This window comes from Pelodiscus sinensis, chromosome 1 (genome assembly GCF_049634645.1).
Source record: "Pelodiscus sinensis isolate JC-2024 chromosome 1, ASM4963464v1, whole genome shotgun sequence".
NCBI lineage: Eukaryota > Metazoa > Chordata > Testudines > Trionychidae > Pelodiscus > Pelodiscus sinensis.
Genome location: NC_134711.1, coordinates 335,486,215 through 335,556,209, shown reverse-complemented (window position 1 = coordinate 335,556,209; position 69,995 = coordinate 335,486,215). Strand labels below are relative to the sequence as shown.

The 69,995-nt window shown below is 49.0% G+C and overlaps 5 protein-coding genes across 14 annotated transcripts; 3 read left to right on the top strand and 2 right to left on the bottom strand.

The window, feature by feature from the left end:
* Positions 1-5,970: 5,970 nt before the first annotated feature.
* On the top strand, positions 5,971-7,609 carry LOC142827785 (olfactory receptor 52M1-like). Of its 2 annotated transcripts, XM_075923559.1 has the most exons (2): positions 5,971-7,100; positions 7,573-7,609. In XM_075923559.1, the coding sequence occupies exons 1-2, from the start codon at positions 6,139-6,141 to the stop codon at positions 7,607-7,609; spliced, it is 999 nt and encodes a 332-aa protein (XP_075779674.1). In that variant the 5' UTR covers positions 5,971-6,138. The 2 variants fall into 2 exon arrangements, with proteins under 2 accessions (XP_075779674.1, XP_075779665.1); XM_075923550.1 differs by lacking the exon at positions 7,573-7,609 and having other exon boundaries at positions 5,971-7,392.
* Positions 7,610-12,071: 4,462 nt separating this feature from the next.
* LOC142826615 (olfactory receptor 52M1-like) lies at positions 12,072-38,674 on the top strand. Of its 9 annotated transcripts, none has more exons than XR_012900846.1 (5): positions 12,093-12,185; positions 31,666-31,855; positions 33,443-33,514; positions 35,760-35,854; positions 38,460-38,662. XR_012900846.1 is itself a non-coding variant. In XM_075919726.1 (2 exons), exon 2 carries the CDS (start codon positions 22,240-22,242, stop codon positions 23,236-23,238), a length of 999 nt encoding a protein of 332 aa, XP_075775841.1. In that variant the 5' UTR covers positions 12,072-12,185; positions 22,173-22,239; the 3' UTR covers positions 23,239-23,680. The 9 variants fall into 9 exon arrangements, 1 of the variants encoding a protein (XP_075775841.1); XR_012900849.1 differs by lacking the exon at positions 31,666-31,855 and adding an exon at positions 22,173-22,267 and having other exon boundaries at positions 12,142-12,185; positions 38,460-38,665; XR_012900848.1 differs by lacking the exon at positions 12,093-12,185 and adding an exon at positions 26,298-26,409 and having other exon boundaries at positions 33,398-33,514; positions 38,460-38,671.
* Positions 35,861-36,940, top strand: LOC102461114 (olfactory receptor 52E4-like). Its single transcript, XM_006134286.3, has one exon. The coding sequence runs from the start codon at positions 35,878-35,880 to the stop codon at positions 36,823-36,825; it is 948 nt and encodes a 315-aa protein (XP_006134348.3). The 5' UTR covers positions 35,861-35,877; the 3' UTR covers positions 36,826-36,940.
* Positions 38,675-45,687: 7,013 nt separating the features above from the next.
* Positions 45,688-47,386, bottom strand: LOC102461594 (olfactory receptor 52K2-like). The gene has a single exon (XM_014579121.3). It carries the CDS (start codon positions 46,927-46,929, stop codon positions 45,973-45,975), a length of 957 nt encoding a protein of 318 aa, XP_014434607.3. The 5' UTR covers positions 46,930-47,386; the 3' UTR covers positions 45,688-45,972.
* A 13,288-nt stretch (positions 47,387-60,674) lies between these two features.
* LOC102461355 (olfactory receptor 52B2-like) lies at positions 60,675-61,622 on the bottom strand. Its single transcript, XM_075923538.1, has one exon. The coding sequence runs from the start codon at positions 61,620-61,622 to the stop codon at positions 60,675-60,677; it is 948 nt and encodes a 315-aa protein (XP_075779653.1).
* Positions 61,623-69,995: the final 8,373 nt, after the last annotated feature.

Genomic DNA, 69,995 nt, shown 5'->3' with positions numbered 1-69,995 from the left:
CATTTGCTAATGAAGTGGGGATTTAAATCTCCCCTGCTTCATTTGCATAAAAATGGCTGCCACTTTTTTCCGGCTCGGAGCTTTGCCGGAAAAAAGTGCCAGTCTAGACGCGGATCTTTTGGAAAATAAAGCCTTTTCTGAAAGATCCCTTATCCCTCATATTGCAATTGTGATACGTCTAATTTGCATCCCTTTTACGAAAAGGGATGCAGTCTAGACACAGCCGTGGAGAAACTCCATGGGCATAGAACGTAGTTACAAAAAAAAAGCCAAAACATCATTTAAAAAGTGCACAGACATCAGATCCCATACCCAAACCATAAAACAAGAAAACCTAATGGATTTATCTGAACTTTACCCTACTTACAGAAAGTGAAGAATTGTTTCTTGGAGACAGAGAGAGACATGCTTGACCCTCCCTGTAGCTGCAGAGAAATTCACAGAGACAAAGGAGGGAAAAACCCAAATTCCTTGGTCCCAGTTTGAAATTCCTACCTACTTTCCTATTGGCCACTCCACCTGGCTAGATGTAGTTAACCCCTTAATCCCCAGGCTGCTGGCTAAACCTCAATATCATGTCACTATGGGTATGTCTACACTACAAAGTTAATTCGAACTAACAGCCGTTAGTTCGAATTAACTTTGATAGGCGCTACACATACAATCCGCTAGTTCGAACTTAATTCGAACTAGCGGAGCGCTTAATTCGAACTAGGGAAACCTCATTCTACGAGGACTAACGCCTAGTTCGAATTAAGTAGTTCGAATTAAGGGCTGTGTAGCCACTTAATTAGAACTAGTGGGAGGCTAGCCCTCCCCAGCTTGCCCTGGTGGCCACTCTGGGCACCACTAGGGAAACTCGTCTGCCCCCCTCCCAGCCCCGGAGCCCTTAAAGGGGCTCGGTCTGGCTACAGTGCTTGTGCCAGGTGCAAGCCTGCCAGCACCCAGCCAGCAGACCCTACACCTGGCACAGCATGAGCCAGCCAGCCACCTGCTGCCACCCAGCCCTCCGCCTCTTCCCGGGACCAGGCTGGTGGCTCCCAGGAACCTGCCTGGGGCCGCAAGAGGTGGATGCCCGCCTGTTCTAGTGCAGAGATCATGGACCTCATCCAGGTTTGGGGGGAGGCCTCCAACGTCCACGACCTCCGCACTAGACACTGGAAAGTGGCTGTCTAGGGCAGGATAGCTGCCAGCCTGGCCACCAAAGGCCACATGCGAACCCAGGAGCAGGTGTGCATGAAAATCAAGGTGGTCCAGTGAGACCCCCGACCCTGAGCTTAGAACATAAGAACATAAGAACGGCCGTACTGGGTCAGACCAAAGGTCCATCTAGCCCAGTAGCCTGTCTGCCAACAGTGGCCAACACCAGCTACCCCGGAGGGCATGGACCGAAGACAATGACCAAGCCATTTGTCTCGTGCCATCCATCTCCAGCCTTCCACAAACAGAGGCCAGAGACACCGTTCCTACCCCCTGGCTAATAGCACTCCATGAACCCAACCTCCATCACTTTATCTAACATCTCTTTAAACTCTGTTATAGTCCTAGCCTTCACAGCCTCCTGTGGCAAGGAGTTCCACAGGTTGACTATTTGGTTTCTGAAGAAGAACTTTCGCTTATTAGTTTGAAGCCTGCTACCCATTCATTTCATTTGGTGTCCTCTAGTCCTTCTATTATGGGAACTAATGAAGAACTTTTCTTTATGCACCCTCTCCACACCACTCATGATTTTATAGACCTCTATCATATCCCCCCTCGGTCTCCTCTTTTCTAAGCAGAAAAGTCCCAGTCTTTTTAGCCTCTCTTCATATGGGACCTGTTCCAAACCCCTCATCATTTTAGTTGCCCTTTTCTGAACCCTTTCCAAGGCCAAAACATCTCTTTTGAGGTGAGGAGACCACATCTGTACACAGTACTGAAGATATGGCGTACCATAGTTTTATACTTCCCCTCCTCCTTCTTCCCCTGGCTTCCCCCTTCCAGCTCCCTCCTCCCAGGTTTCCCCCACCCCTCTCCCATCCTCTCTCTTCCCCTCTCCCACCTCCTTTTCCCAGTCTCTCCAGAGGTTAATCCCCCCCCCCCCCAGTTTTGTTCAATAAAGAGAGTTTCTATTTTTGAACACCCGTGTGCTTTATTTTGTACATCAGGAAGGGGGGCTAGGGAGGGGTAAGTGGAAGGAGGTGAGGGAGGAATGGGGTATGAGACCCCGATGGGGAGGACTGGGGTGGCTCTGCAGGGTCCTCTGGGTGGAAGCTCTCCTGCAGGGCCTCCTGGATCCTGATAGCTCCCCGATTGACACCCCCCCGGATGGCAGCCAGCGGCAAGTGCAGCCGGGCTGATGGCCGAGTGCTGTGATGTGCCGAGTGTGGGCACTCAGGGCACTCCAAGACAGGACTGCTTTGCTGTCCCTCATCGAGGTAGACAAGCAAGCGGCGAACCCTGAGAACTGTCTGTCCGGGGTGGGGGTCGGGTCCCTTTAAGCACAGCCCTCGGCTAGCCTGAGGCAGCAGCTCCACGCTTTAAGTCCTAACCTGATGCCCTGCCGGCACCTGTTCTGGCCAGCCTTAACTTCGGTTCAGGGTCCACTCAATGTGGACATGCTAGTTCGAATTAGCAAAACGCTAATTCGAATTAGTTTTTAGGTCTGGATGCGTTAGTTTGAATTAGCTTAGTTTGAATTAACTAATTCAAATTAAGTTAGTTCGAATTAGTGCTGTAGTGTAGACATACCCTATGTCTGTCACCCTGCCACTGAAAACTCCCTGCCTCAGTTTACCTTTCAGTGTAATGATGATGTACTCATAGTGACTTTCCTTTTTCTGAAATCCTTCAATGAAAGGTGCTGCCCAGGATGATGACAGTGTCTGATCTCTGATTCCCTGGCAACGGCCCTGGTCACCTATAGAAAGTGATAATCTCTCCTCTCTGTCATCTGTCACCAAATCTGTCTCCTGACTCCCCATCTCTCCTGGCCATTTACAGCATACCAGACCCTAGGCAGAGCTCACATTAGCCTTAGTTTGATTTCTAATCAACAACATTGTTAAATGTTCACAAACTCCAGTTCCTCCCTGCCTCGGCCCAGGAGTTCTTCTTTCCCTTTGGGAACAGCCCTTAATTGTTGTTTACATGAGGAATAGCAGACGCCCAGAAAGACCTGTCTCCAGCCTGTTTGCATCCAGATGCCGCTTCTCCCCTGGTGCTGAGTGAACCCCCCTGGGACTGGACGGAGCTGGGTTATAAATGATTCTCATCTCTGTGCCGGGACTCGGCGCGGGACGCTGCTGCAGACGCTGGGCTGAGAGAGGTGGGGACGCGGCTGCCTGAGGGGGGCTCCCAGGGAAGACACGTCCCTCTCAGCACTCACAGGTACCAGCTCTGGCCGAGGGCTCCCCTGCCCCCCAGCCCCAGGGCAGCGTGGGTGTGAGGGGCAGAGTCGGTCTGGGCCCTTTGCGCTCTGCAGAGCCACAAAACATCCCAGGCCCTGCCCAGGGGAGGATTCCCGCCAAAATATCCTGGAGGAAATGTGCATCGTTGGGTGCCCCTCCCCCCCGGCTGCTGCCTCCGCCCCGAGGTGGCTGCATCTCTGAGCACAGGGGCCCTCGGGCTGAGCGGGGGGGGCAGACGTTCGGTACCAAACCAGCCCTCAGGCTGGGCAGCACTTTGCTCAGGCCCCACTGGGGAAGCTCCCCCGGCAGCGAGAGCTGGTCAGAGCGCAGGGGGGCAGTGGGGTGAGTGCCCAGACACTGCCCCTCCTGCATCGCTTTGCTCAGGCCCCACTCTGTGCTCCCGTGTCTCTGTGGCAAGGAGTTCCACAGGCCCAGCAGGGATCCTGGGAAAGGGTTTCCTTTGTCCGGCTGTGGGTCAGACTGTCCGTGGGGCTGGATGCTCCTTGGCCCTGGCTGGGGGCACCGTGAGCACCTGCCTGCTCTGGTTTCTTTATCGAGAGCTCCGGAGGGTTTGGGGTCAGGAGGAGCCATGACATCGTCCGTTCTGACCGCGCGTCTCACCCAGTTACACCCACCCCAGGCGCCTCCCGCGGGGTGGGGAGCCGGCAGGTTGTGGGACTTTGTCAGCTTGGAAGCATTTAGAGGCCTCACCAGAGCCGAAAAAGGGGAATAATCACTTCTCTAGACCTGCTGGCAACGCTGCTTCTAATGCACCTAATATTCCATTCGCCTTCTTGGCTACAAGGGCACACTGTTGACTCATATCCAGCTTCTCATCCATTGTAATCCCCAGGGCTTTTTCTGTTGAACTGCTTCGTAGCCAGTCGGTCCCCAGCCTGTATCAATACTTGGGATTCTTCCGTCTGCAATGCAGGACTCTGCACTTGTCCTTGTTGAACCTCGTCAGATTTCTTTTGGCCCAATCCTCTAATCTGTCCAGGGCGCTCTGGACCCTGTCCCTGCCCTCCAGCATATTTACCTCTCCTCTTAGCTTAGTGTCATCTGCAAACTTGCTGAAAATGCAATTCATGCGGGTGGAGGCAGGAAAAGGGAATAAGGGAATTTGTGAGCAGCCACCTTGGTCTTGTTAACAAGAGAGCAAGAGTCAGGCTAAGTCTGTGGCCTGACAATGCGAGATCTGTAATTAGACGCTGCCTTCGCCTCTCGCCTCCATACGGAGATAAGGGTAGAACGCTGACTCTCGTAGGGACCTTGAGATAAGGAGTATCGGGGTGGAACTAAATAACTGTTAGCCATTGGTGTCTGTAATGGGAAGGAGACTAATTGTTATTGTTATTATATTTATAGACAGTATAGAAACTGCTTCATAATTGCTTGTATTTGAAGATCTGCCTCGGAAGGGGGCAGTTCCCCCCGTCCGAACCAGTTTTTTACTTGTTGCTTACAAACTCAGAGTGAGGACAATGTTTTCTTCCACATCTCCTCATCCAGGTTACTAATAAAGATATTGAACAAAACCAACCATAGAACTGATCCTTGAGGCACTCTGCTACAAACCGACCGCCATCCTGACATCGAGCCGTTGATCACTACCCATTGGGCCCCACAGTCTAGCCAGCTGTCTACCCATCTCACAGTCCATTTATCTAATCTATATTCCCTTAACTTGCTGGCAAGAATACTGTGGGAGAAGAATCAAAAGCTTTGCTAAAGTCAAGGTCTATCATATCCACTGACTTTCCCATATCCACAGAGCCAATTACCTTTTGTTCTTAATAAATGTAATTTTTCTGTCTATGTTGAAAGTCCCCATCAGTTTCTCTGAAATTTTGCTTCAGGGTTGAGAAATTAAACATTTTGAAACAGTATCTGTCTGTACATGTTACTCTTTGGGAAATGTTCTCTGTTTATCTATATGAATACTTTAAGGCTACATCTACACTGGAAGCTTCTTGCACAAGAACTGTTTTGCGGAAGAGTTCTAGCGCAAAAAGTCTTCCACAAGAGCATGTCTACACTGGCATGTGCTTTTGCACAAGAGCATCTGTGGCAGTGTGGACGCTCTCTTGCACAAGAAAGCTCTGATGGCCATTTTAGCCATAGGGGTTTCTTGCACAAGAAATTCATGTTGCCTGTCTACACTGCCGTTATGTGCAAGAGAGTTTATTCCTCATGGGGAGAGGAAAAATTCTTCTGGAAGAAGCCCTGTTTTCTGAGGCTGTACTGTAAATTTACTTGCTCAAGACCGTGCGTGCAGTGTAGACACCCGGCAAGTTTTTGGCAAGAACAGCTGTTCTTGAGCAAGAAGCCGCCAGTTTAGATGTAGCCTAAGTTCCATTATTTTATTTTGTGCTCCTCTGTTTGGGAAATGTTCCCTGTTTGTCTGTTTGAATACAGTAAGTTCCATTATTTTATTTTGTGCTCCGCTAGGATACACCCCCTTTTTTGACTTGCCTGTAAACTAAATAGTCCCAGAAGTGCAGGAATTATTGGTTCATGGAATACCTTCCAAGATAGCATTGACATTAGCATAATCCATTTTTCTTCATGATGAAAATGAAAATGTTTCAATCTGTGAAGAGTGACCGATCTGATTAAACCATGAAAACAGACTTCTATTGTGATTTTAGAGTCTGATATTAACATTGTTTCTCCACCTAGGAAATTGTACTGCAACCATCACCCTAGACCCTGGGTACATGCAGAAAATCAGCGGAACATACAATACATGGAGGAGACATCGTTATTCTTGAGAGGTACAAAACTTCTGCCTTATCCCATGTCAGATTCCAACATAAGTGACTTCACCAACCCCTCCACCTTCATCCTGCTGGGCATTCCTGGCCTAGAGATGGCCCATGTCTGGATCGCCATCCCCTTCTGTGCCGTGTACGCCATCGCCATCTTGGGGAACCTCACCATCCTGTTCATTGTGAAGACAGAGAGAAGCCTCCATGAGCCCATGTACTATTTCGTCTGCATGCTGGCCATCAGCGATCTTGTCCTGTCCTCATCCATCCTGCCCAAAATACTGAGCATCTTCTGGTTCAATTCCAGGGAGATAAATTTCACAACTTGTCTCACCCAAATGTACTTCATTCATTGCTTCACAGTGATGGGGTCTGGGATTTTTGTGGCCATGGCTTATGATCGCTACGTGGCCATCTGCCATCCCCTGAGACATTCCACCATCCTGACAAACTGGGTGGTGGCCAAGCTTGGCCTGGTCGTGGTGCTGCGCAGCATAATACTCATTCTGCCCCATCCCTTGCTGGCAAGGCAGTGGCCGTATTGCAGAACCAACATCATCCCCCACTCGTACTGCGAGCACATGTCTGTGGTGAAGCTGGCCTGTGCTGACATCCGTGTCAGTAGTTACTACGGCCTCTCTGTCGCATTCCTGGTAATTGGTGCGGACGTGTTTTTTATCACTGTGTCCTATACCCAGATCCTCAGGGCCATCTTCAGACTCTCCACCAAGGACGCCCGGCTCAAGACTTTTGGGACCTGCAGCTCCCACCTCTGTGTCATTTTAGCTTCTTATATCCCTGCTCTCTTCTCCTTCCTCACACACCGATTTGGCCAAAATGTGCCCCTGTATTTCCATGTTCTTGTCGCCAACGTGTACATCCTGGTGCCCCCCATGCTAAACCCCATCATCTATGGCATGAGGACCAAACAGATCCGGGACAGGCTGCTCCACCTCTTTACTGATAAAGGCAACTAAAGTATTCTTCTTATCTTGGGATATCAGACTGATCTGCACAGTTAGCCAACTTGGCTCTCTCTCCTGAATCACTTAATGGATGATCGGAGAGACAATAAACCCAACACTGACCTGATTGTTCTGGGCCAGCAGGACAAACTGAGGAACGTACACTTCACTGGGCTGCCTCCTTTCTAATTATAGACCCCCCCAAAAAAACCCTTTGCCCCATCCCGTCTCCTAAGGTTGCTTCCTTGCTCTGTTCCTTCTGTCTAAAGCCTCATCCATGTCCCTTGCTCTTCTCTTCTCCTTCCCTGTTGCTCATTTAGTTTTGTTTAGCTCGCCTCCCACTAGATGCCAGAGAGGCATTTCAACTTCATAACAGCTGCTCCTGCTCAGGCTCTTGAACATGTTAGTTGTTGGTAAATAATTTAGCAGTTAGCTGCCAGGAAGACTGTCTATAATCCCTATAAAAAGAATTGAAATTAAATAAATAAGAGGTCCACTAATCTGTACTATTAGTATGATCTGACATCTTGTGACAAGTCATTTAAAGACACTGGTTACGTATAGTATTTGAGGCTATATCTTCACTGTATATTTTTCTGGGATATCTCTGGTATCCCAGAAAAAAACCACCACATCCAGGGAATGTATGTGCTCTTCCATTTGCTTTTTTTGCAGAAGTGCAAACGTGCTCTTTCAGAAGCCCTACCTTCCTCATTCCATGAGAAAGAAGGGATCTTTCTAAAGAAGGGGATTTTCCAAAATTTGGCCCAGTGTAGATGGGCCAAGTTTGGAAAAGCCTTTTAGAAAAAAAATTGAAAAAAGCTATGCAAAATGTGGAGCACATTTTGGGTAGCTTTTTCTGACAAAAAAACCCAACCCTGCAGTCTATACCTGCAGGATGAAGGAGGAGGGGTTGTTGGAGACACTTGTTTTGGAATGTGACAAGGTTTTGGGAAGAAGTTCTCCAACTCCAAGGCAGAATGGTCTCTGATTGTACCGTACCTTCCCTTGACTTCCTTAAGTGCTCAGACCCTAGGACGATGGTTGCAGTGCAGATGCCTGCAATTAGAGGAAATGTGAATATGAGACAAGCAAACAAAGAAAAAACACCTTTGAAAGCCAGAAAGAAATACCTCGGAACATCTTCCTATGGGGTAATCCCAGGCTCTTTAGCACTCCCTTCAGAATGACCTTGGAAACAAACTGTAATTTCTTAATAGGGGATCTTCAGTCTCAAACACATGTGCTCAGAACCTCCTGCTTTTTCTAAGGACACAGGAGTCAGATCGTAGTCTTAAAAAAGTGATTTTATTAACAAAATAAAGAAGGCACATCTGGTAATGTGTATTTGCTTGCTAGGCATTACAGAGCAACTAAAAAAGGATTAAAGCACAGGGAATTGCTTCCCTGGGATTCAGTTTCAGTTCCAGTGTACAGGGGAGTTAGAACAGGGGCCAACTCAGAAGGGGAAAATCCAGTGCTGGGGAGCACAGGAAGATGTTGGAGGAAGCTGTGTCCCTGACCTCCCAGACAGGAGCAGTCACACAACCGACTTCTCAGGCACAGGGAGTGGGGTGACCCAGAAGATGAAAAATATAGATTAGAGAAATACACACTTGGACTGTTACGGAGATGGACGTAGGGGACAGACGTGTTGAGAGTCTCTGCATTAGGTTAGGAGGGGTAAAAAACAAGGGTGATGACAAGTTAGGAATCTATTTTAGACCATTGAACCAGGAAGAGGAGGTGGATGTGTCTTTTTTTTAAAAACAATTAACATAATAATGTGAAGCACAGAACTTGGTGGTGATGGGGAACTTCTACTGCCTGGACATCTGTTGGGAAAGTAACACAGCAGGGCACAGATTGTCCAACATGTTCTTGGGATGCATTGGGGACATCGTTTGTTTCAGAACGTGGAGAAAGCTACTATGGGACAACTGTTCTAGGTTTGATTTTAACAAGTAGAGAGGAACTAGTGACAATTTGAAAGGGGAAGGCAACTTGGGTGAAAGTGACCATGAAATCCTAGAGTTCATGATTCTAAAGAACGGAAGAAGAGAGAATAGCAAAAAGACAATAGATTTCAGGAAGGCAGATGTTAGTAAACCCAGAGAGCTGGTAAGTAAAATCCCATGGTCAAGCAAGATGAAGAGGAAAACCAATTGAAGTCAGTGGGGAGTTTTTCCAAGGGCCATTTTTAAAGGCATCAGAGCAAACTTCCATTGAAAAGAAAAGATAGGAAGTCTGGCAAGAGACCACTCTGGCTTAACCAGCAGTCCTTGAATGATCTAAAAATCACAAAGGAGTCCTATAAAAAGTGGAAACTAGGTCAAGTTACAACGGAATAACATAAACAAATCACAGATGTGTGGGGGCAAGATTAGAAAGGGGAAGATGTAAATCAGGACAATCTAGCTAGAGACATATTATATACAAATATATTTAAAGCACAAGGAAAACCAAGGGATGCGTGGGCCCATTGCTGAGTGAAGGGGAAAAACAATAATATGAAATGTGGAAATGGCAGTTGTGAATGCTGGAGAAAAGGAAGTGGGTTCAGAAGTTAAAAAAGAAAAGAAAACTTAGATGTCTTCAAGTCACTAGCCCATGATGAAATGCATCCTAGAATACTCAAGGAGCTGCTAGAGGAAGTATCTGAGCCTTTAGCTATCACCTTTGAAAAATCATGGAAGTCGGCAGAGATTCCAGAGGACTGGAAAAGGGCCAATCTAGTGCCCATCTATAAAAAGGGAAATAAGAACAACCCAGGAAACTACAGACCAGTTAGTTTAACTTCTGTGCCAGGAAAGATAATGTAGCAAGTAGTTAAGGAAATCATCTGTAAACATCTGGAAGACAATAAGGTGACAGATAACAGCCAACATGGATTTATAAAGAACAAATCATGTCAAACCAATCCGATAGCTTTCGTTGATAGGATAACGAGTCTTGTGGATAAGGGAGAAGTGGTAGATGTGGTTTACCTAGACACTAGTAAGGCATTCAATATGGTCTTGAATGACCTTATTATCAATAAGCTAGGCAAATACAACCAGATGGGGCTCTTATAAGGTGGGTGCATAGCTGGCTGACTAACCATTTTCAGAGAGTAGTTTTCAGTGGATCCTAGTTGTGCGGGAAGGGTATAACAAGTGGGGTTCTGCAGAGATCAGTTTAGGGACCATTTCTGTTCAATATCTTCATCAACGATTGAAACAACAGCACAGAGAGAGTGCTATAATGTTTTGGATGATCCCAAGCTGGGAGGGGTGGCAAGAGCTTTGGAGAAGAGTGTCAGAATTCAGAATGATCTGCAGAAACTGGAGAAGCAGGCTGCAGTTAATACATGCATTTTATATTTGACCTAACACAGTGTGTTTTGATAGTTATACTTGGGCTCTCTGCTGAGGAACAGACCTGATGCCTCCTCTTTCCCAAGTACGTGCCATGTGCGCTGTGGGGAGGGGATTGCTCTACCTCTGGCCAGGACTCTCACTTTATTGTTTCTATTCTGTGCACAGACGCATGTGAATTGGGCAGCAAAGGCTTGTTCACATTAGAACAGACGTACTCGCACTCTGGTGGAAGCCTCAAGTTGGTTCATGAGCCCATTTCAGTGGGGTTGCCAGGGCTGAGTTAGATTTGTGGGGATACAGACTGAAGCCTGCGTTCCTCTGCCTGAGGCCAAATCCAGAGCCTGAGCGCCTCAGTCTTTGGCAGCTCAGCTCATGTTCGAGGACCCCTGCGCAGTACGGGAAGGTGGGCAGCCCTCAGTGGAGAAAGAGAAGCTTAAGAACTCAAGTTGTAATAGGGGAGGTCTAGGTTGGAGATTAGGAAAAACTGTTTCCCTAGGGGGGTGGGGAAGCCCTGGGCTGGGTTCCCTAGGGAGGGGGTGGAATCTCCATCCCTAGAGGTGTTGAAGTCCTGGCTTGACAAAGCCCTGGCTGGGTTGATTGAGTTGGGATTGGTCCTGATTTTAGTAGGGAGATTGGACTTGATGACTCCTGAGGTCTCTTCCAATTTTAGGATTCTAGGATTCTATGAGTTTCCCTCCCTCAGCACATTGGTTCCCTCCAAGCTGATGAGGGAAATAGTGGTTTCTTCTTCTCTTGGCGTATGTGTAGGCTACATGGCTCTACCGACAGAGGCATGTAAATTAGACTACCCGACATAGTCAATGAAGTGGGGATTTAAATATCCCCACTTCATTAAAATCAAAATGGCCACCACGCTGTGCCGGCTCAGCTGGTCGTTGGCACAGCACGGCAGTCAAGACGCAGATCGGTCAACATGGAACACCTTTGATGACCGCTCCCTTATGGCTCATGAAACAAGGTTTACAGGAGCAGTCGACAAAGGCTTCTCCTGTCGACCGATCTGCATCTTGACTGCCATGCTGTGCCGACGATCAGCTGAGCCGGCACAGCGCGGTGGCCATTTTTATTTTAATGAAGCGAGGGATATTTAAATCCCCACTTCATTGACTCTGTTGGATAGTCTAATTTTCATGCCTCTGTCGGCAGAGGCATGTAGTCTAGACATACCTTTGGTGTCTCCAGTGGGGAATGTTTGTTGGCCCAAAGCTCGCTCTCGTGCCATTCCGGGGGTCTGCCGTACGCACAGGGAAGGAGCATGGAGCTGTGAGATTAGATAACGGTCTCTTGGGGACAGACAGGGTCCAGATCTCTGCACACCTCAGTGCACCACATAGAGCAGCCTCTGAAATTCCACGTGTCACCTGCTTGAACGCCAGTTCCAACAGTGAGGGCGGGGAGGGGGCCTGACCCAGGGGGAGCAGCTCAAACATGCAAAGTTGCCGCCAAGGCCAGCACATTAGCCCTGCAGGGCTGGGGTGGGTGTGGCAGTGACATCACAAGGGCCTTTTGCAGCACCTCAGCTGATTGGTCCAAGAAGGTTGGGAGGTGGTGACCTCACAGAGAGTCCATGGCAATGGCCAGGTGGGACAGGCTGTAGGGAGGGGCCATGTCAGAGTCCCTGCTGCAGCCAGAGACCCTTTCGAGGTCTCCCTGGAGTGAAAGAGCACAATTCCCATTCAGGTATGTGCACAGGAGCAGACAGCTGCACGTCACCTAAGAGAGGGACACCCCTGCAGAGAACGTGAGCGCCTCACAGAGGGGAGCCACCGGGTCATGAGCGGGCAGGATACATCCCTGGAAGGATGTGGGGTTGGTCCAGGGCCATGACAACTCTGGGATCAGATCCCCCTCTCCTGGCTATTGTCCTCAGAATCCTAGAACACTAGAACTGGCAGGGACCTGCAAAGATCATCAAGTCCAGTCCCCGGCCCTCACGGCAGGACCAAGCACCCTCTAGACGATCCCTGATCGATGTTGTAAACCTCCTGCAATAAAATGTCTCCAGGGATGGAGAATCCACAACCCCCCAGGCAATTTCTTCCAGCGTTTCACCCCCCTGAAATGGGGAAGGAATGAACCGAGACGCAGAGAGCAAACCCAATGCCCACACTCATCTCATGCTTGTGGGGGCCCCCTTGTACCACAACAGCTGGAGGGGTACAGCGAGCCCTCAGCCCAAGGACAAGGCCCTGCCCTCTATCCACAGGAACATTCGCTCGGTGCTTTTACTAAGTGTGTCCCCCACGACGACCCCAGTGCCGGTGCTGTGTGGGCAGGTGTCTGACTGGGAGCGAAGTGGAATCCAGAGTTCACCCCTGCCAGGACCGGGGAGCCCCACACTCTGGTGGGTCCTGGAACCTCAGATTCCCTGTGAGAGGATGATGACGGCCTGGGCTGCCTCTCCTAGCCTCTCCCCTGCCTCCTGCCCAAGGAATATTCCTGCCAGAGCGGGAGTCTGTTTCCCTCCCGTCTTCATGGAGAGACAATCGTTCAGGCAGGCCAGGCAGGACTCCTGTGGTCTGCCTGTCACCCTGCCACTCAGTCTGTGTGATGTTTACAGGTCACCTCTGCCGGTGCCTCAGTTTGCCCATCTGTGTGCACAGTCACTTCTCCTCGCTGGGTGTTTTCACTATTTAAAATACAAGACACTAAAGAGGAGGGGTTAGTTCCAGGTGGGACTTGCTGATCTCTCTGCGCCTGCGGAAAGGGCTCATATCCCCACTCACCTATTACCCTCCTGACCCTCTGTCTGCTGCCCACTCAGCCATCGTGGCTGTCGTAGGGCATCAGGCCCTCTGCAGATCTAGGCACTAGCCTTTATTTCCTTGCTAATAAACTCTACTTTTCAACTACACAAACACAGGTCCTCTGTGACTTGGCCCAGAGCCCAGGAGTTCTCCTCTCCCTGTGGGAACGGCCCTTAACTGCTGTTTACACTGAAAACTTGATGAAAAGCGCAGAAGCCCAGACGGACTAGGCTCCAGGCTGCCCCTTCTCCCCCAGAGGCTGAGCGACACCCCCAGAGCTGCGTTATAAACAGTTCTCACCCCAGTCTTGGTTCTCAGCACAGGAGACTGCTACAGGCGCTGGGCTGAGAGGTGTGGGACGCAGCTGCCTGAGGGGGGTTCCAGGGAAGACACGTCCCTCTCAGCACTCACAGGTACCAGCTCTAGCTGAGGGGCTCCCTTGCCCCACAGACCCAGGGCAAGTTTGGCATCATGGGATGCAGAGTCACTCTGTGCCCTTTCCACTCTGTGCAGGTGTTAAGCATCACAGGGGTCATGTCACAGTTTCTGAATTTGCTCCAGTATCACTGGCCAAAATGTCCCTCTTTTCTGTGCCCCCCGACCCACCTCAGCCAATATGCTCCAGCCCCAGGCTGGCTGCATTTCAGTGGCTCAGTGAACCCCTCAGGGCAAAGACTCTTGGCAGGTGCAGAACAAAACAACCCGCTTCTGGGGTCGTGGCCTGTGCTTTGCCCAGCTTCCACTGAGGCAAAACTCGCCTTGGAGTGAGAACGGAGCAGGGACCCGAGGAGCCAGCTGTGTGTTAGTGCACAGACCCGCTCTCCCCCTCCTCCGGCATCTCAAGGCTCTGGCTGTTAACTGGGGGAGGAGGGGCTATTACTGACATTCAAAGAGCAGGCTGAACTGCTACGCCTGAAACTTAAAAGAAAGAAAAAATCAGCTGGGTGGGAATCATAGAACCATAGAGCCACAGAGCACTAGAACTGGAAGGGAATTCGAGACGTCATCCAATCCAGTTCCCTCACGGCAGGACCAAGCACCCCTGACAGCCATCTCTCCACCTGCTCTTAAATATCTCCAGGGATGGACATTCCACAGCTGCCGTAGGCAATTTATTCCAGTGTTTCACCACCCTGACAGGTAGGAAGTTTTTCCTAATGAACAACCTAAACCTAAGCCCATTGCTTCTTGTCCTGTCTTCAGAGGCTAAGGAGAATAATTCCCCCGGTTCTCCCTGTGGCAAACTTTTAGAAAGTTGAAAACCGCTGTCATGTCCCCTCTCAGTCTTCTCTTCTCTGAACTAAACAAGCCCAGTTCCTTCAGCTTCCCTCAGAGCTCATGCTCTCTAGACCTTTAAATTTTTGTTGCTCTTCTCCGGACCTTCTCCAATTTCTCCACATCTTTCCTGAAATGTGGTGCCCAGAACTGGACACGATACTCCAACTGGGGCCCAATCAGCGCAGAGAAGAGCAGAAGTCTGACTTCTCGTGTCTAACTCACAACCCTCCAATACTTTGGAAATTTCCGTCCAAATCGTTGTTTGTCAAACATGAAAAGCTGGAATTGACTTTTCCTAACTGAAGGGGTCAGACACTCTGAACTAAAGGCCGTGTCCCTTCCAATAGCCAATCTGTTGGTGAATCCCGCTCAGCTAAGCTCTTTGCTCTTGTAATGTCAGTGGCAAGGAGTTCCACAGACCGTATGTTATTTCTTTTGTCCGTGTTGAATGTTCAGAGTTTCAGGGTAGCTCAAAATTCCCTTGTTCATGTGTTTGCGAGACACAATAAGCATAAATGACCGATTGATAGAGTCACAATGCCCAAGATCAGAAGGACGTTTAGCTCATCCAATCTGTCGTCTTGTATAACACAGGCCATTACATTTCACCCAGTTATTCCAGTATTTGTGTGTGACTTAGATTTGGCCTACAGTAGACTATTGCATCACTGAATCATAGAGCCATAGGGCAAGAAGGATCCATAAGGATCATCTAATCCCACTCCCTGTTCAGTTGCAGGATGAATTAGGACTAAAGCATCCAGGACAGACATCTAGCCAGGCTCCTTTTGAAACTCTACAGCAAAGGAGATCCCCCCAATGCCTGAAGTCGCTGTTCCATTCTCGTCCTGTTCTTGCCATTTTTATTGAGATTTCATCTATTTGTGAAATTGAACCCATGGTCTCATGCGATCTCCACAGAGGTAAGACAAAACACCTTTTATTCATATTTATGGCAACTTTTCAAGTATCTGAAAGCCACTGTCAATCTCAGTCTCTTTTCCAAACGAAACGTATCCCCTTCCTTCAGCCTTTGCTCACATGGTTTTTATTGCATCTCTTGGAGCATCTTCGTCTTTCACCTCTGGACCCTTTCCGGTTTCACAACATCTTTTCTATATATCTATGACCAAAACTTCCAGCAGGGGCCTAGCCAGCATTGGGTAGAGCATTAGTATAACCTCCCATGACTTGAATGCTGTGCCTTTGCTAAGGCAACCAAAAATGGCATTTACTGTTTTTGCAAAAGCATAAAAATCCACAACTCTGAGAGATCTCTATATGGCCTCTGAATCCTGGAGTAGCCAGCGGGAAGCCAATGGAAGAATTCTTCCGTTGACCTACCGACCGCTTCTTGCAGCACTGACGCATTATGGCAGCATGTTGTAAGTAGCTTTGTGCGTGTAGACGAGCCCCCAAGCAGATCTTCCTGAAAAGCAGCCAGTCTGGATCGGCAGAGACGGGAATATGAACGATCCATGAGTTGCCTCTGTGCTTTGTTCTAATGGTTACTAGCTCTCATTGCTAAACATTTGGCCCCGATTTCCACTTGGAATTGGTCTGGCTTCTCTCTGCAGCCACTGGGCCTTGGTCTGCGTTTATCTGCTAGATCACAGAACCTGCCATTACTGGCTCTTTACTCTCCATGAATGTGTCTTATGGACATCTTTTTATGTTGGTGCATAGGTGAAGTTCTTGAAGCATCTCTCTCTGTCCAGCATTTTCTCCAGCCCTGACTCATTTTTGTCACTCTTTCATGCATCCTCCCCAATTTTTAACATCCCTTTAGAAATGTGGAACCTAGGACAACACACAGTGCCATGTGCAGGGGTAACATCCTTGCCCTGCTCCAACTTGCCACACCCCTATTTAGGCACCCAGGGATCCCGTCTGCTTCTTTGGCGTAAGCATCACCCTAGGAGCTCCCAAGAACCTCATACAATGATGTTTAAGTTATTTCGAGAGAAGGGATTTCTCTCAAAATAACGCTGCTACATGGGGCGTTTTCTTTTCACAATAATGCGATTTCAAAATGGGAGTCAGATGTGATTTTGCTAACTAAGCACGGGATATTTAAATCCCGTGCTTCGTTAGGAATTTCGGAACACTACGTTTGCATCCCTATCTCAAGTGTAGACATACCCTAAGTGAACAGAGAATGTTTAGTTAGACATGACCAGGTTGTGTTCTTTGTTTTTAGTTTTGTTAAACTCCTCTGTGCTAACCTCCCTCCCCCTCACTGTAACTGAAACTTAATCCCAGAGAAAGAATTCTCTGTGCTTTAATACTTGTTCTTCAGTTGCTTTATAATACCTGGCAACCAAGTCCGCTTTACCAAATATGTCGTCTTTGTTTGGTTCATAAAGTCACCTTTTTAAGACTATGATCTGACTCCTGTGTCCTAGAAGTGAAATGAGTCTCACACTCTGTTACTTCTTTTGGAATCAAGAAAAAAATTGTTTATTAACACAACAATGTTTTCTGCAGCGTTAACAAGTTTCCTCTCCCCGCAAGGACTTGCCCAAATGTTTTCTCTGGTTTCCTTTCATAGAATCATAGAATCATAGGGCTGGAAGAGACCTCAGGAGTCATTGAGACCAGCCTGCTGCCCAAAGCAGGAACAATCCCAACTAATCAACCCAGCCAGGGCTTTGTCGAGCTAAGACTTAAAAGCGTCTAGGGATGGAGATTCCACCGCCTTCCTAGGTAACCCATTAAAGTACTTCCTGACCCTCCTAGGGAACTAGTTTTTCTTAAAATCCAGCCTAGACATTCCCCCCTGTAATTTGAAACGATTGCTCCTTGTTCTGCCATCCGTCACTCCTGAGACCAGCCTCTCTCCATCCTCTTCGGAACCTCCCTTCAGGAAGTTGAAGGCTGCTCTCAAATCCCCCCCACTCTTTGTCATGATTATGGAGTTTAGCCAGCATCCTGGGGATTAAGGGGTTAACTACACCTAGCCAGGTGGAGTGAGCAGTAGGAATGTAGGTGGGACTTTCAAACTGGGAGAAAGGAATTTGGGTTTTTTCCTTTCCCTTTTTGTCTCTCTGGGTGAGTCCTCTGCAGCTACAGGGAGGGACAAGCATGTCTCTCCCTCTCTCTCCAAGAAACAATTGAAATAAAAATATTAAGCGAATCAACATGTTCAATAGAATCGCTATGGATAGTAATTCCATGCTCCAATAATAAGAAATTAGCAGTAGGGATATATTACCGACCACCTGACCAGGACAGAGATACTGACATTGAAATGCTGAGGGAGATTAGAGAGGCTACCAAAATAAAGAACTCTATAGTAATGGGGGATTTTAATTGCCCCCATGTTGACTGGATACATGTCACCTCAGGAAGAGAAGCGGAGATAAAATTTCTCAATGGCTTAAATGACTGCTTCTTGGAGCAGCTAGTGCAGGAACCCACAAGGGGAGAGGCAATTCTCGATTTAGTCCTGAGTGGAGTGCAGGATCAGGTCCAGGATATAACCGTTACCGGACCGCTTGGGAATAGTGACCATAATATAATAACATTCAACATTCCTGTGGTGGGAAGAACACCTCAGCAGTCCAGCACCCTGGCATTTAATTTCAAAAAGGGGAATTACACAAAAATGAGGAGGTTAGTTAAACAGAAATTAAAAGGCACAGTGACTAGAGCAAAGTCCCTGAAAGCTGCATGGAAACTTTTTAAAGACAGCATAATAGAGGCCCAACTTAAATGTATACCCCAAATTAAAAAACATAGCAAGAGACCTAAAAAAGAGTCACCGTGGCTTAACCACCATGTAAAAGAAGCAGTGAGGGACAAAAAGGAATCTTTTAAGAAGTGGAAGTCCAATCCTAGTGAGATAAGTAGACAGGAACATAAACACTGTCAAATCAAGTGTAAAAATGTAATAAGAAAAACAAAAAAAGATTTTGAGGAACAGCTAGCCAAAAACTCAAAAAGAAATAAAATGTTTTTTAAGTACATTAGAAGCAGGAAGCCTGCTAAAAAACCTGTGGGTCCCCTAGATGATTGAGCTATAAAAGGAGCAATCAAGGACGATAAAGCCATTGCGGAGAAACTAAATGATTTCTTTGCTTCAGTCTTCATGGCTGAGGACGTTGGGGAGATTCCTGAATCTGCACCGTCCTTTGTGGGTGATGAATCTGAGGAACTGTCCCGGATTGAAGTGCCATTAGAGGAGGTTTTGGAACAAATAGAAAAACTTAATGTTAACAAATCTCCGGGACTGGATGGCATTCATCCAAGGGTTCTAAAAGAACTCAAATGGGAAATTACTGAGCTATTATCTGTAGTTTGTAACCTATCCTTTAAATCGGCTTCCGTACCTAATGACTGGAAGATAGCTAACGTGACACCAATATTTAAAAAGGGCTCTAGAGGCGATCCTGGCAATTACAGACCGGTAAGTCTAACTTCAGTACTGGGCAAATTAGTCGAAACAATAGTAAAGAATAAAATTGTGAAGCATGTAGAAGAGCATAATTTATTGAACAAAAGTCAACATGGTTTCTGTAAAGGGAAATCCTGTCTTACTAATCTGTTAGAGTTCTTTGAAGGGGTTAACAAACATGCGGACAAGGGGGATCCAGTAGATATAGTATACTTGGATTTTCAGAAAGCCTTTGACAAGGTCCCTCACCAAAGGCTCTTGTGTAAATTACATGGCCATGGGATAAGAGGGAAGATCCTTTCTTGGATTGAGAACTGGTTAAAAGCCAGGAAACAAAGGGTAGGAATAAATGGTAAATTTTCAGATTGGAGAGGGGTAACTAGTGGTGTACCCCAAGGGTCAGTCCTGGGACCAATCCTTTTCAACTTATTCCTAAATGATCTGGAGAAAGGGGTAAGCAGTGAGGTGGTAAAGTTTGCAGATGATACAAAACTGTTTAGGATAGTCAAGACAGAAGCAGACTGTGAGGGACTCCAAGAAGATCTCACCAAACTGAGTGATTGGGCAACAAAATGGCAAATGAAATGTAATGTGGATAAATGTAAAGTAATGCACATCAGGAAAAATAACCCCAACTATACGTACAGTATGATGGGGGCTAATTTGGCTACGACAAATCAGGAAAGGGATCTTGGAGTTATCGTGGACAGTTCTCTGAAAACTTCCATGCAGTGTGCAGCGGCGGTCAAAAAGGCAAATAGGATGCTGGGAATTATTAAGAAACGGATAGAAAATAAGACCCAGAATATCTTACTGCCCCTGTATAAAACTATGGTACGCCCACATCTTGAATACTGTGTACAGATGTGGTCTCCTCACCTCAAAAAAGATATTTTGGCCTTGGAAAGGGTTCAGAAAAGGGCAACTAAAATGATGAGGGGTTTGGAACGGGTCCCATATGAGGAGAGGTTAAAGCGACTGGGACTTTTCAGTTTAGAAAAGAGGAGACTGAGGGGGGATATGATAGAGGTCTGTAAAATCATGAGTGGTGTGGAGAGGGCTGATAAAGAAAAGTTATTTATTAGTTCCCTAAATAGAAGAACTAGAGGACACCAAATGAAGTTAATGGGCAGCAGGTTTAAAACTAATAAAAGAAAGTTCTTCTTCACACAGCGTGTAGTCAACCTGTGGAACTCCTTGCCAGAGGAGACTGTGAAGGCTAGGATTATAATAGAGTTTAAAGAGAAGCTAGATAATTTCAGGGAGGTTAGGTCCATAAAAGGCTATTAGCCAGGGGATAAAATGGTGTCCTTGGCCTCTGTCTGTCAGAGGCTGGAGAGGGATGGCAGGAGACAAATCGCTTGATCATTGTCTTCGGTCCACCCTCTCTGGGGCACCTGGTGCTGGCCACTGTCGGCAGACAGGATACTGGGCTAGATGGACCTTTGGTCTGACCCAGTACGGCCGTTCTTATGTTCTTATGTTCTTATGTTCATTTTCTGTAAGTAGGGTAAAGTGTAAGTAGTTTCGTTAGGCTTTATTGTTTTAAGGGTTGGGTATGGGATCTGATATCTGGCACTGCTTAAGAGATGTTTGGCTTCTCTTTTTAACTAAGTTCTAGCCCATGGTGTAATTCCTCCATGAGTATATTTTGTTACCTTTCCGTCTGATCCTTATGCTTGCAACTGGAATATTGTTGTAATAATAAAAGTTTTCTCCTTTCTTTTTATTAACCTGGCATTGGTTACTTGTGTGATCTGATTTTTATAACAGGGGTGAGATTTCCCAAATGATCTTCCCCCTAATGTCGTTATTAATATTTGGGTGGTGACAGTGGAAGTTCTATTCCCAAAATCTAGGGTTTTAAGATTTTGGAGGAAGTTTTATACCAAAGCCTGGTAGATAAGGCTTTGGGGTACACTTGCTGGCCCCCACTTCTGCATTTATCATGCTTGAGTGGGGAAGAAGCCATGACACTCTCCTCTTTTGCAGACTAAATAAGCCCAAATCCCTCAGCCTTTTCTCATAGGTTATGTGCTCCAGCCCCCTAATCATTTTGGCTGCCCTCCACCAGACCCTCTCCAATACAACCACACCCTTTCTGTAGCGGGAGCCCCAAAACTGTACTCCAGATGTGGTCTCACCAGAGCCAAATAAAGAGGAATAATCACTTCTCTAGACCTGCTGGCAATGCTGCTTCTAATGCACCTAATATTCCATTCGCCTTCTTGGCTACAAGGGCGCCCTGTTGACTCATATCTAGCTCCTCATCCACTGTAACCCCCAGGGCCTTTTCTGCAGAACTACTACTCAGCCAGTCGCTCCCCAGCCTGTAACGCTGCTTGGGATTCTTCCGTCTGAAATGCAGGACTCTGCACTTGTCCTTGTTGAACCTGTCAGATTTCTTTTGGCCCAATCCTCTAATCTGCCCAGGTCACTTTGGACTCTATCCCTGCCCTCCAGCATATCTACCTCTCCTCTTAGCTTAGTGTCATCTGCAAACTTGCTGAAAATGCAATCCATCACCTCATCCAGTTTACAAATAAATATGTTGAACAAAACCGGCCATAGAACTGATCCTTGAGGCACTCTGCTAGAAACCGACTGCCAACCTGACATCGAGCTGTTGATCACTACCCATTGGGCCCAACAGTCTAGCCAGCTTTCTACCCATCTCACAGTCCATTTATCTAATCCATATTCCCTTAACTTGCTGGCAAGAATATTGTGGGAGACCATATCAAAAGCCTTGCTAAAGTCAAGGTCTATCATATCCACTGACTTTCCCATATCCACAGAGCCAGTTACCTTTTGTTCTTAATACATTTAATTTTTCGGTCTATGTTGAAAGTCCCCATCAGTTTCTCTGAAATTTTGCTTCAGGGTTGAAGAATTAAACATTTTGAAGCAGTATCTGTCTGTACATGTTACTCTTTGGGAAATGTTCTCTGTTTGTCTGTTTGAATACAGTACGTTCCAATATTTTATTTTATGCTCCACTATTATACACCCCCTTCTTTGACTTGCCTCTGAACTAAACAGACCCAGAGGAGCAGTAATTATTGATGCATGGAATACCTTCCAAGATGGCATTGACATTAGCAGAGTCAGTTATACATAATCCATTTTTCTTCATAATGAAAATGAAAATGTTTCAATCTGTGAAGAGTGACCGATCTGATTAAACCATGAAAACAGACTTCTATTGTGATTAGAGTCTGATATTAACATTGTTTCTCCATCTAGGAAATTGTACTGAAACCATCACCCTAGACCCTGGGCACATGCAGAAAATCAGCGGAACATACAATACATGGAGGAGACATCGTTATTCTTGAGAGGTGCAAAACTTCTGCCTTATCCCATGTCAGATTCCAACATAAGTGACTTCACCAACCCCTCCACCTTCATCCTGCTGGGCATCCCTGGCCTGGAGACAGCCCATGTCTGGATCTCCATCCCCTTCTGTGCCATGTACGCCATCGCCCTCTTGGGGAACGTCGCCATCCTGTTCATCGTGAAGACAGAGCCGAGCCTCCATGAGCCCATGTATTATTTCCTCTGCATGCTGGCCATCACCGATCTTGTCCTATCCACATCCATCCTGCCCAAAATACTGAGCATCTTCTGGTTCAATTCCAGGGAGATAAATTTCACAGCTTGTCTCACCCAGATGTACTTCATGCATTGCTTCACAGTGATGGGGTCTGGGATTTTTGTGGCCATGGCTTATGATCGCTACGTGGCCATCTGTGATCCCCTGAGACATTCCACCATCCTGACAAACTGGGTGGTGGCCAAGCTTGGCCTGGTCCTAGTGCTGCGCAGCATAATACTCATTCTGCCCCATCCCTTGCTGGCAAGGCAGTGGCCATATTGCAGAACCAACATCATCCCCCACTCGTACTGCGAGCACATTGCCGTGGTGAAGCTGGCCTGTGCTGACATCCGCGTCAGTAGTTACTACGGCCTCTCTGTGGCATTCCTGGTAACTGGTTTGGATGTGTTTTTTATCGCTGTGTCCTACACCCAGATCCTTAGGGCCATCTTCAGACTCTCCACCAAGGACGCCCGGCTCAAGACTTTTGGGACCTGCAGCTCCCACCTCTGTGTCATTTTAGCTTCTTATATCCCTGCTCTCTTCTCCTTCCTCACACACCGATTTGGCCAAAATGTGCCCCCGTATTTCCATATTCTTGTTGCCAACGTGTACATCCTGGTGCCCCCCATGCTAAACCCCATCATCTATGGCATGAGGACCAAACAGATCCGGGACAGGCTGCTCCATCTCTTTACTGATAAAGGCAACTAAAGTATTCTCCTTATCATGGGATATCAGACTGATCTGCACAGTTAGCCAACTTGGCTCTCTCTCCTGAATCACTTAATGGATGATCGGAGAGACAATAAACCCAACACTGACCTGATTGTTCTGGGCCAGCAGGACAAACTGAGGAACGTACACTTCACTGGGCTGCCTCCTTTCTAATTATAGACCCCCCCAAAAAAACCCTTTGCCCCATCCCGTCTCCTAAGGTTGCTTCCTTGCTCTGTTCCTTCTGTCTAAAGCCTCATCCATGTCCCTTGCTCTTCTCTTCTCCTTCCCTGTTGCTCATTTAGTTTTGTTTAGCTCGCCTCCCACTAGCTTCCAGGGAGGCATTTCAACTTCATCACAGCTGCTCCTGCTCAGGCTCTTGAAAATGTTAGTTTTTGGTAGATAATTTATCAGTTAGCTGCCAGGAAGTTGGTCTATAATCCCTATAAAAAAGAATTGAAATTAAATAAATAAAAGGCCCACTAATCTGTACCATTAGTAGGATCTGACATCTTGTGACAAGTCATTTAAAGACACTGGTTACATATAGTATTTGAGGCTATATCTTCACTGTGGATTTTTCTGGGATATCTCTGGTATCCCAAAAAAATCCCACCACATCCAGGGAATGTACGTGTTCTTCCGTTTGCTTTTTTTGCAGAAGTGCAAACGTGCTCTTTCGGAAGCCCTACCTTCCTCATTCCATGAGGAAGAAGGGATATTCCTAAAGAAGGGGATTTACCAAAATTTGGCCCGTTGACGGAGGCATGTAGATTAGCCAGATCGGCAGAGGGAAATGAAGCCGCGATTAAAATAATCGCGGCTTCATTTAAATTTAAATGGCTGCCCTGCTCTGCCGATCAGCTGTTTGTCGGCAGATCGGGGCAGTCTGGACGCACCGCGCCGACAAAGAAGCCTTTCTTGATCGGCACAGGTATGCCTCGTGAAACCAGGTTTACCTGTGCCGATCAAGAAAGGCTTCTTTGTCGGCGCGGCGCGTCCAGACTGCCCCGATCTGCCGACAAACAGCTGATCGGCAGAGCGGGGCAGCCATTTAAATTTAAATGAATCCGCGATTATTTTAATCGCGGCTTCATTTCCCTCCGCCGATCTGGCTAATCTACATGCCTCCGTCGACGGAGGCATGTAGTCTAGACGTACCCTAAATGGACCAAGTTTGGAAAAGCCTCTTAGAAAAAAAATTGAAAAAAGCTATGGAAAATGTGGAGTACATTTTGTGTATCTTTTTCTGACAAAAAACCCCAACCCTGCAGTCTACACCAGCAGGATGAAGGAGGAGGGGTTCTTCAAGTCACTAGGGCCTTGTGACGGGGCAGAAACGCCCCGCACTCCGGAGCGCATGGGAGCCGTATGCCTGGCGGCAAGTGCTTTGGAGAAGAGTGTCAGAATTCAGAATGATCTGCAGAAACTGGAGAAGCAGTCTGCAGTTAATACATGCATTTTATATTTGACCTAACACAGTGTGTTTTGATAGTTATACTTGGGCTATCTGCTGAGGAACAGACCTGATGCCTCCTCTTTCCCAAGTACGTGCCATGTGCGCTGTGGGGAGGGGATTGCTCTACCTCTGGCCAGCACTCTCCTTTTATTGTTTCAATTCTGTGCACAGACGCATGTGAATTGGGCAGCAAAGGCTTGTTCACATTAGAACAGACGTACTCGCACTCTGGTGGAAGCCCCAAGTTGGTTCATGAGCCCATTTCAGTGGGATTGCCAGGGCTGAGTTGGATTTGTGGGGATACAGGCTGAAGCCTGCGTTCCTCCGCCTGAGGCCAAATCCAGAGCCTGACAGCCTCAGTCTTTGGCAGCTCAGCTCATGTTCGAGGACCCCTACACAGTACGGGAAGGTGGGCAGCCCTCAGTGGAGAAAGAGAAGCTTAAGAACTCAAGTTGCAATGGGGGAGGTCTAGGTTGGATATTAGGAAAAACTATTTCCCTAGGAGGGTGGGGAAGCCCTGGGATGGGTTCCCTAGGGAGGGGGTGGAATCTCCATCCCTAGAGGTGTTGAAGTCCTGGCTTGACAAAGCCCTGGCTGGGTTGATTGAGTTGGGGTTGGTCCTGATTTTAGTAGGGAGATTGGACTTGATGACTCCTGAGGTCTCTTCCAATTTTAGGATTCTAGGATTCTATGAATTCCCCCTCCCCTCAGCACATCGGTTCCCTCCAAGCTGACGAGGGAAATAGTGGTTTCTTCTTCTCTTGGCGTATGTGTAGGCGACATGACTCTACCGACAGAGGCATGTAAATTAGACTACCCGATATAGTCAATGAAGTGGGGATTTAAATATCCCCACTTCATTAAAATCAAAATGGCCACCACGCTGTGCCGGCTCAGCTGGTCGTTGGCACAGCACGGCAGTCAAGATGCAGATCAGTCAAGAGGGAACACCTTTGACGACCGTTCCCTTATGCCTCATGAAACAAGGTTCACAGGAGCAGTCGACAAAGGCTTCTCCTGTCGACCGATCTGCATCTTGACTGCCGTGCTGTGCCGACAATCAGCTGAGCCGGCACAGCGCGGTGGCCATTTTGATTTTAATGAAGCGAGGGATATTTAAATCCCCGCTTCACTGACTATGTTGGATAGTCTAATTTGCATGCCTCTGTCAGCAGAGGTATTTAGTCTAGACATACCCTTGGTGTCTCCAGTGGGGAATGTTTGTTGGTCCAAAGCTCTCTCCCGTGCCATTCCGGGGATCTGCCGTATGCAGAGGGAAGGAGCATGGAGCTGTGAGATTAGATAACGGTCTCCTGGGGACTGACAGGCTCCAGATCTCTGCACACCTCAGTGCACCACATAGGGCAGCCTCTGAAATTCCACGTTTCACCTGCTTGATCGCCAGTTCCAACAGCGAGGGCGGGGAGGGGGCCTGACCCAGGGGGAGCAGCTCAAACATGCAAAGTTGCCGCCAAGGCCAGCACATTAGCCCTGCAGGGCTGGGGTGGGTGTGGCAGTGACATCACAAGGGCCTTTTGCAGCACCTCAGCTGATTGGTCCAAGAAGGTTGGGAGGTGGTGACCTCACAGAGAGTCCATGGCAATGGCCAGGTGGGACAGGCTGCAGGGAGGGGCCATGTCAGAGTCCCTGCTGCAGCCAGAAACCCTTTCGAGGTCTCCCTGGAGGGAAAGAGCACAATTCCCATTCAGGTATGTGCACAGGAGCAGACAGCTGCACGTCAGCTAAGAGAGGGACACCCCTGCGGAGAACGTGAGCGCCTCACAGAGGGGAGCCACCGGGTCATGAGCGGGCAGGATACATCCAGCTTTTGCCTTGTTGGACTTCCTGGAAGGATGTGGGGTTGGTCCAGGGCCATGACAACTCTGGGATCAGATCCCCCTCTCCTGGCTATTGTCCTCAGAATCCTAGAACACTAGAACTGGCAGGGACCTGCAAAGATCATCAAGTCCTTCACGGCAGGACCAAGCACCCTCTAGACCAACCCTGATCGATGTCGTAAACCTCCTGCTCTAAAATCTCTCCAGTGATGGAGAATCCACAACCCCCCAGGCAATTTATTCCAGCGTTTCACCCCCCTGACAGTTAAGACATTTTTTCCTCATGTCCAACCTAAACCTCCCTTGTTGCAGTTTCAGCCCATTGCTTCTTGTCCTTTCCTCAGAGGCGAAGGAGAACAATTCTGCCCCCCCTCCTTGTGACACCCTTTCACGTACTTGAAAACCACTATGATGTCCCCGCTCAGTCTTCTCCTTTACAAACTAAACAAACTTTTTCAGTCTTCCCACACGGGTCATGGTTTCTAGATCTTAAATCATTCTTGTTGCTCTTCTCGGGACCCTCTCCAATTTCTCCACGTCTTTCTTGAAATGTGGTGCCCAGAACTGGACACAATACCCCTGTCTGGTTTGTTACACAAACAAGCTGTGCAGTATCTTGATTCGATGTATAAGCTCTTTGGGGAAGGGGCTGATTCTCCATGTGTGTTTGTGAAAGTCCCTAACAGTCATGACAATGAAAAATCCACATCAATATCCTGTAAACTCAGGGTCTAGAGCCCCACCCCTGCTACCATTAGCGACTGAGAAAAGACTGCAAGCTGCAGAGTGTTAGAAACCTGAGTACAGGACAATACACGACAAGAGAATCTGTCCAGGCTCATTAGAGTGCTGAAAAGCCCAGGAACTGCACCCTGGAGAAATAATCCTTGTGAGAGGGGGCAGTCACAGAAGACCCACTTGGGGGAACTTCCCGGGGTGCTGCCAAGGCCACTGCCACTTGCCTTCCCGCTCTCTGGGGCTTCTCACTGCCCGGCCCTGTTGGGCCAGCTCCCTGGTCTCCCCCAGCCAAAGCACAGAGCTGGATCCCCCATGCCCCGAGAAGCAGTACAGACACCGAAACTCTTCAGGTCCGAGGAAAATGCAGTTTAAGACCCAGTTTCCAGGATACCACTCCCCAAATGGGATCAGAACCCCCAATGAATTATTTAGTAAGCCCCCTTTAGCAATGAACGGAGGAATGCACACACCAATTGCCCACTCAGGTAACAAAATACATATATGGCTGTGTCTAGACTGGCATGATTTTCCGCAAATGCTTTTAACCGAAAAGTTTTCCGTTAAAAGCATTTGCGGAAAAGAGCGTCTAGATTGGCACGGACGCTTTTCCACAAAAGCACTTTTTGCAGAAAAGTGTCCGTGCCAATCTAGACGCGGTTTTGCGCAAGAAAGCCCCCATCGCCATTTTCGCCATAGGGGCTTTTTTGCACAAAACAAATCTGAGCTGTCTACACTGGCCCTTTTGCGCAAAAGCTTTGGGCAAAAAGATTTTTGCCCGAACGGGAGCAGCATAGTATTTCCGCAAGAAGCACTGATTTCAGACAGCAGGAAGTCAGTGTCCTTGTGGAAATTCAAGCGGCCAGTGTAGACAGCTGGCAAGTTTTTCCGCTAAAGCAGCTGCTTTTGCAGAAAAATTTGCCTGTCTAAACACAGCCACATATGTATATGGAGCTATACTTATCTCCTAGAGCTGGAAGGGACCCGAGAGTCATGGAGTCCAGTCCCCTGCCCTCACGGCAGGACCAAGCACCCTCCTTGACAGATTCACCCCAGATCCCTCAGTGGCCCCCCCTCAAGGACTGTACTCACAGGCCTGGGTTTAGCAGGTCAATGCTCAAACCACTGAACTATCCCTTTGCCCAATTATTTACACTGGGCTTGATAGTAAATAAAAGTGATTTTGCTAAGTACCAGCAGCAGGACTGAAGGGGTGATACATGAGACCAGGCAGAGCAAAGTAACAGAAAAGGCTTTGCTACTTCTACATTAAAACCTCTGTACAAACTCACCCGAAAACCATTCCTTGTCCAGCAAAGTCTTCCCTCTTCCCGGGGTCTCTGGTTCATTCCCTCGGGTGGGCCATGCCAGCCAAAGCCGAAGATCTGCTAAACTTCCCATAATGGTCAGGATTCCATTTTTGCATAGGAAGTTCCTTGGCCCATCCCTACCAGTCAGGGAGGTCATGTGACTTCCTAGGACCAACCACTGCTAAGAGTTAAGGACAAAAGCTATTGACATATGATTGGCCAGACCCCGAGGCATCCCAGAATGGGAAACACCCTGACGACTTTCCTTAGCACAATTAAAAGCCAGATGAACAGGCAGAGAGTCCAGCTGTTTGGATCCGAGCGCCCTCCAGCCGGGGCAGGGCTAGAAAGTCGGACTCAGCCTGGAACATCCAATTCCAGTTCCCCTGAGAGACACGGGGAGGGAATGAACAGCGAGGGAGAGAACAAACCCAACACCAACACCAGCCCAGCCTCTGTCCTAGCTATGGCCCCTTTGTACCACAACAGCTGGAGGGTTACAGCGAGCCCTCAGCCCAAGGACAAGGCCCTGCCCTCTATCCACAGGAACATTCGCTCGGTGCTGCTTTTACTAAGTGTGTCCCCCACGGCGACCCCAGTGCCGGTGCTGTGTGGGCAGGTGAGCGAGCGGGAGCAAAGTGGAATCCAGAGTTCACCCCTCCCAGGACCGGGGAGCCCCACACTCCGGTGGGTCCTGGAACCTCAGATTCACTGTGAGAGGATGGTGACGGCCTGGGCTGCCTCTCCTAGCCTCTCCCCTGCCTCCCGCCCAAGGAATATTCCTTCCAGAGTGGGAGTCTGTTTCCCTCCCGTCTTCATGGAGAGACAATCGTTCAGGCAGGGCAGGCAGGACTCCTGTGGTCTGCCTGTCACCCTGCCACTCAGTCTGTGTGATGTTTACAGGTCACCTCTGCCGGTGCCTCAGTTTGTCCATCTGTGTGCACAGTCACTTCTCCTCGCTGGGTGTTTTCAATATTTTAAATGAAAGGCGCTAAAGAGGAAAGGATAGTTCTAGGTGGGACTTGCTGATCTCTCTGCGCCTGCGGAAAGGGCTCATATCCCCTACGCACCTCTGTCTGCTGCACACCCAGCCATCGTAGCTGTCGTAGGGCATCAGGCCCTCTGCAGATCTAGGCACTAGCCTTTATTTCCTTGCTAATAAACTCTACTTTTCAACTACACAAACACAGGTCCTCTGTGACTTGGCCCAGAGCCCAGGAGTTCTCCTCTCCCTGTGGGAACGGCCCTTAACTGCTGTTTACACAGAAAACATGATGAATAGCACAGACGCCCAGACAGACTTGGCTCCAGGCTGTTTGCATCCAGATGCCCCTTCTCCCCCAGGGGCTGAGCGACCCCCCCCCCCCCCCCCCCCGCCGAGCTGTGTTATAAATGGTTCTCAGCCCTGTGCCGGCTCTCGGAGCGGGACGCTGCTGCCGACACTGGGCTGAGAGAGGTGCAGGACGCGGATGCCTTAGGGGGGTTCCAGGGAAGACACATCCCTCTCAGCACTCACAGGTACCAGCTCTAGCTGAGGGGCTCCCCTGCCCCACAGCCCCAGGGCAAGTTTGGCATCATGGGATGCAGAGTCACTCTGTGCCCTTTCCACTCCGTGCAGGCGTTAAGCATCACAGGGGTCATGTCACAGTTTCTGAATTTGCTCCAGTATCACTGGCCAAAATGTCCCTCTTTTCTGTGCCCCCGACCCACCTGAGCCATTGTGCTCCAGCCCCAGGCTGGCTGCATTCCAGTGGCTCAGTGCACCCCTCAGGGCAGAGACTCTTGGCAGGTGCAGAACAAAACAACCCACTTCTGGGATCATGGCCTGTGCTTTGTCCAGCTTGCACTGCGGCAAAACTCGCCTTGGAGTGAGAATGGAGCAGGGACACGAGGAGCCAGCTGTGTGTTAGTGCACAGACCCGCTCTCCCCCTCCTCCGGCATCTCAAGGCTCTGGCTGTTAACTGGGGGAGGAGGAGCTCTTACCTTCATTTGAAGAGCAGGCTGAACTGCTATGCATGAAACTTAAAGGAAAGAAAAAATCAGCTGGGTGGGAATCATAGAACCATAGAGCCACAGAGCACTAGAACTGGAAGGGAATTCGAGACGTCATCCAATCCAGTTCCCTCACGGCAAGACCAAGCACCCCTGACAGGCGTCTCTCCACCTGCCCTTAAATATCTCCAGGGATGGACATTCCACAGACACCCTAGGCAACTTATTCCAGTGTTTGACCACCCTGACAGGTAGGAAGTTTTTCCTAATGTCCAACCGAAACCTCCCTTGCTGCAGTTTAAGCCCATTGCTTCTTGTCCTGTCCTCAGAGGCCAAAGAGAATAATTCCCCCCGTTCTTCCTGTGACAAACTTTTAGGTACTTGAAATCTGCTGTCATGTCCCCTCTCAGTCTTCTCTTTTCCAAACGAAACAAGCTCAGTTTCTTCAGCCTTCCCTGGACCTTCTCCAATTTCTCCACATCTTTCTTTAAATGTTGTGCCCAGAACTGATCACAATATTCCTACTGGGGCCCAATCAGCGCAGAGTAGAGCAGAAGAATGACTTCTTGTGTGTAACTCGCAACCCTCCAATACTTGGACATTTCCATATGATTAAGTTTGTCAAACATAAAAAACTGGAATTGACTTTTCCTAACTGAAGGGGTCAGACACTCTGAACTAAAGGCCGTGTCCCTTACAGTAGCCAATCTGTTAGTGAATCCCGCTCAGCTAAGCTCTTTGCTCTTGTAATGTCAGTGGCAAGGAGTTCCACAGACTGTATGTTATTTCTTTTGTCCGTGTTGAATGTTCAGAGTTTCAGGGTAGCTCAAAATTCCCTTGTTCATGTGTTTGCTAGACACAATAAGTATAAATGACCGATTGATAGAGTCACAATGCTCAAGATCAGAAGGACGTTTAGCTCGTCCAATCTGTCGTCTTGTATAACACAGGCCATTACATTTCACCCAGTTATTCCAGTACTTGTGTGTGATTTAGATTTTGCCTACAGTAAACTATTGCATCACTGAATCATAGAGCCATAGGGCAAGAAGGACCCATAAGGATCATCTAATCCCACTCCCTGTTCAGTTGCAGGATGTATTAGGACTAAAGCATCCAGGACAGACTCTAGCCAGGCCCCTTTCGAAACTCTACAGCAAAGGAGATTCCCCCCAACGTCTGAAGTCGCTGATCCATTCTCGTCCTGTTCTTGCCATTTTTACTGAGATTTCATCTATTTGTGAAATTGAACCCATGGTCCCATGCGATCTCCACAGAGGTAAGACAAAACCCCTTTTATTCATATTTATGGCAACTCTTCAAGTCTCTGAAGGCCACTGTCAATCTCAATCTCTTTTCCAAACGAAACGTATCCCCTTCCTTCAGCCTTTTCTCACATGGTTTTTATTGCATCTCTTGGAGCATCTTCGTCTTTCACCTCTGGACCCTTTCCGGTTTCACAGCATCTTTTCTATATATCCATGACCAAAGCTTCCAGCGGAGTCCTAGCCAGCATTGGGGGGAGCATTAGTATAACCTCCCATGACTTGAATGCTGTGTCTTTGCTAAGGCAACCAAAAATGGCATTTACTGTTTTTGCAAAAGCAAAAAAATCCACAACTCTGAGAGATCTCGATATGTCCCCTGAATCCTGGAGTAGCCAGCGGGAAGCCAATGGAAGAATTCTTCCGTTGACCTAGCGACCGCTTCTTGCAGCACTGACGCATTATGGCAGCATGTTGTAAGTAGCTTTGCGCGTGTAGACGAGCCCCCAAGCAGATCTTCCTGAAAAGCAGCCAGTCTGGATCGGCAGAGACGGGAATATGAACGATCCATGAGTTGCCTCTGTGCTTTGTTCTAATGGTTACTAGCTCTCATTGCTAAACATTTGGCCCCGATTTCCACCTGGAATTGGTTTGGCTTCTCTCTGCAGCCACTGGGCCTTGGTCTGCGTTTATCTGCTAGATCACAGAACCTGCCATTACTGGCTCTTTACTCTCTATGAACGTGTCTTCTGGTCATCTTTTAATAAAGGTGCCTAGATGAAGTTCTTGAAGCATCTCTATCCAGAATTTTTTTCAGCCCTGTGGCTCTTTCATGCATCCTCCCCAATTTTTCAATGTCCCTTTAGAAATGTGGATCCTAGGATGACACACAGTCACTTTCACCCGTGCCATGTGCTCCTTCCCCTGCTCTAGTTTGCCACACTCCTATTTAGGAATCCAGGGATCCCATCCGCTCCTTTGGCCCAAGCATCGCCCTGGGAGCTCACAAGGAACTGGGTGTTCCCAGTGACCCCTATATACTTTTCAGGATCCCTTTGTTCCATAACACAGTGCCTTTCTCTGTGGCTCAGGCCTGCCTTCTCTGCTTTTAGATGATCAATTTGTATGTGACTGAATTGAAATACTGTGTTTGCATGGGCCCAGCTCACGAAATGCTCCAGATCAATTGATAAATAACTACTTTGCCAGTCTTGGGTCATCTGCAAAATGTATCTGCAGGGATTTTCTGTTTTCATTCTGCCCTACAGAACGTCGCTGGAAACACCCCCATTTCCTGACAACAGCCATTGACATGTGTCAGTTAGTCCATTTTTAGTCCATTTAACCTATAGTCTACTGATGCTGTATAGTGTCATTATTTTACCTGAATAATTTCCCCTACTAAATCAAATACCTTAGAGAAACCATGGCTTATTGCATCTCCATGGTTTCCTGATTATGAAAACTTGTACTCTTATTAAAGGATGAAATCAGGTTTATTTGACAAGATCTGTTTCCCATTAACATTATTGTTGACTTATTACTTATGTTTACAGACCTTTATAAAATCCCATACCAGCCTTTTCATTTTTTATGGATAGGAGGAGTGCTGCTTTTCTGGACATCCCAGTATTCAGTTGGCTGAATTGTCTGGAAGGGTTAACCACAGAACAGTGAGTATCCAGCAAGTGTGGGCAGGAAGCCAGGAAAGTCAATGGAAAGAGAGTGGGAGAGATTTGAAATGAACCAAGTTTTGCCTGCTTCCGTCGCCTTTGTGTGTGAGTTCAGAGCAGAATCTGGGGAGAGACATGAACCGAACCAGGAATAAAGGCATGGATTTTTCAGTGATATCCATGCCCAAGCAAACACTGAACCCTGTCACAAAGGATACGTAAGTGAACAGAGAATGTTTAGTTAGACATGATCAGTTTCTTTTCTTTGGTTTTAGTTTTGTTAAACTCCTCTGTGCTAACCTCCCTCCCCCGGCACACGGTAACTGAAACTGAATCCCAGGGAAACAATTCTCTGTGCTTTAATACTTTTTCTTCAGTTGCTCTGTAACATCTGGCAACCAAGTATGCTTTACCAAATATGTCTTCTTTGTTTGGTTCATAAAGTCACCTTTTTAAGACTATGATTTCCCATGTCCTAGAAGGCTGGAGGTTCTGTGTGCGCATGCTTGAGACTGAAGGGCAGCTATTAAGAGATTTGTTTTCAAGTTCTACCCCTGAGGAAGTATTAAAGAGCTTGGGGTGACCCCACAGGAAGAAATACCCAAGTGCATCTTCGTGGGCTCCTAAAGGTTTTTCTTTTCTTTTTTTCAAAGTGCCAGAATAGGGAGCAACCTTGACTTCATTATTCCCTTACTTTCTCATCACATTTTGGAAACTTTTCATTATTTTTAACCATGTAGATTTCACATAGAACTGTTGTAGATGGCATTTATCAACCTCTTTCACTGCTAAGGGTATGGAAAGTATTTCATCGCCTCAGGTGAAATGAGTCTCATACTCATACTACTTCTTTCTGAATCCAAAACAAAACTGTTTATTAACATAACTACCTTTTCTGCAGCAGTAACAAGTTTCCTCTCCCCGCAGGGACTTGCCTAAATGTTTTCTCTGGTTTCTTTTGTTCTTAACAAATGTAATTTTTCTGTCTATGTTGAAAGTCCCCATCAGTTTCTCTGAAATTTTGCTTCAGGGTTGAGGAATTAAACATTTTGAAGCAGTATCTGTCTGTACATGTTACTGTTTGGGAAATGTTCTATGTTTATCTATATGAATACTTTAAGGCCAAATCAACACTGGAAGCTTCTTGCACAAGAAGGCTGTGTCTACAATGGCCACTTATTCTGGAAAATCAGCAACTTTTCCGGAATAACTTGCCAGCTGTCTACACTGGCCCCTGGAATTTCCGGAAAAGCACTAACGATCTAATGTAAAATCATCAGTGCTTTTCCGGAAAAACTATGCTGCTCCCGTTTGGGCAAAAGTTCTTTTCTGGAAAACTGTTCTGGAAAAGGGCCAGTATAGACAGCAGAGATTTCTTTTCCACAAAAAAGTCCAGATCGCGAAAATGACGATCGGGGCTTTTTTGCGGAAAAGCGCGTCTAGATTGGCACAGATGCTTTTCCGCAAAAAGTGCTGTTCCAGAAAAGCATCTAGCCAATGTAGACGTGCTTTTTCCAAAAATGCTTATAACGGAAAAGTTTTCCGTTTTAACCATTTCTGGAAACTCATGCCAGTGTAGACATAGCCGAACTGTTTTGCGGAAGAGTTCTAGCACAAAAAGTCTTCCACAAGAGCTTGTCTACAGTGGCATGTGCTTTTGCGCAAGAGATGTGTTTTGCGCAAGTGCATCTGCAGCAGTGTGGACGCTCTCTTGCGCAAGAAAGCTCTGATGGCCATTTTAGCCATAGGGGTTTCTTGCACAAGAAATTCATATTGCCTGTCTACACTGCCATCTTGTGCAAGACAGTTTATTCCTCATGGGGAGAGGAATAATTCTTCTGGAAGAAGCCCTGTTTTCTGATGCTGTACTATAAACTTACTTGCTCAAGACCGCGTGTGCAGTGTAGACATCTGGTAAGTTTTTGCGCAAGAACAGCTGTTCTTGAGCAAGAAGCCGACAGTTTAGATGTAGCCTAAGTTCCATTATTTTATTTTGTGCTCCTCTATTATACACCCCCTTCTTTGACTTGCCTCTAAACTAAACAATCCCAGAGGTGCAGGAATTATTGATCCATGGAGTACATTCCACTATGGAATTCACATTAGTAGAGTCAGTTATACATAATCCATTTATCTTCATAATGAAAATGTCAGTTTTTCAGTCTATGAAGAGTGATTGATTTGCTTCAACCATGAAAACAGACTCCTATTTAGAGTCTCATATTAACATTGTTTTTCCATCTAGGAATTTGCACTTCAATCATCACCCTAAACCCTGGGCACATACAGGAAATCAGCGGAACATACACTACATGGAGGAGACACTGTTCTTCCTGAGAGGTACAAAACTTCCCCCTTATTCCATGTCAGATTCCAACGTAAGTGACTTCACCAACCCCTCCACCTTCATCCTGCTGGGCATCCCTGGCCTGGAGATAGCTCATGTCTGGATCTCCATCCCCTTCTGTGCCATGTACGTCATAACCATTTTGGGGAACTTCACCATCCTGTTCATTGTGAAGCGGGAGCCGAGCCTCCATGAGCCCATGTACTATTTCCTCTGCATGCTGACCATCATTGACCTGGTCCTGTCTACATCCATCCTGCCAAAAACACTGAGCATCTTCTGGTTCAATTCCAGGGAGATAAATTTCACAGCTTGTCTCACCCAGATGTACTTCATGCATTGCTTCACAGGGATGGGGTCTGGGATCTTTGTGACCATGGCTTATGATCGCTATGTGGCCATCTGTGATCCCCTGAGACATTCCACCATCCTGACAAACCGGGTGGTGGTCAAGCTTGGCCTGGCTGTGGTGCTGCGCAGCATAATACTCATTCTGCCCCATCCCTTCCTTGTGAGGCAGTGGCCATATTGCAGAACCAACATCATCCCCCACTCGTATTGCGAGTACATGGCCGTGGTGAAGCTGGCTTGTGCTGACATCCGTGTCGGTAGTTACTATGGCCTCTCTGTGGCACTCCTGCTGGCTGGTTTGGATGTGTTTTTTATCGCTGTGTCCTACACCCAGATCCTCAGGGCCATCTTCAGCCTCTCCACCAAGGACACCCGGCTCAAGACTTTTGAGACCTTCAGCTCCCACCTCTGTGTCATTTTAACTTCTTATATCCCTGCTCTCTTCTCCTTCCTAACACACAGATTTGGCCAAAATGTGCCTCTGTATTTCCATGTTCTTGTCGCCAACGTGTACATCCTGGTGCCCCCCATGCTAAACCCCATCATCTATGGCATGAGGACCAAACAGATCCGGGACAGGCTGCTCCATCTCTTTACTGATAAAGGCAACTAAAGTATTCTCCTTATCATGGGATATCAGACTGATCCCCACAGAGAGCCATCTTGGTTCTCTTTCCTGAGTCACTTAGGGTGTGTCTAGACTACAGAGTTTTGGCGACAAAAGTGGACTTTTGTCGACAAAACTATACCTGCGTCTACACTATCGCTGAGTTCTGTCGACATAACGTCGGCAGAACTCAGCAGTTTTGTTGACGCTGGTAAACCTCATTTTACGAGGCATAACGCCTTTTGTCGACAGAGTTCTGTCGACAGAAGGTGTTATTGCATGTAGGGTTGTGTCTAGACTACAGGGTTTTGTCGACAAAGCAGCTTGCTTTGTCGACAGAACTGAATGTGTCTAGACGCTCTTTGTCAACAGAAGTTTTGTCGACAGATACTGTCGACAAAACTTCTGTCGACAAAAGCCTGTAGTCTAGACGTACCCTTAATGGATGCTCGGAGAGACAATAAACCCATCACTGACCTGATTGTTCTGGGCCAGTAGGACAAACTCAGGAGCATACACCTCACTGGGCTGCCTCCTTTCCAATTTCTGGTAAATGGACCCTCCTCCCCAAACCCTTTTCCCCATCCTTTCTGCTAAGGTTGCTCCCTTGGTCTTCTCATCGCTCATTCAGTTTTCTTTAGCTCACCTCCCACCAGCTGCCAGGGAGGCATTTCAGCTTCACCACAGCTTTCACTGTGATGCCAAGGACTGCTCAGGCTCTTGAGTCATGTACCCTAGACACACCCTCTGGCTGTGTCTACACTGGGCCACTTATTCCGGAATAAGCTGTGAGCTGTCTACACTGGCCCCTTGAATTTCCGGAAAAGCACTGACAATCTACTGTAAGAAATCAACTGCTTTTCCGGAAAAACTATGCTGCTCCCGCTTGGGCAAAAGTCCTTTTTCCGGAAAACTGTTCCGGAAAAGGGCCAGTGTAGACAGCACAGTAGTCTTTTCCGCAAAAAAGCCCCGATCGCAAAAATGACGATCGAGGCTTTTTTTCCGGAAAAGCACGTCTCCATTGGCCATGGACGCTTTTCCGGAAAAAGGGCTTTTCCAGAAAAGCATCCTGCCAATGTAGACGCTCTTTTTCCGGAAATACTTATAACGGAAAACTGTTCCGTTTTAAGCATTTCCGGAAAATCATGCCAGTGTAGACACAGCCTATGGGTTTACACACAGGGACAATATGATATGTTCTGTCTTGTTATCTACTCCTTTCTCAATGATTCCCAACATTCTGTTGGCTTTTCCCCCGTCACTGCAGAGTCGATTGTATGTCCTGTCTGTATCACTGGGTCTTTTGGCTTTTTCCGGGCTCTTTGCTCCTTTTCCTTATGTCAGAAGCAGGGAGCTGAGACAGAGGCATCTGCCTGTACATCGGTTGGCCATTCAAGAGTATCAGTGTTAACGAGCTTTCTCCAGACAGAAGAAGGGAGTAACTGCATCCTCGATTAAATCAGTTTGCTCCAACCTCTCCATAGAGGGGTGGGGGTGGAAGGAATGGACTCTCGCCAGAAGAGGAAATGAAGTGAGGAGATATTTGTTCGGCTCTTTGAAAACAAAGAGACTGGAGGAGCCAGGAGAAGGGTGGGCAGGAGAGAGGCACTAAGGGGGCAGAGGGGACTCTTTCGTTGCAGGGCCGTGGTTGCAGCAGAGGGACACACTCCATCTGGAGAAGAAGCCAGGAGTTGCAGGAGGTGGGCCCTGGACCCAGGAGGACTCTGACCAGATCCCAAATTGTATACTCTAGGGTGGTGTGAGCAAAGTAATACACACTGGAAAACAATCCCAACTCTAGATAATGTCTAAAGCAATGTCCCTCCTCATTTTTTCCATCCATGTGTGGAATGAATTTTGTTATGTGCACCAATAGCTAGGCAATGTGTGACTGTGCTCACCGGTAGCAGCAGGACACCTAGCTAAAATAGATAGTTCTACTGATTCATGACGGGGATAATTACCTGAGTTAAGACAGGGTAGGCCTTTGGGAACTCGCTGCTGAGAAAATTTGAAATGTAAGAGAAATAAGAATAGCACTACGGCTACGTCTAGACGGGCAGGATTTTCTGGAAATGCTTTTAATGGAAAAGTTTTCCCTTAAAAGCATTTTCAGACAAAAGCGTCTAGATTGTCACAGACACTTTTCCGCAAAAGCATTTTTTGTGGAAAAGCGTCCGTGGCCAATCTAGACGCGCTTTTGCGCAAAACAAATCCCAGCTGTCTACACTGGGTGCAAAAGTTTTGTGCAAAAGGGACTTTTGCCCGAACGGGAGCAGCATAGTATTTCTGCAAGAAGCACTGATTTCAGACAGTAGGAAGTCAGTGTTCTTGCGGAAATTCAAGCGGCCAGTGTAGACAGCTGGCAAGTTTTTCCAGAAAAGCGGCTGATTTTCTGGAAAAACTGGCCTGTCTAGACACAGCCTACAAGTATGTGTTGGGAAGTGAGTGTCTAAGTGTGTGTGTGTGTGTGTGTGTGTGAATGAGCGCAAGCGCCGGCAGTGTGTATTCATGGGTGTGAGGAGGAAAGCGTGTGTGTGTGTGTGTGTGTGTGTGTGTGTGTGTGTGTGTGTGTGTGAATGAGCGCAAGCGCAGGCAGTGTGTATTCATGGGTGTGAGGAGGAAAGCGTGTGTGTGTGAGAGGGGCAGGGCTCAGACTGCAGCAGTGTGCTGGCTGCCAAGGCAGAGGGAGGCAGGGGGCCATCTCTGCTCACAGCGGCACTCCCCAGTCTCAAGGCTGGTTCACAAAGCTGCTGCCACCCGCTCTGTCCCCGTTCTGGAGATTGTGGGACACCCTGACATCACCGAACACGCTGCACACTGGGGTGGGGACCTGGGCCGGGGGCCGCTGACCCACTGAAAATCAGTCGGGGGTGCACTAGAGTGGAATTAACCCCCCAAACCCCAACATGGCCCCGACTGAGAAGGATAAAGCTCCTCCCCTCTCTCCCCTCACACACCAGAGCCTGGGGGCCCAGCCGCATAGATTTTGTGACCCCCTAGGCTCTAGGTTAGGGCCAGAAATGAGGAGTTCGGTGTGTGGGAGGGAGTCCTGAGCCTTGAGGGCTGGATCCAGGCAATCCCGGGGGCCCTTAAGTTCCCCACCCCTTCTGCGCAACAAGCAGGAAGATCCTGGGAGCAGGTGGCCAGGGGCTTGACGGGGGCAGGAGCAGCAGGGGGAGGAGCACCCAAATCAATGGCCGGGCATGAGCGGCTCTACGGATCGGGCAGCCCAGCTCTGGACTGACTATTGTGCACCCACACAGCGTAATAGGCCTGCAGCTCCAAATGCCCGTGGCCTCTGGCATCGTGGAGTCCTTGGGGACCGTCCTCTGAACACGTCCCCTCAAGGAGCAGCGACGGGGGAGCTGCCCTGACGTCCTTCCACTGTGCTTCTCTGTAGCCCCCACTGTCAGCAGCCACCGGGGCTCTCCCATTGATTGGGGATGACCCACCCCCGCAGGCGGTAGCCAGGTCAATGGAAGAGTTCCTCCGTTGACCTCATGGTGTCTCCACTGGGCTTAGGAGGAGCTGGCTGCATCTCTCAGGGGTGGGGCTATATTTTCCCACTGGAAACAAAGAAAATACCATTTAGGGTTCATTGAAAGAGGCATCAGCAAGGGCTTTGGGCAGTTACACACCACGGCTGAGAGGAAGAACCTGAGACCGACCTTAAGGCCAGAAGTGACCATTGCAATAGTCTAGTGTCACCTCTGGCACACTTCAGGCCACAGCCCCTCACCTGCCCACTGCCACAGAGCCCTGGCCTCTGGCTGAGCCACGGAAGGCCTCAGATCGTGAGTTCAATCCCTCCCGTTGCAAAGCACCCGCCTTTCTGAAAGGCTGCAAATCCCCCAGGCTCCATGCTGGAGCGGGAGGTGAAAAACTCCCAATGTCACTGCAAATCTGATGGGGGGGGGGGGGGGGGAATTTGAAGTAGGAATAAGAGATCCTTTCATAGAATCATAGAATAGAATCATAGAATAATAGGACTGGAAGGGACCTCGAGAAGTCATCGAGTCCAGCCCCCCGCCCTCAAGGCAGGATCAAGCTCCGTCTACACCATCCCTGACAGATGTCTATCTAACCTGTTCTTAAATATCTCCAGAGAGGGAGATTCCACCACCTCTCTTGGCAATTTATTCCAATATTTGACCACCCTGACAGTTAGGAATTTTTTCCTAATGTCCAATCTAAACCTCCCCTGCTGCACTTTAAGCCCATTACTCCTTGTCCTGTCCTCAGAAACCAAGAGGAACAAATTTTCGCCTTCCTCCTTGTGACACCCTTTTAGATATTTGAAAACCGCTATCATGTCCCCCCTTAATCTTCTTTTTTCCAAACTAAACAAGCCCAGTTCATGAAGCCTGGCTTCATAGGTCTTGTTCTCTAGACCTTTAATCATTCTTGTCGCTCTTCTCTGTACCCTTTCCAATTTCTCCACATCTTTCTTGAAATGTGGCGCCCAGAACTGGACACAGTACTCCAGCTGAGGCCTAACTAGTGCAGAGTAGAGCGGCAGAATGACTTCACGAGTTTTGCTTACAACACACCTGTTGATACAACCTAGAATCATATTTGCATTTTTTGCAACAGCATCACACTGTTGACTCATATTCAACTTGTGGTCCACTATGACCCCTAGATCCCTTTCCGCCATGCTCCTTCCTAGACAGTCGCTTCCCATCTTGTATGTATGGAACTGATTGTTCCTTCCTAAGTGGAGCACTTTGCATTTCTCTTTATTAAACCTCATCCTGTTTACCTCTGACCATTTCTCTAACTTGCTAAGGTCATTTTGAATTATGTCCCTATCCTCCAAAGAAGTCGCAACCCCACCCAGTTTGGTATCATCTGCAAACTTAATAAGAGTACTCTCTATCCCAATATCTACATCATTGATGAAGATATTGAACAGTACGGGTCCCAAAACAGACCCTTGAGGAACTCCACTTGTTATCCCTTTCCAGCAGGATTTAGAACCGTTAACAACAACTCTCTGACTACGGTTATCCAGCCAATTATGCACCCACCTTATCGTGGCCCTATCTAAGTTATATTTGCCTAGTTTATCAATAAGAATATCATGCGAGACCGTATCAAATGCCTTACTAAAGTCTAGGTATATGACATCCACCGCTTCTCCCTTATCCACAAGGCTCGTTATCTTATCAAAGGGCTTTTTTCCGGAGGATCGGGGCTAGTGTAGACGCTCTTTTCCGGCTTTTCTACAAGCCGGAAAAAAGCGGCGGACATTTTTATTTAAATGCCGCGGGGGATATTTAAATCCCCCGCGGATTTCCCTATTACGACCTGGAAAATTAGCATGCCCCTTTCGGAAAAGGGGCCAGCGTAGACGTAGCCAGAGAGTTTTAGCCCTGCCCCTGCTCCCCTTGGAAAGCTGGTCCTGAACTTCACTGCTCTGATGGTTGGAAACCTTCGTCTAATGTCAAGCTTAAATTCGCTGACATCCACTTTAAGGTCATGTGTTCTTGTGCAAACTTTGGCCCTTCATTTACATAACTCCTCCCCTTCCTTGTGTTTATCCCTAGCCTTCCCTTGTTAGGGCTAAACAAGCCCTGCACTGGAATACATCTCTTCACTCTGCAGGCTCTTGGTGGTAGCAGTGGGATGTGTGGCCCAGTCAGTTTCAGTAAATATGGGTATGTCTACACTACAGCACTAATTCGAACTACTTAATTCGAATTACTTAATTCGAACTAAGCTAATTCGAACTAGTGTATCTAGACCTAAAATCTAATTCGAATTAGCATTTTTCTAATTCGAACTAGCATGTCCACATTGAGTGGACCCTGAACCGGGGTTAAGGATGGCCGGAAGCAGTGCCGGCAGGGCATCAGATTAGGACTTAGAGCGTGGAGATGCTCTCTCAGGCTAACTGAACTCCGTGCTTAAAGGGTCCTGACCCCCACCCTGGACAGACAGTTCTCAGGGTTCCCCGTTTGCTTCCTTACCTCGATGAGGGACAGCTAAGCAGTCCTGTCTTGGAGTGCCCTGAGTGCCCACACTTGGCACATCACAGCACTCGGCCATCAGCCCGGCTGCACTTGCCGCAGGCTGCCCTCCAGGGGGGAGGGGAGTCAATCGGGGGGCTGTCAGGATCCAGGAGGCCCTGCAGGAGAGCTTCCACCTCGAGGATCCCGCAGAGCCACCCCAGTCCTCCTCATCGGGGGCTTGTGCCCCATTCCTCCCTCACCTCCTTCCACTTACCCCTCCCTAACCCCACTCCTGATGTAAAAAATAAAGGAGACGGGTTCAAAAATAGAAACTCTCTTTATTTAGCAAAACTGGGTGGGAGGATGAACCTCTGGGGAGACTGGGAAAAGGAGGTGGGAGAGTGGAAGAGAGAGGGTGGGAGAGGGGAGGGGGAAACCTGGGAGGAGGGAGCTGGAGGGGGGAAGCCACTGAAAGAAGGAGTACGGGAAGTATCAAACTATGGTACGTCATATCTTCAATACTGTGTACAGATGTGGTCTGCTCACCCCCAAAAAAGATATTTTGGCCTTGGAAAGGGTTCCTAAAAGGGCAACTAAAATGATCAGGGGTTGGGAACAGGTCCCATATGAAGAGAGGCTAACAAGACTGGGATTTTTCAGTTTGTAAAAGAGGAGACTGAGGGGGGATAGGATAGAGGTCTATAAAATCATGAGTGGTGTGGAGAGGGTGCATAAAGAAAAGTTCTTCATTAGTTCCCATAATAGAAGGACTAGACGACAACAAATGAAATGAATGGGTAACAGGCTTCAAATTAATAAAAGAAAGTTTTTCTTCATAAAGCAAATAGTCAACCTGTGGAACTCCTTGCCGCAGGAGGCTGTGAAGGCTAGAACTAGAACAGCGTTTAAAGAGAAGTTAGATAAATTCATGGCGGTTGGGTCCATGGAGTGCTATTAGCCAAGGGGTAGGAGTGGTGTCCCTGGCCTCTGTTTGTGGAACGCTGGAGATGGATGGCATGAGGTTAGTGTCAGCTAGTCTGATCCCGCTCTACAGAGACGCACGATTCTTCCTTCTCTGTGGAACGAATAAAAGGCTAGCATGCATGTTATGGTGACTGTTACCACGGGGGTTGCCAGCTCGTATTTTATGTGAAACCCTGGACCACCCTCAACAGTCTAATGGTGTAACAGTAAAACAAGGATTTTATTAACCCCTGCCCCCATTCCCTGTACTTCATACACCTGTTTTCCCCCTCACAGACACACCAGAACACCAGAGGGCTGAAGGCACCTGTAATATAAGGATGCTCTGGAGGCCCCACTAAGAGGGACAAATAAGAGCAAATTGCTTAGGGCTATTTATAGCCCATGCTTGGGGGGGGGGGGTTCTCCATTATAAGGCACCAAGCCAGTCACACCGAGCATTTCTGTTTGCCACACTGGCCAGCAAGAAGTCACACAAGCATCTCTCTCAGACACTCCAGCGTTCCCTGTGCCACAACCATCCCCAAACCTTACACAGGCGAGAGGCTATGAACCCACCTCGCCAACTCCTAAGAGCTTCTCCTCATCCCAAAGGACCAGCCACAGACCCAGGTCAATTAATAGCCCGGATCTTACCCAGAAGAGCTCGCTGGGCCAGGCCTTGAGAATCTAAAATCCAAAAGTTTGTTAAAACAAGGAAGAAAAGGTTGAGAGTAGAATGGTTACAGAAATCACATGACATACATCAGCCACAAAGCTCTGGTTCAGGCTCACAGAGGTGGGGTGCTATCTTCAAAGTCTTTGGAGTCCATTCTTTGGATGGGTCAACAAAGCCTTCCCGGCCCTCTGTCCGTTGCAAAGATGCTCCTGACGTGAAGAGCAGGACTGAAGACAAATGGAGGAATCCCTAGGGCCCTTTCATGTCCTTGCCCACGGGGGGGAGTCCCGTTGTTCTCCTCTGAGAAGGTGCCTCCCAACATGGAGAATGTCCCAAGAGCAAGTCACCTGTCCGGGTCCTTGTCAGGCGTCCCTGCTGCTCTGCAGGTTTGCAGCAGAATTCTTACAACACTTACGGCACATTGACTACGGAGCACCACACCTCACTGAGTCGCCACCCCTCTCAATAGGCAGGCGACGCCAGAACCGAACATTTAAAATGCCAGGACGGAGCCACTTTTCCTAAATTCCCCCTCAAAAATCATCCAGGTGTAGGAGTAGCACAAAGAGAAAGAGCAGAGCATGAGTTTTCAATGGATACCCCCCTTGGCCCTCTTGGCACAGATTTGGGGACAAACATTCTGCAGTGAGGGAAGCACTGATCTGCATGGCCCTGCTGAAAGCCGGGGACGTCCCAGGAGCTACGCTAGAGAAGGAGCTGTCTGAAATGAGGAGACCCAGCTGTAGAGCGACAGGAACGGGTTGTGAGCACGGGAGGCAGAACTTACAGCGGAGACCCTCGAGCAGAATGCTCGAATTGGAAGGAACTTTGAGAGGTCCTCAAGTCTAGTCCCCGGCACCAGACCGAGCACCTCACAGACCTCACTGTCCATGTCGACTGCCAGGGGCCATCAGAACGGACACAGGCCTCACCGTGGCCATGCCTAGCGTTCCCACCTCACATTAGCTCTCAATAGCCCCCCTCTCTCATCTACCCTTCAAAAGCCAATAGGTTAATGGAGCTATTTCTCCTGCACCTTGTGAAGAAGGAGCGAGAGGAGACAACACCTGTAGCTGTTAAATAGGTGGCATGCTCATTCTCCGCTGGTGGAGGATTTATGAGCAGATAGAGGAGATTTAGCCTCATGCAGGACTAGAGTCCGTTTCTCTACTGCGGATGGGTGGAGCACATTCATAGGCACGCAGCAGAGAAGCCCTCGGCATGACCTCTAGGGCCATTTCTCGAAGACTGGATGTTCCCAGACTCTGGTCCACGAGCCACAAGAGGTCTGCACATTACGTCTCCACAGTCCTGAGAAGTCTGGATGCAAACACAGCACGGGGGCATCTCTTACTTTCCAGCTCCCAAGCATGAATCGGCAGGAAGCTGCAACTGCACAGCCTGCTTCCACAGCACTGCTTTTCCACGCCCCTCTCTGCTCTCGTTGCCCAAGGGTTGCATTAGGATCCGGTGGGGAGAAAGGTGCCCGTGGCCATGGTGGTTGGGAGGGGAGGGAGTCTATGAAAACATCTCTCCCCCAGGACGTATGTCCCCTTATGAAATAGTGTGACAGTCCACGGCACTGAAGACCTGGAGGACTCTATTGCGGATCTTTTTGGTTCTGACCCCATAGATGATGGGGTTTATCATGGGGGGAACCAGCATATAGATGTTGGCTACAATAATGTGGACGTGAGGAGCCATGCTGTGGCCAAACCGATGGGTGAGAATGGAGAATAAGCCTGGCATATAAAACCCGAGGATGGCACCGATGTGGGAGCTGCAGGTGCCCAGGGACGTGAGACGGGCCTCCTTGGAAGGGAGCTTGAAGACGGCCCGCAAGATCAGGATGTAGGACAGGACAATGAGGGTCAAGTCCACCCCTGCGGTGAGAAATGCCACAACCAGGCTGTAGGTACTCATGGCGCTCATGTCTGTGCAGGCCAGGTTCACCAGCGCCATGAACTCACAATAGGTGTGAGGAATGACGTTGGTTCGGCAGTAGGGGAGCTGGCGCAGCAGGAATGGGTGTGGGCCCACCGACACGGCCGCCCTCAGCACAACCCCCAGCCCTAGGGTGGCTATGACCCGATGGGTCAGGATGGCCGAGTGTCGCAGCGGGTTACAGATGGCGACGTAGCGATCGAAGGCCATGGCCAGCATGAACCCGGACTCCATGATTGACAGGGTGTGAAGGAGGTACACCTGGGCCAGGCATGCATTGATGTGAATGGCCCAGTCCCTGAACCAGAAAATACACAAGGTCTGGGGCACGGTGGTGGTTGAGATGATCAGGTCGGTGACGGCCAGCATGGCGAGGAAAAGGTACATGGGCTCATGGAGGCTGGGCTCGGATTTGATCACAGCCAGGAGGAGGCTGTTCCCTACGACAGACAGCACGTAGACAAAGCAGAAGGGGATGGAGATCCAGACGTGGGCCGCCTCCAGCCCCGGGATGCCAAGGAGACTGAAGGTGGTGGGGTGGGCCTTGGTCCCGTTGGATACTGCCATGGTGAGCCCGGTTGGGTGTGTTCAATTCAATATCACGGCTGCTTCCTGCCCCTGCAATTAACCATTCAACAATCATTAACCATCTTCTAGACTCTGCTTGGTCCTGCTGTGAGGGCAGGGGTCTGGACTTGATGACCTCCCAAGGGCCATTCCCGTTCTCGTGTTCTATGGTTCTGTGATCTTATGGGAAAAGGAGGAGGTGGGATTTTCTCAGCCGTAATTCATCCAATAAACCCCGAATGTCACAGGGACACCGAATCACAATCCTGAGCCGGGTCAAGGAAACAAATTCCACATTTTCAAGGTCTCTCCGTGTGGATGATGGAATTCAGGCCAGGGAGGAGAGACTGAACGGTCCGTGGATTCTGTCGTGACCACACACACATAGGAACATAAGAGCGGCCAGACCGGGCCAGACCAAAGCTCCATCTGCCCACAGTGGCCAATGCCAGGTGCTCCAGAGAGGAGGGAACACAACAGGGAATCCTCACATGCTCCCTCTCTTGTCACTCACCTCCAGACAAACAGAGGCTAGGAACACCATCCCTACCCATCATGCCTAATAGCCATTGATGGACCGAACCTCCATGAATCTATCTAGCTCTTTTTTGAACCCTGTTAAATTCCTAGCCTTCTCCACATCCTCTGGCAAGGAGTTCCACAGGTTGACTGTGCACTGAGTGAAGAAAAACTTCTTTTTGTTTGATTAAAACCTGCTGTCTATTAATTTCATTTGGTGACCCCTAGTTCTTACATTTGTGGAATAAGTAAATAACTTCTCCTTATCCACTGTCTCCACACCTGTCATGATTTGATAGACCTCTATCTTATCCCCCCTTAGTCTCCTCTTTTCTAAACTGAAAAGTCCCAGTCGCTTTAGCCTCTCTTCATACGCGACCTGTTCCAAACCCCTAATTATTTAGTTTACTTAAGAGACTTTCATGAGGGACCTTGTCAAAGGCTTCCTGGAAATCTAAGTACACTATAGCTACTGGATCCCCCTTGTCCACATGTTTGTTGACCCCCTCAGCCGAGTTTGTCTGTACAGGGTAAACTTAGAAAACAACAAATGGTTTGGGAGCACTTTAAAGACTAACAAAATGTGTAGATGGGATCATGAGATATCCTGGGCACAGCCCACTTCTTCATATTAGTAAGGCAGGATTTCCCTTTGCAGAAACCATGTGACTTTCCCTCCAAAATTATGTTAATCTATGTGTCTGACAATTGTATTCTTTACTATAAAGATGCATGTCAGATAAAGTGGGTCTTTGCCCAGGGAAGCTCATGCTCCAATAATTCTGTCCATAAGGCTCCACGGGACTTCTCGCTGTGTGCTCCTGGATGTCAGACAGCACTGGGAAGAGCAAGATGGACTCTTCCTCACACAGTGACTTTGTGCCTGTGAGGTCGCACTGTGCAGGTCCCAATGGGGTCCTCTGTACTCTGAGGACAGGGCCGGCCCAGAACATTTTGGTACCTGAGGTGGGGAGCTCAAATGAAGCCCCCTGCCCCCTCGCTTGGGCCAAAACTTTGAAAGGTCTCAATTCTCTGGGTCCTAGTGGCATCCTCCCACAGCCGGGCACCTGGGGCCCTGCCTCAATTCGCCTCATGCTAAGGCCGGCTCTGCCTGAGGATTAACACAGCCTCATCTGCGGATGGCACAGGCCAGTTTGGGAAATGCTGCCCTGACAGTGTCTCACGTTGGGCCCCTTTCAGTCAACCTACCCCCAAAGCAACATTCAAGCTCTCTGGCTTATCCTTGAGGTTCTCAGTGGTCTGGGCCCAGCATGTCTACAAGGACTGAACTCCGGGGGTACAGAGCCAACTCACACGCTCCTCAGCCTCAATGGAACTTTCTACCTGAGCGTAAAGCTCCTTCATGCAGCAGATAGACCCTTCCTGGGGGCCAGCCCCAGCCTGTGCAGCAAACCCCATGAGAACTACGGGCCACCTCCACCCGACCCAGCCTTCTGCTCTGAGCGTCAGGTGCCCTTCTTCATCCAGCCTTCTGTGGCATGAGCACTGGGCTGCATGGACGTTGGAGCCCCCAGACCGTGTCCAAACAAGCCCTCCACGCACCGTTGTGCCAAAGAGCTCTGTGCACGCTGGGAAGCTCCTCTCTTCTCTCGCCGGGTGTTGGGCCAATCGAAAGGTCTCCCATCACCTCCCCTTGACTCTCTGAAGCAGGGATGTTCACTCTTGTTTTCTTATGTCCCAGCTGAAGAAAATTGTTGATGCCACGGCCCAACATCATTTGCCCAGGTGGGGCTGAAGATGAGAGTTTTGAGGCGTAGGAGGGGGCTCCAGCTTTGGGGGCACGGCTGGGGCTGGAGGGGCTGACCTCAAGTGGCTTCTGGTCAGCGGTGCAGTGGGGGGGCTAAGGCAGCTCCCTGCCTCTCCTGGCACCGCTGTCAGCCGACGTTTAGGGCTGTGTGTGTGTGTGTGTGTGTGTATTACTGAGAAAAGTTTTAACGTTTGTGTTTTTACCACTAGGACCGGGGTTTTGTTGCGGAGGGCAGCCAACAGGCTGGTAGATGCCCCGAGTTTATAGGAAAGAGCTTATTACACCTGCTAGCTGCTAGGATACAGGATTTTTTTGCAGCGGGCAGTTTAGGGAAGACTGAGAGATTCCCCAATGGATCTGTCACCTGGGAGTGACACGATCCAAACGCCCAAGCTCTTTTATACCTGTTTTTTATGACCGGCTGAATTTTTTTTAATTTGCGCTTGGTTTTGTTACAGCAACTGAAGGAGTCAGGTTAAAACTTAAACAGTTACAGGTTTATTAAAAAGACTTATAAAAGCATATGGTTACAATGGCTATTGCTTTTTTTTTAACTGCTAGCAAATACAGATTTTAAAAATGGTTACAAAGAAAATAAAGATAGAAAATAGAAATAATGGTACCAAGTGACAGCTTAATTTTTAAAGAGCTTTAAGTCTATGTGTACTCTTAAGACAAAGGCCCACATTCCGGTACAATTTTTACCCCCTTCTATGCCTCTCGACTCCAGCGAGTTACGCCAGGGCCGGTTCCATAATTTTTAGGAAAGACGAATACGAGGTGGGCGTCCCCGTAGAACCTCGGGAGTTTAAACACCTAACCCAATCAGCAGATAGACGGTAGATTGACACTTAGAGTAAATGTGCTGCTGGACCAATTTTTATACCCCTGGGGGCCCATGTTCTCTTTCTTATTTAAGATGCCAAATTGTGTTTGTTTGTTTTGTGGCGCCAGTTTTTACAAGCAAGTTTTAACTTAATTTACACTTAATTTACACCCACAAGCAGCCGGCAGAAGGTTCCCAGCTAGTGCGCAGAACAGGGGCAGTGCGCAGAGCTCTGGGCATTCTCCTCACCTCTCCCACCCCGGCCTAGGAGCTGGGCCTGCCTCCGGCCGCTTCTGGGGTGCAGAGCCGTCTGTGGTGCCAGGAGAGGCAGGGATCTGGCTTAGCCCCTCCACGGGTCACCTGCCCCCCTGCAGCAAGGAGCCCCAGTGCCCGACATCCACCGCCCAGTGCTGGGTCCCGGCCTGGGGATTGAAACCCCCCGGGCTAATGTTAGTCACACACTGAGCACCCGCCTGCAAGGCCCTCGGCTGCTTCCGTGGCGACGGTGGCTAAGGGCAGGAACAGGCGAGAGCAGATTCCCAGACAGGGGGGATTCTCAGCACTCTCCTCCCCGTCCCGACCTGCCCCTTTCTCAGCTCTCCGGGTGGGGAACAGCCGGCCCTACAGGGAACCCTTCCTGCATCCTAGCTCGGTGCTCCCCTTGCGATTGCTTAGGGCAGGCTCTGCTAACGAGGCCACTTCTGGGCTCCCCGGCCCTGCACTCACCCAGCTCCTGCGCAGCAGAGAAAGGCTGAGCCCGGCGGCGGGGGGAGGGGGGGGCGATCTGGAGAGGCTCTGTGCTGTGCCAGAGAAGCGCTGGGCAGGAGGTTTATAGCCATGGCTGGGGAATCCCAGCAGGGTTTGTGGCACAGCTCAGCGGAGAGACAAACAGCCCCTGCTTTCCCCTGCTGGGGCGTACGGGGCCCCGAGGGGCTGGGGTCCGTCAGGGACAAGCAGCGACAATGGGACAAGCTCCTCCAAAGCTACTGACAGCGAGACAGGATTTCCAAGGGGTCTTTACTGGGGGATTCATTCCAGCGTCCCTACAGCAGAGGGGTCCTGGCCCCTGGCTCTGGGGGCGTCCGCCCTGCCTTACGCACAGCTTCGACTGGGGACAGAGGCTTGGATTCCTCTTCCCTCTGATGGCTTCTCTCCCTCCTTTTTCGGAGGTCCGGGTAAGGTTCTGCCCTCAGAGGCATGGAGAAATCCCCTAGATAGTCAGCAAGAGCTGCACACCAGGACTCATGGGGGAACAGTTGTGGGTCCCCAGTGCAGGCCCCAAATCTGTAACGTCTGTGTAAACACAGTGACGTGGTAAGGAGGAGGGCCCCAGCGAACACGATGTACCAGCTCCCCCCCCGAATGTCTCTGGATAGGCCTGCTGTGGGATCTGCCCAGGCGCTGTTCCAAAGCAGGCGACCCATGGGTGTGACAGGCAGCAGGTACTCTGGGAAGATGGTCGTCTCTCAGCGGCACCCAGGGCACCACCTGGGAGGTCAGATCTCGGGCCAAGGAGGGCCACCCACACATCCTCAGTCCCTTCTGCCCCCAGCTCTGTGTGAATGTGCCCTGCAGTGTGTCCCCTGCCTGTCCACTCGCTGCTCCGCAGGGCTCATCGCTCCGGTTTCCATAGCAACCTCCCTCAGGACCGCTCACAGAGCAGGCTGCAGGCTGCAGTGTGTTCCTGGGAACAGCCGCCCAGGTAGGGGGTGAGCCAGAGAAAAAGTTTCCACTGCCCATTAAATCCACAAGGGAAAAATCGGTCCCAAGAGAAATCCTCCAGGTGGAAGTAGCACCTGATCTAAGGCTGCTAAATCCTCCCCAAAGTGCCAGGGGGTCTTTGACAGCCCGAGAGGTCCAGCCCCTTGGATTTAGCCCCACCAACCCTCGGACAGCCCACCTGGTGGGCAGGCTGGGTCACCCCAGGGAGAGCGGACGTGAAGACGTTGTTATGAGTGAATCTGGTGCAACGACACAGAATCATTCTCTGTGATCTATTTAGGAAGGACGGAGTGGGCAGCTGGACAGGAGCAGCCCCTCTACACGAACAATCCCATCACCTGCTGTAGTGTGATTGACCCTGCAGAAGGCCTGGCCCGAGCACACAAGCGCACAGGAACAGCCACCCCGCCCGAAGCCCTCTTAGCCCGACATCAGTACGGCCACTCGCACTTTGCACCAATACGACTGAAAGAGTGTAACGTGGCATCCTACATGGCACCATTGCAGCCCCAAACTCTACCGGGCACCCCGTGACCCCAAAACACACAGGCCAGGAGCTGGTGGAGATTGTTAGTACCGACGGCGAACACACGAATGTAAGAATGAGGCCTAAGCCGTGCAGAGCCGAGTGGAAACGTGTCATACGGTGACCATGTGAGCAGGGCCAGACTCATCAGAGGCAGGCCCAATATTTGGTTGGTGTTAGGCCCTTCAGGCTACGTACATCTCATACAAAAATGCAAAATTATATCTCACAGAGCTCTCTTTTAAGAGATACGTTGCTGTGATCAGCTGTCCCCCAAAGCAACATCCTGGCACCCCACAATCTCCTCTCTCAGGAAATTGCAGCAGATCTTGTGCAAAATGGTATCACGTGACGTGTTAGTGGAAACGTCATGGTCCTCCTTGCAGGAGGAGTAACGGTAGTCCGAATTAGGGGCTTTAGTTCCCACAAGCCCAGAGGGAGGGAACACCACAAATCCATTACAAGGAATCCTAAAAGGGGGGCTGGTGTTGCGGGACGTTCCCTCTCCAGGCTGTTACAGCTCTGCACAGGTAGTTGTCACAGCAAGAGAACCGCCAGATTACCACAGCATCGGTGAAGGGGAGAAGACACTTGGCCAGGTTGATTGTCAACGAAGCCCCGTCGTAGTGCCCCTGGTCCATGTGTACAGTTACACTAGCGTCCGCACACCCGTGACAATGGACTAAGCTCAGTCACTTACTGGACTTCCCACTCCCCCTGGTCCGGCCACGGACACCCCTCCACGACTCCATTTTACAGCAATGCAAATGATGTGTAAGCAGGGTCAAAGAACTGCTTGCAATGCTGCCAGCTGAAAGGGGAGCAGCCCTGAGTGTGGGCACGCTCATTCAAAGTGTTTAGCCCTGCAAGAGAATTAACTGTAGAGATGTAAATACAGCTCATGCCGGGATGGGAAGGAATCCGGGGTGCGGTTCTGTAAATCCAATTCAGCCAGGCCTGATGGAGGATCAGTTGTTGGAATGGAATGGGATTTATTGTAGCTAATTTGGCTGTTGTGGGGTCACAAACCATGCTACCCCTGAATGTAGGAACTTAAAATATGACACCAGTGCTTGCAGGAGAGACACCATCATTGTACAGGGTCTCAGGTGAACAAGCCCCCCCCCCCCCCCAGATTGGAATGAGATGAGTTGGGGGAAGAGGCTTGAAGCAGCCAGCTTCATGCCTGCCAGGTGTGAGCTGTAAGACTGGTTCAACCTGTCTCCTTTCCCCCTTGTTCTAAGGAGAGACCTAAAAGCAGACTCCATAAGGAGTCTCTTTGTTATTCCAGTGGAAGATGGAAGCTTTTGGTCAGCCTAGGGAGTGGCTAAGAGTTGAAATCGCTAAGGCCACATCTGCACTGCAGGCTTTTTGTGCAAGAACAGCCATTCTTGGGCAAAAACTTGCGGAGCATCTACACTGCACACATGTTCTTACGCAAGTACATTTGCAGTAAGGCATCGGAACAGAGAGCTTCTTGTGCAAGAGTTATTCCTCTCCCCACGAGGAAAACGCCCTCTTGCGCAAGAGCTCTTGTGGAAGAAAGCAATGTGGACAGGCAACTGGGGTTTCTTGTGCAAGAAACCCCTATGGCTAAAATGGTCATCAGAGCATTCTCGCACAAGAGAGTGTCCACACTGCCATGGATGTTCTTACACAAAAGTACATCTCTTGTGTAAAAGTGATGTAAGCTGGCTGTAGCCTGGTGGAACAACAAGCTATCCGGTGCTGCGCTAGGAGTGACTCACAGACAACAAATATATCATGAGTTTTCATGGTTAAAACCCACTTCCTCAGTTGAGTTAGAGTGGAAATGACAGAACCCGGCGTATATGTACAGTATATATACAAAAGCAGTTACCTGTAAATTGTAGGATAAGTGTTAATGACACTAATTGAGTCAGGCTGGATAACACTCATTCATAGCTCTTGGTGTGTAAATGCGAATATCAAAGACAGGGGAAATTGCCTTTGAAGTGCATTAGAATCATAGAATCATAGAATCATAGGACTGGAAGGGACCTCGAGAGGTCATCGAGTCCAGCCCCCTGCCCTCAAGGCAGGACCAAGCTCCGTCTACACCATCCCTGACAGATGTCTATCTAACCTGTTCTTAAATATCTCCAGAGAGGGAGATTCCACCACCTCCCTTGGCAATTTATTCCAATATTTGACCACCCTGACAGTTAGGAATTTTTTCCTAATGTCCAATCTAAACCTCCCCTGCTGCACTTTAAGCCCATTACTCCTTGTCCTGTCCTCAGAAACCAAGAGGAACAAATTTTCTCCTTCCTCCTTGTGACACCCTTTTAGATATTTGAAAGCCGCTATCATGTCCCCCCTTAATCTTCTTTTTTCCAAACTAAACAAGCCCAGTTCATGAAGCCTGGCTTCATAGGTCATGTTCTCTAAACCTTTAATCATTCTTGTCGCTCTTCTCTGTACCCTTTCCAATTTCTCCACATCTTTCTTGAAATGTGGCGCCCAGAACTGGACACAGTACTCCAGCTGAGGCCTAACTAGTGCAGAGTAGAGCGGCAGAATGACTTCACGAGTTTTGCTTACAACACACCTGTTAATACAACCTAGAATCATATTTGCTTTTTTTGCAACAGCATCACACTGTTGACTCATATTCAACTTGTGGTCCACTATGACCCCTAGATCCCTTTCTGCCATGCTCCTTCCTAGACAGTCGCTTCCCATCTTGTATGTATGGAACTGATTGTTCCTTCCTAAGTGGAGCACTTTGCATTTCTCTCTATTAAACCTCATCCTGTTTACCTCCGACCATTTCTCTAACTTGCTAAGGTCATTCTGAATTATGTCCCTATCCTCCAAAGAAGTCGCAACCCCACCCAGTTTGGTATCATCTGCAAACTTAATAAGCGTACTCTCTATCCCAATATCTACATCATTGATGAAGATATTGAACAGTATGGGTCCCAAAACAGACCCTTGAGGAACTCCACTTGTTATCCCTTTCCAGCAGGATTTAGAACCGTTAACAACCACTCTCTGACTACGGTTATCCAGCCAATTATGCACCCACCTTATCGTGGCCCTATCTAAGTTATATTTGCCTAGTTTAGCAATAAGAATATCATGCGAGACCGTATCAAATGCCTTACTAAAGTCTAGGTATATGACATCCACCGCTTCTCCCTTATCCACAAGGCTCGTTATCTTATCAAAGAAAGCTATCAGATTAGTTTGGCATGACTTGTTCTTCACAAACCCATGCTGGCTATTCCCTATCACTTTATTACCTTCCAAGTGTTTGCATATGATTTCCTTAATTACCTGCTCCATTATCTTCCCTGGGACAGACGTTAAACTGACCGGTCTATAGTTTCCTGGGTTGTTCTTATTCCCCTTTTTATAGATGGGCACAATATTTGCCCTTTTCCAGTCTTCTGGAATCTCCCCTGTATGCCATGATTTTTCAAAGATCATAGCTAAAGGCTCAGATACCTCCTCTATCAGCTCCTTGAGTATCCTGGGATGCATTTCATCAGGACCTGGTGACTTGCTGACATCTAACTTTCCTAAGTGATTTTTAACTTGTTCTTTGTGTATCCTATCTTCTAAACTTACCCTCTCTCTGCTTGTATTCACTATGTTAGGCACACCTCCAGACTTCTCGGTGAAGACCGAAACAAAGAAGTCATTGAGCATCTCCGCCATTTCCAAGTTTCCTGTTACTGCTTCTCCCTCCTCACTAAGCAGTGGGCCTACCCTGTCCTTGGTCTTCCTCTTGCTTTTAATGTATTTATAAAAGGTCTTCTTGTTTCCCTTTATGCCTGTAGCTAATTTGATCTCATTTTGTGCCTTTGCCTTTCTAATCTTGCCCCTGCATTCCCGTGTTGCTTGCCTATATTCATCCTTTGTTATTTGTCCTAATTTCCATTTTTTATGAGACTCCTTTTTTATTTTGAGATCATGCAAGATCTCCTTGTTAAGCCAAGCTGGTCTTTTGCCATATTTTCTATCTTTCCTACACAGCGGAATTGTTTGCTTTTGGGCCCTTAACAACGTCCCTTTGAAATACTTCCAACTCTCCTCAGTTGTTTTTCCCTTCAGTATTGCTTCCCATGGGACCTTACCTACAAGTTCTCTGAGCTTATCAAAATCTGCCTTCCTGAAATCCATTACCTCAATTGTGCTGGTCTCCCTTCTACCTTTCCTTAAGATCATGAACTCTATTATTTCGTGATCACTGTCCCCTATACTGTCTTCCACTTTCAAGTTCTCAACTAGTTCCTCCCTATTTGTTAAAACCAAATCCAGAACAGCTTCTCCTCTGGTAGCTTTTTCAACCTTCTGAAACAGAAAGTTGTCTCCAATGCAGTCCAGAAACTTATTGGATAGCCTGTGCCTCGCTGTGTTAGTTTCCCAACATATGTCTGGATAGTTGAAGTCCCCCATCACCACCAAATCTTGGGCTTTGGATAGTTTTGTTAATTGTTTAAAAAAGGCCTCATCCACCTCTTCCACCTGGCTAGGTGGCCTGTAGTAGACTCCTAGCATGATATCACCCTCGTTTTTTACCCCTTTTAGCTTAACCCAGAGACTCTCTACACAGCTATCTCCTACATTCATCTCCACTTCAGTCCAAGTGTGTACATTTTTAATATACAAGGCAACCCCTCCTCCCTTTTTTCCCTGTCTGTCCTTCCTGAGCAAGCCGTACCCTTCCATACCAACATTCCAATCATGCGTCCCATCCCACCAGGTTTCTGTAATACCAATGATATCATAGTTGTATTTATTGGTTAGCAATTCCAGTTCTTCCTGCTTATTACCCATACTTCTCGCATTTGTATATAGGCATCTAAGATACTGATTTGATCTTGCCTCCCTGTTGTGCCCTGACCCTCCTTTCTCCTTGCCATTATAGGCCGTAGTCCCCCCTATTTCCAACCCATCTCCCAGTCCCGCACATTCAGCACTTACCTGTGGGCTTTGCTCACCTGCCCCCGACAAACCTAGTTTAAAGCCCTCCTCACAAGGTTAGCCAGTCTGTGTCCAAACAAGGCCTTCCCGCTCCTGGAAAGGTGAACTCCATCTCCGCCAACCAGTCCTTCCTGGAAGAGCACCCCGTGATCAAGGAAGCCGAATCCCTCCTGGTGACACCATCGTCGCAGCCAGGCATTCACCTCCAGAATGCACCTCTCTCTGCCCGGGCCCCTACTTTTGACAGGAAGGATAGAAGAGAATACCACCTGCGCTCCAAACTCCTTCACCCGTACTCCCAAAGCCCTGTAGTCACACTTGATCCGCTCAGTGTCACACCTGGCAGTATCATTTGTGCCCACGTGGATAAGTAGCATGGGGTAGTAGTCAGAGGGCCGGATAATCCTCGACAATGCCTCCGTAACATCTCGGATACGGGCCCCTGGCAGACAGCATACCTCTCGAGATGAGCTGTCAGGGCGACAGATGGGTGCCTCCGTTCCCCTCAGAAGAGAGTCTCCAACCACCACTACCCTACGTTTCCTCCTCGCAGTGGTGGCAGGAGACTGCTCAACCTTGGTGGTGCAAGGCCTGGTCTCCTCCACTGTGGGGGATGACTCCTTTTCTCCTGCTGAAAGTAAAGTGTAACGGTTATGTAACACAGTGGGAGGGTTAGGAGCAGGGGTGGAACACTGCCCGCTGCCGGAAGTAACCAGCTGCCAGTGCTCACCCTGCACCACTGCCTCCTCCATAAGTGGCTGGTCAACAGTCCCACATCCTACGACAGTGACCTCCGTGGACTCCACAGGAATACTGTCCAGGAATTCCTCATGGCTTCGAATGCTCCTCAGCCTGGCCACCTCCTCCTGTAGCTCTCCCACCTGCTGCCTGAGAGATTCCACTAGCAGGCACCTTTCACAACGGTTGTCTCCCCCAGCCTGGAGATCACTCAGTGGGAATTGCAAGCCACAAATACAGCAAGACCACACCAGGACCTGGGTAGAGGCATCCATGCTCAGGTTCTCTGTCTGGATACAGGCACAGGTGGAGGAGACAGGAGAAGTACTGGCACAAGCGCTACGGGTCTTCATCACCATCAGTCACTCCCTCTGCCCAACTCCCCTGTCTGCAGTCCCCTGTCCGCTTCGCTCCCCTGGTCGCACTGCTCTGGCTTTTTAAAGCCTGCTTGCCTAGGTCAGGCCTGCCCCCTTCTGAGTCACACAGGGGAAGGCTGAGCCTGAGGCTAATCAGAGGCAATCAAGGGAACAATGGCAGGCTCTCAGTCCCAACTGCCACAGAAGCTGAAACTGAAACTGCTAGCACTCACCTGGAATCAGACTCAATTCACACCACTTCAAACTGTAAAATTCAAACAGTCAGGCACACACACACACTCACACCACAGCTTGTACTCTCACCGGGTAGCCTCTTCGGCGGTGGGGTCGCTTTGCTCTCCCTCTTCAACTCCCCTGTCTGCAGTCCCCTGTCCGCTTCGCTCCCCTGGTCGCACTGCTCTGGCTTTTTAAAGCCTGCTTGCCTAGGTCAGGCCTGCCCCCTTCTGAGTCACACAGGGGAAGGCTGAGCCTGAGGCTAATCAGAGGCAATCAAGGGAACAATGGCAGGCTCTCAGTCCCAACTGCCACAGAAGCTGAAACTGAAACTGCTAGCACTCACCTGGAATCAGACTCAATTCACACCACTTCAAACTGTAAAATTCAAACAGTCAGGCACACACACACACTCACACCACAGCTTGTACTCTCACCGGGTAGCCTCTTCGGCGGTGGGGTCGCTTTGCTCTCCCTCTTCAACTCCCCTGTCTGCAGTCCCCTGTCCGCTTCGCTCCAATTAATATCTTTAATATCTTTAATAACCAATTAATATCTTTATTCAAGCCCAAGCTGGTAGTGTCAAACTTGGAAATAAATTTTAGCTCATCAGTCTCTCTTTATAACTGGGTGATAAAATTCCCTTTGCAGAAAAATGGTGACTTTAAAGTCCATTAACGATTGTCCAGGTAGGATAAAATGTTCCCCTACAGGTTTCTCTGTGTTACCATTCCTGATGTCTGATTTGTGTCCATTTTTCCTTTGTTGCAGAGACTGTCCAGTTTGGCCAATATCCATGGCATAGATCACATTGTGCAGGTGTATGAGCCCTGATGTGGTGGCTTGCATGTTTACATCCTGCAATGGTGTCGCTTGTAGAGATGTGTGAACAATGGGGTTTGTTGCAGGGGTAGGTGAGTGTATCAAAGGCGTGGTGTGTGGGCTCTGGAAATGACTTGCTTCAGACTCGGGGGCTGTCGATAGGCAAGGATTGGCCTGTCCCCCATGGACTGAGAGTGACGGTCATTACCCCTGATCATCACCTACAGCCCCCAGGGTTACAACAGCAACAGAAGGGATAACACCACTGAGCAGCCTGGCCAAGAGCTCCTAGGTGCCCAGTCATCATGTTGAGTCTGTGTTGGACTCGGCTCCTGGGTGCCCAAGAGTTCCAGAGAAGGTGCCGGACGCGTGTGTGCATAGCCGGCTAATGGAAGAGGGGCCATTTATCTCCCTCCCTGGTAGCCACCCCGGTCTCTGCTCAGCAGCCCGCCTTCCCCAGTAATGCAGGGCTTGTCCTTCTGCTGCTCTCAGGCAATGTCCCTCTAGCTTCAAAGCTGGCTCCTGCCCCTGCAGCCCGGCACAGGGCAAAGGCCTCCCACCCAATTCACAGTGCAGGGACCCAGCCTGCTTCCAGCCTCCAGCCAGGGGAACCAAAGGGGATGGAAAGCTACGGAAATGAGCCACATAAAGCTCTCTTTTTTCAGGACTTTGTAGCTGAGCTGTGGGGCCCACAGGCTATATGAGCACAGCTTCCCCCACCTGCCTCACAACCCTGTTCCCAGCCCTCAGTTGCTTCTATATGGCTTCCATTCCTGCCTGGCTTGTCCTCACGGCCTTCATGGCAGGCTCCTTGTCAGGCTGCAGCAGCTCCTGTCCCAGCCCTGGAGCAGAGGGAGCCCAGCGGGGCATGAGGAGGGGGGTAATGATCCAAGGATTGACCTGGGGCTGTGGAGGAGAGGAGTGAGCACAGGGCTGGACTTTGTGGCAAGAGACAGCAAAGAGGACAGGACTTGGGGGAAGAGTTGGAGAAGGGGGCAGCTACTTGGGGGAATAGGCTAGGCAGGAGAGTAAGTTTAGGAGAAAGAGGTGGGAAGAGGGCAGGGCTTTGGGGCAATAGATGGGGCAGGGTGCCGTGCCTCAGGGGTCCAGTCACTGACAACTACAAAGCTAGCAATCAAATGAGCTAATGAGATGTACATGGACCAATGGCTGTTGTCGCTTGCCCAGTCAGCGATTCGGGGAAGAGGTCCCAGCACCATCTCACCAGACAGCTCGCCACAGAGCAGCATGCCAGAGCCAGAGCAAGAGAAGAAAACGTTAGGTCCCTTTCTGAGAGAAGAGACGGAGCAGCCTGCCCCGGATCTCTTTGGTCTTCACCCCATAGATGATGGGGTTTAGCATGGGGGGCATCAAGAGGGACAGATTAGCAATGAGGACGTGGAAAGGCAGGGGCACATTCTGGGCAAACCGCTGTGTGAGGGAGAAGAAGAGGCCTGGGATGTAAATGATTAAGATGGCGCAGAGGTGGGAGACACAAGTTTCAAAAGTCTTGAGCCGGGCGTCCTTTGTGGGGAGTCTGAAGATGGCCCTGAGGATCTGGGTGTAGGTCAGAGCAATGAAAACTACATCCAGCCCCATCACACAGAACTGCACAAAGAGGCCATAGTAACTACTGATGCGGATATCACCGCAGGCCAGGTTCACCACACCAATGTGCGTGCAGTACGGTTGGGGGATGATGTTGGTTCTGCAGTACAGCCATCGCTTCACCAGGAAAGGGTAGGGCAATACAAGTACGCCGCCACGTAGCACCACGGCCAGGCTGATCTTGGCTACCACAGAGTTTGTCAGGATGGTGGAATGTCTCAGGGGATCACAGATGGCCACGTAGCGATCCAGCGCCATGGCCACAAAGAGTCCCGACTCCATCACTGAGAAGCCATGAATGATGTACAGCTGGGTGAGGCAGGCACTGAAACTGATCTCCCTGGAATTGAGCCAGAAGATCGCCAGCATTTTGGGCAGGATACATGTAGACAGGATCAGATCATTGATGGCCAGCATGCAGAGGAAATAGTACATGGGCCCATAGAGGCTCGGTTCCTTCTTCACAATGATCAGGATGGTGAAGTTCCCTAAGATGGCGATGATGTACATGGCACAGAAGGGGATGGAGATCCAGACATGGGCTGCTTCCAGGCCAGGGATGCCCTGCAGGATGAAGATGGAGGGGTTGGTGAAGTCGGTTGCATTGGACTCTGGCATACGGTTGGGGGGAAGGAGTGAAACTTTGAGGCAGAACAGGGTCTTCTGCAGGCACTGTACATTCCACTGACTTCCTGTGTGTGCCGAGGGTCTAGGACGATGGTCCCGGTACGGACACCTGAGTGGAGAGACAATGTAACTATGAGGCACGACATGCGCCAAAGGAGGCTGGTCTCATGGCTGAAGGAGATTGGCTATCACTCACACATGGACCTTTTCATTATTCAGAGAAATGTATGATAAAAAGCCAGACCCTCCCAATGACAATTCCTACACATCGTGAGGAGTTCCCCATTCCCCTGGGCTGTCTCTACACTGGCATGAATTTCCGGAACTGCTTAAAACGGAATAGTTTTTGTTATAAGTATTTCCGGAAAAGGAGCGTCTACATTGGCAGGCTGCTTTTCCGGAAAAGCCCTTTTTCCGGAAAAGCGTCCATGGCCAATGTAGACGCGCTTTTCCGGAAAAAAGCCCTGAGCGTCATTTTCGCGATCGGGGCTTTTTTGCGGAAAAGACTACTGGGCTGTCTACACTGGCCCTTTTCCGGAACAGTGTTCCGGAATAAGGACTTATGCCCGAGCGGGAGTAGCATAGTTTTTCCGGAATAGCGGCTGATTTTGTACAGTAGAGCGTCGTTGCTTTTCCGGAAATTCAAGGGCCAGTGTAGACAGCTCGCAGCTTATTCTGGAAAAGCGGCTGATTTTCCAGAATAAGTGGCCCAGTGTAGACACAGCCCTGGAGACTCAAAATTGGGGAATGGAAAAACTGAACAGCTTTGCCAAGACAGGTGCTGGGAAAAACATCCCAGCTAGAAGAAACATCAAGGAAAAGACCCGGGCACCAATGGTAACAATTCATTGGCAGCAGGAGGCAAAACAAAACCAATCTTGAGATGCCTAAGGAAGGGGTCAACAAGAACCTGCTCTGGTTTCCTCACCCCGTCTCTGTAAATGATACAGATAAAAAAGGAGTTTCCATGACAAGCTATAAGGGGAGAGGTTGCCATATGCAGGCAGAATGGAGAGACAGGGACTGTTTAGTTTCGAGAAGAGACAAAGAAGGGGGCAGGAGATAGACGAGAGGAAAAGAAAGAATGGAACTGAGACCATTCAGATGGACAAAGAGAGAAGAGTTCCTAAGCAATCCTATCTAGAACATAAGAACATAAGAACATAAGAACGGCCGTACTGGGTCAGACCAAAGGTCCATCTAGCCCAGTATCCTGTCTACCGACAGTGGCCAGCACCAGGTGCCCCAGAGAGGGTGGACCGAAGACAATGAGCAAGCGATTTGTCTCCTGCCATCCCTCTCCAGCCTCTGACAGACAGAGGTCAAGGACACCATTTTATCCCCTGGCTAATAGCCTTGTATGGACCTAACCTCCATGAAATTATCTAGCTTCTCTTTAAACTCTGTTATAGTCCTAGCCTTCACAGCCTCCTCTGGCAAGGAGTTCCACAGGTTGACTACATGCTGTGTGAAGAAGAACTTTCTTTTATTAGTTTTAAACCTGCTACCCTATAAACACTTAGCCCTTCCAACAGCTAATTCCAAAAATCTGACAAATTATCATCAAACACGACTGGGAGGAAAAAATTATATAGAGAAATGTGAATACAAATTAAGAGTTACTGAAGAAAATCGTATTGGATTGTTACAAATCCAAGATTCCAAATGTGAGGAAACAGACAATTTTGGAGAAAACCAGAGTTTAGTGGTGAAAGGAAAGCAGCAGATAGTAGGGGATAAAATATTTAACAAATGGGAAAAAGGGAAACCAGACAGCAAGCAATAGAAACTGAAAATTATGACAATTGAAACGAGATATTAAATAAATCAGGGGGAAATTCATGCTTGGCAGGGCCAAGAATTATCAAAAGGAGATTATGTATAATAAGAACAAAAGAAATCCAAGAAAAGTGCTTGGCCAATTCCTAGTGGGAGAAAGGAAACGTGTTAATATTCCATAAAAAATATGTGTTCAAGAAACAGCATTGTTCTGCATTCAGAAAGAAATAGCATGAGGCACTGAAGAAATACTTTCCATCCATTAACTGTCAAGAAGCATGTTCAGCAGCTTCTACAGCAGAACCTTTGAGAAATGAGCACCAGCGATATGAATTGGCTGATTAACCGCACATCTCATTTGGAATGAGACTATGCTGCCAGGGAGCAGCAGAAGCAAAAAAGAGAAATCATGGGACAGTTCTCTGTCAAATGCAAACTATTAAACTAAACAGAAAGTTTGAAAGAAAAGTTTGGACAAGGTGAGGAAACAGTGTAGAATTTGGTATGGAATTAGTTAAAAGAGTCTAGGAATATAATTAATTCCAGGCAACAGCATGATTTATGGAACATGGGACGTGTCAAATAAATCCAGTTTCACCTGCCGATGGCTTTTTTGATGAGCTTTGGCAGTGTGGATGCTCTCTTCTGGAAAAGCTTCTTCGGAAAGAAGCCTACCCCCTAGACTTAGCCTCAGAAACCAGCCAGAGCCCTGACATTCAAACTGGGGTGGTGACAGTGTCTGTCCATCCGCACACAGACGGCTCCTGAGGTCTTTTTTCAGCTCTTACTCCAAGGGGCGATTTATGTGGCCAGGGCCTCAAAGGTTGCCATCGTATTGTGCATCTACTTACAGCTTTCCCAGGAAATACCCACTCGGCCACAGAAATGCAGCCGCCTCGTGGCGGGAGGCCGTTAGCTGGTCTGGGCAGCGGGGGCACACCCAGGAGTCACATTTTGGCTCATGATACCTGAGCAAACTCATTTCCTGTAACAAGGGCACTGGGAGGTTTAAAGCTCCGCAGAGCAGAAAGGCCCCAGACTGTCTCCCTGTCCTACCACGCCCGCCTTCCACTTGTTGAGCAGGGGAGCCCTCGGCCAGAGCTGGTACCTGTGAGTGCTGAGAGGGACGAGTCTTCCCTGGAACCCCCCCTCAGGCAGCCGCGTCCCCACCTCTCTCCGCCCAGTGTCTGCAGCAGCGTCCCAACCAGCCAGGCCTGTGCCCCTTTTATCACAGAGCTCTGTGCAGTCCCACTGGGGCTTGCTCAGCCCCTGGGGCAGAGGCAGCATGTGAATGAAAACAGGCTGGAGACCGGAGACCCTCAAGCCAATTTCCCTCTGTCCATTGCTGCACTTCTGTGTTTTTATCCAGCTTTAGGAGCAAACGACAATTAAGGGCCTTCCCAAAGGGAGAGGAGAACGTTCACGCTCTGTGCTGAGTGACAGAGGAATTGGCTGCTCTGTGCACTTGAGGACATTTCAAAATCACAGTTGATTAGTAAGAAAACCAGGGATGATATTAGTTCTTTGTGGGGTCGGATGAACTGTCAATGCTTAGAGCTCTAGTTGGAAGCTGGGCTGAAACATAGGCCCTTGTTTCAGAAACCTAGTGGAGGTGTGAAGCCTGAACTAAATTTGTTGCCAAATCTTGCTGCTATAAAGCAAAATTAAGTCACGAGCAAGAAGCAGGCCCTGCTCACTGAATCTGGCTAGAATAAGGCTCACGTTGCAAAACTGTCACAGAGGGGTAGCCATGTTAGTCTGTAACTAAAAAAAAATGTAAAAAAAACCCAACAGTGGTCCGGTAGCACCTTAGGGTATGTCTACGCTATAGAGTTATTTCAAAATAGCTTATTTAAAAAAAATGCATCTACACACGAAATGCATTTCAAAATAGCGTTTTGCTAATTTCTAAATAGCGCATCCACACTGAGTGGACGCTGAATCGCATTTAAGGCGGCCAGAGCCAAGTCCGGCAGGGCATCAGGTCAGCAGTGACTTTGTATGGCTGCTGCCTGAGGCTCTCTGAGGCCTGCGCTTTAAGGGACCAGCCCGGACAGCCGGTTCTCATCTTTCCCTGTTTACTTGCCTACCTCGATGAGGGACAGCAAAGCATTTTGTCTCGGCGTGCTCTGGTTGCCCTCCCTTGGGACACAACAGCATTCAGCACCATGGAGTCAGAGCTGCCCCTGGGCACTCTGGTGCTTCTCTTGGATGCGTTGCTGTGAGCCTGGCTGCACTTTCTGCAGGCTGCCGTCCGGGAGGTCCATCGGGGAGCTGTCAGTATCCAGGAGGCCCTGCGACAGAGCTTCCACCCTGAGGAGCACTAAGAGCCTCTCTGGTCTGCCCCATTGGGGGCTTGTACCTCATTTCCCCCTCCTTCCACTTACCCCCCCAACCCCGCTTCCTGACATCAAATAAAATACACGTATTATTATGAACACAAACTCTCTTTATTTAACTAAACTGGGGAGGGAGGGAATGAAACTCTGGTGAGACTGGAGAAAGTAGATGAGAGAGGGGAGAAGAGAGAGTGGAAGAGGGAGGGGGAAACCTGGGAGGAGGGAGCTGGAAAAGGGAAGCAAGGAGTAGAAGGGGGAGGGGAAGCTCAGGGCTCAGGGTCGGGGGTCTCACTGGACCAACTTGATTTTGATGCAAAACTGCTCCTGGGTTCGCATGTGGCCTTTGGTGGCCAGGCTGCCAGCTCTCCTGCCATAGACGGCCACGCTCCTCCGTCTAGTGCGGAGATCATGGACGTTGGAGGCATCCCCCCCAAACCTGAATAGGTCCATGTTCTCCACCCTGGACCAGGAAGGTGCCCACCTTCTCCAGCCCCTGGCAGGCTCCTGGGAGCTGGCAGACTGCTCCTGGAGAGCGGTGGAGGGCTGGCTGCCCTGGCTTGCTGGCTCATGTTCTGGGGCCACTGGGTCAGGGGCAGTGAATGCGGCTCTGGGCTGGCAGGCTTGGAGCTGGCACAGGCACTGTGGCCAGGGTCAACCCTTTTCAGAGCTCCTGGGAGGTGGGGAGGAAGAGGAGTATTCTTGGCTGAGGCTGGAAAGGCCGCCAGGGCAATCTGGGAAGGCTGGAGGCCCCGTATTTCGAATAAGCATCTACACAGCACTTATTTCAAAATAGGAATTACAAAATTGGCATTATTCCTCATGGAATGAGGTTTACCAATTTCAAAATAAGCACTCCACTATTTCGATTTAATTTCAAAATAATGGCATGGCTGTGTAGACGCTAGGATAGTTATTTCAAAATAACGGCCTTTGGAAATAACTTAGCCTATTTTGAAATAGAGCTGCAAATGTAGGCATTCGAAATTGCAAATGAAGCCCGGGATATTTAAATATCCCGGGCTTCATTTGCATCTTGCCAGGTGCTGCCATTTTTAAATGCCCGTTAGTGCGGATTCCATGCCCGCGGCTACACGCGGCACAGAGTAGGTAGTTTGGATTAGGCTCTCTATTCCGAACTACCGGTACACCTCGTTCCACGAGGAGTAACAGTAGTTCGGAATACAGAGCCTAATCCAAACTACCTACTCCATGCCACGTGTAGCCGCGGGCACGGAGTCCGCACTAACGGGTATTTAAAAATGGCGGCACCCGGCAAGATGCAAATGAAGCCCGGGATATTTAAATCCCGGGTTTCATTTGCAACTTCGGATGCCTACATTAACCACCCTAGTTCGAACTAGGCTGATAGCGTAGACATACCCTTTTTGCGCAAAAGCGTCCGTGACAATCTAGACACGGTATTGCGCAAAAAAGCCCCGATCGCCATTTTCACCATCTGGGCTTTTTTCTGCAAAACAGTTTTTAGCTGTCTACAGTGGCCCTCTTGTGCAAAAACATTTCCGGAAAAGGGCATTTGCCAGAATGGGAACGTCAACGCATTTGCACAAGAAGCAATGATTTCAGACAGTAGAAAGTCAGTGTTTTTGCACAAAATCAACTGGCCAGTGTAGACAGCTGGCAAGTTTTTCCGAAAAAGCAGCCGCTTTTGCAGAAAAACTAGCCAGTCGAGACGCAGCCTTAGTGATTTCGACTCTGGGGTTACGTCTACACTGCAGGCTTCTTGTGCAAGAACTGTTTTGCGTAACGAGTACTTGTGCAAAAGGTCTTGTGCAAGAGCACATCCACACTGCTATGTGCTTTTGCACAAGAGATGTACTTTTGTGTAAGAGCATCCATAGCAGTGTGGACACTCTCGTGCGAGAATGCTCTGATGGCCATTTTAGCCATAGGGGTTTCTTGCACAAGAAACCCCAGTTGCCTGTCCACATTGCTTTCTTCCACAAGAGCTCTTGCGCAAGAGGGCGTTTTCCTCGTGGGGAGAGGAATAACTCTTGCACAAGAAGCTCTCTGTTCCGATGCCTTACTGCAAATGTACTTGCGTACGAACATGTGTGCAGTGTAGATGCTCCGCAAGTTTTTGCACAAGAATGGATGTTCTTGCACAAAAAGCCTGCAGTGCAGATGTGGCCTTAGCGATTTCAACTCTTAGCCACTCCCTAGGCTGACCAAAAGCTTCCATCTTCCACTGGAATAACAAAGAGACTCCTTATGGAGTCTGCTTTTAGGTCTGTCCTTAGAACAAGGGGGGAAGGAGACAGGTTGAACCAGTCTTACAGCTCACACCTGGCAGGCAAGAAGCTGGCTGCTTCAAACCCCTTCCCCCCAATTCATCTCATTCCAATCTGGGGGGGGGGCTTGTTCACCTGAGACCCTGTACAATGGTGGTGTCTCTCCTGCAAGCACTGGTGTCATATTTTAAGTTCCTACATTCAGGGGTAGCATGGTTTGTGACCCCACAACAGCCAAATTAGCTACAATAAATCTCATTCCATTCCAACAACTGATCCTCCATCAGGCCTGGCTGAATTGGATTTACAGAACCGCACCCCGGATTCCTTCCCATCCCGGCATGAGCTGTATTTACATCTCTACAGTTAATTCTCTTGCAGGGCTAAACACTTTGAATGAGCGTGCCCACACTCAGGGCTGCTCTCCTTTCAGCTGACAGCATTGCAAGCAGTTCTTCGACCCTGCTTACACATCATTTGCATTGCTGTAAAATGGAGTCGTGGAGGGGTGTCCGTGGCCGGACCAGGGGGAGTGGGAAGTCCAGTAAGTGACTGAGCTTAGTCCATTGTCATGGGTGTGCGGACGCTAGTGTAACTGTACACATGGACCAGGGGCACTACGACGGGGCTTCGTTGACAATCAACCTGGCCAAGTGTCTTCTCCCCTTCACCGATGCTGTGGTAATCTGGCGGTTCTCTTGCTGTGACAACTACCTGTGCTGAGCTGTAACAGCCTGGAGAGGGAACGTCCCGCAACACCAGCCCCTCTTTTAGCATTCCTTGTAATGGATTTGTGGTGTTCCCTCCCTCTCTGGGCTTGTGGGAGGCCGCTCTGCCTCACCACATCACTGGGTATTGCTCACAGTTAGGGTATGTCTACACTAGCCACCCTAGTTTGAACTAGGGTGGCTAATGTAGGCATTCGAACTTGCAAATGAAACCCAGGATTAAAATATCCTCGGCTTTATTTCCATGTTCCAGGGCGCCACCATTTTTAAATGCCCGGTAGTTCGGACTCCCTGCCCGCGGTTACACGCGGTACGGGCTAGGTAGTTCGAACTATGCCCCTAATTCGGAATACCATTTATCCTCCTGCAAGGAGGACCATGACGTTTCCACTAACACGTCACGTGATACCATTTTGCACAAGATCTGCTGCAATTTCCTGAGAGAGGAGATTGTGGGGTGCCAGGATGTTGCTTTGGGGGACAGCTGATCACAGCAACGTATCTCTTAAAAGAGAGCTCTGTGAGATATAATTTTGCATTTTTGTATGAGATGTACGTAGCCTGAAGGGCCTACCACCAACCAAATATTGGGCCTGCCTCTGATGAGTCTGGCCCTGGTCACATGGTCACAGTATGACATGTTTCCACTTGGTTCTGCACGGCTTAGGCCTCATTCTTACATTCGTGTGTTCGCCGTCGGTACTAACAATCTCCACCAGCTCCTGGCCTGTGTGTTTTGGGGTCACGGGGTGCCCGGTAGAGTTTGGGGCTGCAATGGTGCCATGTAGGATGCCACGTTACACTCTTTCAGTCGTATTGGTGCAAAGTGCGAGTGGCCGTACTGATGTCGGGCTAAGAGGGCTTCGGGCGGGGTGGCTGTTCCTGTGCGCTTGTGTGCTCGGGCCAGGCCTTCTGCAGGGTCAATCACACTACAGCAGGTGATGGGATTGTTCGTGTAGAGGGGCTGCCCCTGCCCAGCTGCCCACTCCGTCCTTCCTAAATAGATCACAGAGAATGATTCTGTGTCGTTGCACCAGATTCACTCATAACAACGTCTTCACGTCCGCTCTCCCTGGGGTGACCCAGCCTGCCCACCAGGTGGGCTGTCCGAGGGTTGGTGGGGCTAAATCCAAGGGGCTGGACCTCTCGGGCTGTCAAAGACCCCCTGGCACTTTGGGGAGGATTTAGCAGCCTTAGATCAGGTGCTACTTCCACCTGGAGGATTTCTCTTGGGACCGATTTTTCCCTTGTGGATTTAATGGGCAGTGG

Excerpts from the sequence above, each read along its gene's own strand:
- LOC102461355 (XM_075923538.1), bottom strand. The coding sequence starts at position 61,622 with ATGCCAGAGTCCAATGCAACCGACTTCACCAACCCCTCCATCTTCATC.
- LOC102461114 (XM_006134286.3), top strand. The coding sequence starts at position 35,878 with ATGTCAGATTCCAACGTAAGTGACTTCACCAACCCCTCCACCTTCATC.
- LOC102461594 (XM_014579121.3), bottom strand. The coding sequence starts at position 46,929 with ATGGCAGTATCCAACGGGACCAAGGCCCACCCCACCACCTTCAGTCTC.
- LOC142826615 (XM_075919726.1), top strand. The coding sequence starts at position 22,240 with ATGGAGGAGACATCGTTATTCTTGAGAGGTGCAAAACTTCTGCCTTAT.
- LOC142827785 (XM_075923559.1), top strand. The coding sequence starts at position 6,139 with ATGGAGGAGACATCGTTATTCTTGAGAGGTACAAAACTTCTGCCTTAT. Across the intron at positions 7,101-7,572 it reads AGGACCAAACAGATCCGGGA|GTCTATAATCCCTATAAAAA; the intron begins CAGGCTGCTCCA and ends GCCAGGAAGACT.